Source organism: Anser brachyrhynchus, assembly GCF_964034855.1.
Source record: "Anser brachyrhynchus genome assembly, chromosome: 16".
Taxonomy (NCBI): Eukaryota; Metazoa; Chordata; class Aves; order Anseriformes; family Anatidae; genus Anser; species Anser brachyrhynchus.
In genome coordinates, this window is record NC_137734.1 from 2,717,253 (window position 1) to 2,769,764 (window position 52,512).

At 49.2% G+C, this 52,512-nt stretch overlaps 1 protein-coding gene across 4 annotated transcripts; it reads left to right on the forward strand.

Annotated features, from left to right (window-relative positions):
- Positions 1-2,546: 2,546 nt before the first annotated feature.
- On the forward strand, positions 2,547-51,891 carry NKAIN4 (sodium/potassium transporting ATPase interacting 4). Of its 4 annotated transcripts, XR_013939967.1 has the most exons (8): positions 2,571-2,976; positions 26,661-26,798; positions 27,293-27,373; positions 35,335-35,532; positions 42,266-42,326; positions 45,522-45,606; positions 50,024-50,120; positions 50,572-51,891. XR_013939967.1 is itself a non-coding variant. In XM_080557861.1 (7 exons), the coding sequence occupies exons 1-7, from the start codon at positions 2,923-2,925 to the stop codon at positions 50,579-50,581; spliced, it is 627 nt and encodes a 208-aa protein (XP_080413987.1). In that variant the 5' UTR covers positions 2,576-2,922; the 3' UTR covers positions 50,582-51,891. The 4 variants fall into 4 exon arrangements, 3 of the variants coding, with proteins under 3 accessions (XP_080413989.1, XP_080413988.1, XP_080413987.1); XM_080557861.1 differs by lacking the exon at positions 50,024-50,120 and having other exon boundaries at positions 2,576-2,976; XM_080557862.1 differs by lacking the exons at positions 45,522-45,606; positions 50,024-50,120.
- The last annotated feature ends 621 nt before the right edge of the window (positions 51,892-52,512 follow it).

A 52,512-nucleotide genomic window follows, 5' to 3' on the forward strand; every position in this document is an offset into this window, starting at 1 on the left:
GCAGCTGCTGGGGCCGTGCCCAGCCAGGTGTCCCCGTGCCATGGCCCACGGCACATCAGCGGTGGCACAGCGCACATCAGGGGTGGCACTGTGTTACGTACCCCTCCAATGGTGCCTTGTTAATCCACCCGCTAATTAAATATACCCAATTGAGATCTAAATTCTGTGTGTTTTACTCACTTAGGTCCAAATTCAGCCAAGTTAATGTTTCATCACTGAGGTAAGGGGTTTTCTGGAGCTCTGCAGGAGGGTTTTTAATTGGCTTGCAAAGAATGACCAAAAAACCAGCCCTGTTGTCAGGAGGCTCAAACCTCACTCACCTCCACCGGTGTCCATCATCAGCCGAGGCTGAAGAGCAGCCTCCAAGGTGGGGGCAGCCCCGCTAACCCCAACCACTGGGGTACCTGGATGTTTCAGGGCAGATCCCCTCTACACGAGAGCCTCCTGCCGTACCGATGCCGAGAAATCACAAATGCAGGTTGCACCACCAGGTGCTGGGAGCTCCGGCTCTCTCTTTGAGATACCATTACGTTGTCACTGCAGTTTTGCCCTTCTTAAGAGGCTAAGACGATTTAGTGTTCGCCTTCAGATGCATGTGGAGTCCCAGCCCACACGTACTTGCCTTTTCCTTGGCTTATCGAGATGAAAGTGCAGGGGGTGGGGAAATCCTGCTTGTTTGTGTCAAACTTATTATTTCAGCAGCGATACCTTTGGCTGTTTCTCACAATGTCTCCTTTGTAGTACGGCTGTGCTGGAAAAGAGCTATGCTTAGGGGAGGTTTTTAGAAGCAGGAGACAATAAAAGATGCAGAAAACCTTGACAAATGCCCCAAAGTCCAGGTAGTAACGTGCACAGCTGCAGCCCAGCCTTCTCCGTGCTGCTCCCAGCAGTCTCCAGAGCACATCACGCCACTCCTGGAGGCCTTGAGCTCCTGCTCGGATGTCAGGCTGCCTGACCCTACGGTGCAGGGGGACATCCCTATGCGGTTCGTAAGGAATGGTGCACCTACATTCATTAAAAAATAAACTGGTCTTTGTTCCTACCGCCTCTGCCATCCCAAATCCACCTTCCCGGGAGGACAAATGCTGCCACAGCTTCTTCAGTCCACGGTTTTCTGGGGGAAGTAAATTGGTTTCTTCTCCGGGTGTACTCCTTTCCCCTATAATAAAGTGTGTTTTATTGTATCTGACTGCACTAATTGCTGCCCTCGTTATGCTTGGTGCACAGGTCAGATAATCAATTCACTTCACCATTTAAAACCAGTAGGACTTGTGATCATTTCAGAGTCTGTCTCCTAAGCTTATGTATTCGCAGTTTGCTTGTTTGTTTGTTTTTCTCCTTGTGGCTGATTTGAATCACAATAATGTTGTTAATACCAGCTTTCTGGCATTCACAGCGCCTCAGGACTAACCCTGCATCCTTCTGTTATAATCAAGCAGAGCTTGCCTTGTGCCAGATGATAGAGCCTTTGTCATCTCAGCTGCCGTCTCCTTCTCCCACCACTGCAATAAGCAGCGTGGTGTTTGTCCAGAGGGACGTGGAGCCGATCCCTCCTGGTACCAAAGTCACGCTCTGCTTGGGAGGCAGGAGCAAACCCCGGTCTCGTGTCCGAGGAAGAAGGAGCAGTGGCAGAACAAACTTCATCACACGGCCGCTGAAGTCGCTGGAGGCTGCAAAGAGAGCACGTCGCCATCAGATGTGTCCCCCCCCAAAGCTTCTTATCCTGCTGTGGCAGAGCTTAGTGCTAAGCAGGGCCCGCTTGCAGCACACGTGTGGGCGCCCTGCTCCTGGGGCTGGCCAGGAGCCCGTGGCAGGAGGTGCCACGAGCCCAGGAGGTGCCACGAGCCCAGGAGGTGCCACGAGCCCAGGAGGTGCCACAAGCCCGCGCCTCCTGGCCCCACTCCTCCTTCTGGGCAGGAGGCTCAGGGGGTGAAGGAGGTGGCCGGGTGCCTGTGGCTTTGCCGTGCCGTTTGCAGGTGAAGCAGACAGCCCCGCTTTTCCGCACATGGGGCTGAGATGTCGCCGGGGAAGCTCTCCACGCGGGAGGTGCTCCCCTGCGCACTTCTGCAGCCAGCCAGGTGGGATCCATGCACAAACCTGACTTTAAATACCCATAAAGGTGCATTTTAAGGAATCCCTTGCTTTATCCCCCAGCCTGAGTTTGTCTTCCCCGTGCACTTTAGCTGACAAAGTTTATGGTAAGAACCTTTGTATTTTAGCTTAATTCGGGGCTTAATGATGCTGGGGCGAGTGAGCCAGCATCTGCACGGGGCGGAAGATGAGGAGAACATGTAGGGATGGGGGAAAGAAGTCCTGATTTGCGTCTCCTAGGACGCCCTGCAGGCTCTGTGCCCTATACGCAGCACGCCCCCTGCCCCCGCACCCCCCGCGCCCCCCCGTGCAGCGGGCTGCCCCACCGGGGCGCCTCTGACAACGATAATTATAATGCAAATAAACCCAGGGGGCACTCGCAAGGGGTCGGGGAGCTGCCGGGCCGCGGCGCTGCCGGGCTCAGCCCCGGGGAGGGCTCTGGGGGGGGGCGGCAGCAGCCGAAGCCGGGGGGGGGGCTCGGGGGGCGCGTCCCAGCCCCGGCACCCGGCGGGACGGGAGCCTCCGGCGGGGCATCGCCCTTTTAAGCGGTGGTCCCGTTGCCTCCCCCCCCCCTTCCCCGGCTCCTGGAGGGGCTCCGGCAGCCTCTGAGCCCTCCGTCCGTCTGTCCGCCCGTCCGTCCGTCCCTCCTCCTCCTCCCCGCCCGGCTGCCAGCGGCGGCTGCGCTCCGTGCTGCGGGCGGGGGCGCGGGGAGCCGCAGGGCGGCGGTGGGGCTCTCCCCGTCCCTCCGTCCCCGTGTCCCCGTGTCCCTGTCCGTGCGTCTGTCCCTCTCCCTCTGTCCCTGTCCCTGCCCCGGGGCCGCGCTCCGGGACCATGGGATGCTGCACCGGGCGCTGCACCCTGATTTTCCTCTGCGCTCTGCAGCTGGTAAGTGCCGGAGCTCCGGGGGCTGCCCCAGCAGAGCCCCCACCTCGTGCCGGGACCCAACTTGGGGGATGCCCGAGGGCTGCCCGGGCCGGGGAGGGGGCAGCCGGGCCGGGACGAAGCCCCCCGGTACCCGGGGTCGGCAGGGGAAGGGGCGGCGGGGGCAGCCCGGGGCTCGCTGTGGAGCTTGGTGGTGCTTAAACCTCGGGGAAACGCGGGGTTGTTCGGTTTCTTGTTGGTTGCTTTGGGTTTGGTTGTTTTAGGTTTGGTTGTTTTGGGCTTGGTTGCTTTGGGTTTGGTTGCTTTGGGTTTTCGGTTGCTTTGGGTTTTCGGTTGCTTTGGGTTTTCGGTTGCTTTGGGTTTTTGGTTGCTTTGGGTTTGGTTGCTTTGGGTTTGATTGCTTTGGGTTTGGTTGTTTTGGATTTGATTGCGTTAGGTTTGTTTGCTTGTTTGTTTGCTTGCTTGCTTTTTAACTCCTCCGTGTGTAAGTTTGTGCTTATCGACTCCAACTACAAAACTCAGACATCCCGGCAGACTCGGTGGCGATGCTCAAAGGCAACGCAAACTTCAGCTGTGCCCACCGGGACCCTCAGCTGCTGTTGAGGTGCCCGGGTCGCACCCTGCACGGGATGGGGCTGTGCAGGCTGCGAGGGAGTTATTTCAGCCAGCCTCGGGGTGGTGTGCTCATCTACGACATGCTTCAACATCTATTTATTTAGGAATAAGCTGTCCGCTGTGTTCCTTGTGGGGTCCCCATCCCCGTCCCTGCGCACACGCCGGTGGCAAACAAAGGTCTGGCTGTGCCGAGCCCTGCGCACCCCGCCTGGACCCGAGGGTCCCCTTCTTGTCCATAGCTGAGGGGTTCCAGGGCTCCTCCAGCCTTAAAAAGCAAACGGCAGCGTTCGTGTACTTAATTTCATTTAGATCTCCCGAATTTGCTTGATTTTGGAGCGCTAGGGGTGTGCGGGGAATGGCAATCTTTCTTCTAAGTTGTTGAAGAGTAAGCTAGAGCCAAGGAGCGAATCCAGTTAAAACTCTTTGTGTTGGGGTTGCTTGCTGTGACAGCAGCTTGTTCTCTGCCAAGAGGCAGCGAGCAGGCACTTGGCTGAAGGTGGGAGAGCCTCTCATGAGAAAAATGGGAACCTGCTAGGTTTCTGCCTTAAATCAGGGGAGCAGAGTGGGAATATCCCCGTGAACTGTGAGCAGCACAATCGCAAGATGTGGATGGAAGATTTGACTCAGAGTTAAACAAAACGCAGAATAGAAGTTTTTCGCACAAAGCGCCTCGCTAGGCATATTTATGAGCGAGTTGAATGGCCGGGGAGTGTATTTAGTCTCCTGGATTATTTCTTTTGATTTCTCACCCGTGATCACAGAAGAAAGAAGCCGTGCCCTGTATTACGTTAGAAATTGGCATCTCAACCCCGACTGTCTCTTAAACCCATCACTATGCCATCCCGCTTTGAGGCACACACTCGCATACACCGGAGGAAAAAAAATGAAAAAGAAAAAGCCACGGGCTGCTGGTGCTGTTCTTATTCCTGACAAGCGTGGGAGTTTTTTCGTATCCAAGATACGGGGACAAAGAACCCCCAGCATTTTATTTTCCTTAAGACCCTCCTCCTGGAAGAAAAGAATCAGTTTGGCTCATTCTTAAGCAAGTTTGGATGCCTCAGCCGTGGCGATTTCCCATGGCACTCGCAGGGTGAGCTGGTAGAGCTGGAAAAATGTGAACTATGGGGAGGGAATTCCTGGAGCTCTGCTCCGATGGGGGTGAGGTCAGGAGATCCTGGCTGGTTCCCAGCAAGTGCTTGGGCGAGGGGGAGATCCAGCCTGGTGCTTTTTATTTATTCATTTTATTTTAAGTGATGCTTGTCCGTAAGTCTTCGCATCATTTCCACATCGCTACGGCCAAGTGACCTGCAGGACTCACTGCTGCTCCGAGTGGGCTCTGCTGAGACAAAACACTGAAGCAATCAGGCCAAGATCATCAATAAATTATAATGACGTGAACTTCCTTTGTTCCTCTCGTGTCTCTGCTCTGCTTCATTTGATACTTTGAACCCTTCATAGTCTTTCCTGCACGTTGCCAAGCTCTGTGCCTCCCAGCGCCGAAGTCCCGGGGTGAAATCCTGGCTCCTCTCTGGGCAGTAGATGTTTTTGCTTCTAACTTAAACGGGCAGAGCATTGCAGCTGTGGCATTTCCCACTTCAGTTTTGCAGCACAGCCTTCGGTTTCTTTACATATTCTCATGTCAGTTCCTCCAGGCTTCACCGGGGCTTTTTATAAACAATGAATGGAAACACGAAATAACACCCCCCGCCTCAAAAATGAAATAGAATTGGCTTGCAATGTGTTGGTTTTTTTTTTTTTGGCAGTTTGCTTTATTATTAGGTGCAAGTAGCCGAGTTAGTGTGGGGGGAAGTGTTTGCAAACTGCAGTTTCAATGTTTCCCTGGGGAAAAAGAAAAAAAAAGCTAAAAGCAGAAAACTTATAAATCGCTGCTGCGTGCGCTCCCAAACAAAAAGTTTGTGATCCAGTGGCAGAGCAGAACAACATGTGAATTCAAGGACCTGCTACACAGCGCGAATACCAACGAGATCCTCAGCCCCCCACGGGCTGCGCGCTAGCGGCAGAGAGGCGAGCGGAGCCGAACGCGGCCGGCTGCAGAAAATCAGGGCTGGCTCCCCAGCGGTTTGCTAATCAAGAGGGGGAGAGGCGAGGCTGCAGTTTGAATAAATAATCCGCCGTGTTCCAATTTTAGGTTATTGTTTCCTCGCAACGTCCACCTTAGGCTCTCGCTCCTGGCTGGTCTGTGCTGGAGGGAGGCCACGAGGAGGTTGGGGCTCTCCTTCCCGCTGGTCCCGCCGTGCGTTGCTGTCCCAGATCCCACCCTTCTTCCCCGTCCATCCCTGTCTTCAGCAGGAGTTGGGGTGAGCGGCCAGGCTGGGGCCACCCTGCAGAGGGGCTTGTCCTCAGCCCCAGCACAGAGGAGGGCCACGAGCACGGAGCGGGGCTGGGGTAGCCCGGAGCTTGAGGAGTAGGTTAATAGCTGCTGCAGCCTCCCACCTCAGTCCCAGTGGCAAAAGGGTAATGAGAAACACGTCTGACCCCATCGCCGTGCTGGCCGGGCCCGCAGGGGGGTGCTCTGTCCTATTAATTTCCTCCAGCGTTGAAATTCCCAAGGGTTTTGTCACCGCTCGGTGCTAGCACCTCTCCTCCAGGTGCTAACGGCGCCTTCAGCACCTTCGCGCCCTCGCTAATCCTGACCAGCCGGAGCCCCAGGCAAGGCTGAAAAGAGACCGCAGGCCCCCTCATGAACAGAGCAGCACCCGGATCCTGCAAGGGAGCCCCTGCAGGGGGTTCAGGAACGTCCCTCGTAGAAATTAGGGTTGGAAGAGGCTTGTCAAAGGTAGGCTTCGTGTGGTTCGCAGCCAGCAGGGCCACGGGGCTGCAGCCTGGGTCACGGCGAGGAACCACAGCTGGGGCTCAGGCAATGAAATATTTAAAAAAATCCTTGATTTGCTTCTTTCCTCCCCGACAGTCTGAGATTGCACCCAAACAGAGTGTTTTCTAGAGTAATAAGTGATCGTGCGCTGAAGGCACTACGTGAATTTATTTCCACCAAGCTGAGCATGGAAAAATTCCCTCCCTCCCCATGCCCTGTCCCAATAAATCAAACAACTGCAGTTTCTTTACATTCTGTCCATGGATTGAGAGCTCAGATGCCAAGCAAAGCCTGGAGACAATTTTACAGATACATTATAAATCCCCCTAGAATAAGAGCTTCTAATGGAAAAAGTGACTAACACTTCAAATGAGCGCAGAACACGGCGCCCTGGGACGGGCCTGCAGATTGAGACTAACCAAAAGTAACTATATACCTTTATTTATTTATTTTCTTGTGCTCCTTTTCCCTCACTCCCCTCTCGGCAATGCCTTTTTAATCTCTTACAGAAGGGGGTGACCAATGCTGGAAAGTATTTGAAACCAGCACAGATCCTTCCCTAGCTGCTCCCTCGTAGCTGGAGTGGTCGTGGCGGCTCGGGCGAGATGCGAGGCGATGGAGAGCACGCGAGGGGTCGGGGCAGAAGGGGAGCAGACGGGCACGTGGGGTTGCACAGAACATCGGGGAAGGCAGGATTTGGGAAAAAAAAAAAAAAAAGCTGTGTTAAAATGGGCGGATTCATGCTGGTCAGTGCCCCTGGGTCTGCAGGAGGGAGGTTGGCAGAGCGTCTTCCTCTTCAAGAGGCAAGCGGGATGGCAGTGTTGGCATTTTGGGGCTGCGGAGGTGGTTTTCTCTCCATCCCAGGGAGATTTTGAACAGGAGGCAGGGTGGGGAAAGCCAGGCCCGTCTCTCCCCCTCCGTCAGCTGCCTCCGGAGCCGGGGCAGTTGGATGCATCTCCTGGGGGAGCCCTGAGCCCGGGCAGCTGTGGCACGGCTGAGCACAAAGCGCTGAAGGCGAGAGCAGGTGCAGGGGGAAGCACGGTGTCCCTTTGCTCATCATGCCGATCAGGCCCACTCCAAAATTGCCTCGCGCTCTCCCCAGCTGTTTATCTTCTCCAGGTTTTGTGCTTAGATTGTAATCCCTCTGGAGAAGGGACTGTCTTTTGTGCATACGCACAGCACCCAACACCGTGATGGCTTGATACTTTCCCGAAGTCCTTGAACAATACTCCGGGCTAAATAATAACATAAGTCTAAGGCTATATTTGACAGATGCTGTCTTCTCCGTGTCTGTTCCAGACAAAGGAAAATTAAAGCTGTGCCAATAATAGAGCTCGTCAGCATTTTCCACTGATGCTGACTTTCAGTAGAAACCTGGGGATTTGACTAAATGAATATTTTCATGAGAAGTATCTGCTTTCCATAGACAATTCTGAGTTTTTCTCCAAAGTTTTGGCCAGAATATTTTGGCGAAAAATCAAAAATGTGCTGGCAAAGGCTTGCTGTGCTGGCGAACATTTTTAATTTCGGAGTTGTGGGGCTTTTCTTACAAAAAGTTGAATTTTTGCATGCGGAGATCTTTCTTTTTTCTTTTTCGTGAACAACTGGAGTCAGTAACGCTGCAGCACAGCCGTCTGAGCCCAAAATCTGCTGAGCAGCACAAGGCGAGAGGGGTTTGGGGTACACGCAGGGTGTCAGAGGCAGCCCACGTCCGTGTTCCCCATCGTGGTGGCACAGCCTGCGCATGACTCACGGGAACCAAGTTGCTCTATGCCCTCCAACCAAACCCATCTAACGCTTTCAGACCAGGACTGACATTTGGCAAAGACCGAGCCAAAAAGCAGCTGAGGGCAGGGCTGGTGCCGAAGTCAACTCTTCTTGGAGTTGCGGGGCTTTATTTCGGCTGGTGCGCTGTGTTTGCCCGACCACGCTCTGCGGCTTTGCCTCCCCTTTTTTCTCTCCCCGAGCCCCAGGGCCACGCAAGAAGCAAAGGAGCTGGTTTTCCCCCAAAAGGGAGCCTCTCCCCTGCCTGGTGTGGGGCTGAGGGGCCGGGAGCGCTGAGCCTGCCAGGGGCCCTTCCCAGCGCGGAGCTGACGTTGCTCCATTGTGTGCTAATAATATACGGAAACGCGGGTCGTTTTGGCCGGGGTGCAGAATGGAGCCCTTCCAAGAATCTGCTGCAGGGGCCCTCCAGTAGGAACTCTTGGAGAATAAGCTGGATAACAAAGGCCAGATTGTGATCGCTTTTCCTCCAGGAAAACCCTGGAATAGCCTATCGCTTTCTGAGCACTTAAGAAAACGCGTATGATTTCGCGAGGTCTAAGTGCCCCAGCTGGAGCTTTCCCTTCTCCCATTAACAAAGCGTTGGGTTTGAGGTCAGTAGAATCGGACCTTTCCTTTTTATTAAAAAGCAGAGATAATTTGTGATTTAATGTCCTTGTGGTTGTGGGGTTCCCTTTGTCCCCATTCCTCCTGGGCTGGAGTAAATGTGATGAGCAGACCTGGCTGCATTGGTTGTGTCTACATTGAGGCTTGGTAGGAAGAACATTTTCAACAAAGTGGGAACTTTTTTTTTGTCTCAAAGGCAGTGCATTCTTTTTCCATTCCCCATATCTAAAACACGAGGGTTAAAGAAAAAAACAACAAAAAAAGTACATTTCTGGCCTGCAAATACTCTGGCATTTAGCAATGTTTGCTGAAGATGATGGGAGTTTTATTGTGCCAAACCCCAGCTCTTTTGAACTTTTCAGAAGTGTTTTCAAGCTTCTGTCAAAAAAAATGAAAAGTCTCACCAAAAAGAAGTTTTGGTTTTGGTGTTTTTTCGGAATTTTGAGGTCTGAACTTTTTTGTCTTCCAAGTATCTCTGATGTCATCACGTTGGGAGCTCCGATGCACTTCCTAAGTACTGGGGCTTAAGGGGAGAACTTCTCAAAAAGAAAGCACAGGCTTTGGGGTTGCTGCAGTGCACTGGCTTGCTGAGTTGATTTGTTACCTGTTTACAGGACAATGCTTTTTGGTGTATTTGTTGTTGAAGGAAACTCGGTGAATAACACCCGGCAGAACTGCCAATCTGAGATATTTCACAGTCATTCAAAAATCATATTATGGCTCTTAAAGTTCACGAGATCTCAGAATAAGAATAAATGGCTCCTGCTTGGCTTGTTTATGGAGCTCTGATAAGGGTCACAATCTTATTTCATCTTCTTCTTGTCAGGGATAACAGTAACGGTTACAAAAGCAAGGATTAACAGCAGTACAAAGTAGGGAAGCAGCACTAGTGAAGTAATAACAGGAAAGTGGGTATTAGCAGTAGGGATGAGAAAAACTGAAATCACTGAAGCCCCGTTGAGCTGGGGTTTCAGCAAGGCTGCTGCTGTTTCTTGCAGCGTACCAGAACCGATTCCCACGTTGAACGCGTTGAAGCCGATGGTGATGTTCTCTGGCTTCTCGCTGGGCTAGCTGACTTCTGGAAGTCCTCGTGAAGCGAGGAACAGAAGTTTTATTTCGCTTCGTGTTCCAAGTTTCACAGCCTGGAGAGGAGCGAGCGGCAGTTCTCTGCTGAGGGAAGGTCTGTAGATTGTCTCCTGACTTCCCTGCAGCTCATTAACATCGCGGTCTTTTCCAAGGGATGCTTTCTGGTCTCATTTCCGCACGGATTTAATTGCCTTTTTCCTACTGTCTGCGGCTGGTTCTCAGCACAGCTGCTCCTGTGGCAGGACGTTCGACACAAAGATGTTGTTTATCGGGGAAGCTCACATCCCAGATTTTCTCTCAAAGGTGAGGATTTGCGGAAACGAGGAGAGAAGCTTCTCTAATCCCCCTTCCTCCTTCCTCCCGGATGCTGTTCGGATGAATCTCGCTTTAGTAATTGAGGTGTCAGATTCCCTGACACCTTTCGGCTGAAAGGCTGACGGTGTGGAAGCAGTGACCTCCGCCGCCATCTGCCACAGCTTAATGAAAATATACGGTGGGAATCAAGACAGCAGCTTGCCTTCGTCACCTGCTTGGAGGAGGCAGGCGTCAGGAGTCGCTGTGCCAGCCTCCTTTGGCACCTCCCAGCGCCTGGCCAGCCCTGCGGGCAGCGGCCCGCCTGCTCCCTGCTCTCCCAGGCCAGCAAAACATCCACTTTCTTCTGGATATTTTCTTCTCCGGTCCTTTCATGCAATGCTCCGAGCTCTAGAAAACCAGGAGCATCGTCATATTTTTTTCTGCCCCGGTGAGGCAGGCACACAGATGCTGGTTTGCAGGGGAATTGAATGCTACTAAGGAAAGTTTGGTTAAAGTTCTCCTCAGAAGCTAAGTATACCTGATAAAAAATGAATCACAGTGCTCAGATGAATACAGCATTACAGTGAATATAGGAAGCCTGGGACGTTGCCTGCTGCGACCCCTTTTTGGGGACCAGGGACCTGTCCCTTGTCCCTGGTGGCCCTGACAACAGCCTTGGGCCCGTTACAGTGCCTGGTGCTGAATTATATTTTCCAAGTGCTGTTCTCTGGAGACAGTTCATCTGTAAGCACCGTTTCAGCTGAACAGGGAAGGTGAGACAGAGGACACCAAAAGGAGGGGACGGAGTATTTTATTACCCACACAGAACTTATAAAATATTGAGTGTAACCTTGCATGGAGCTCTGTGTGGTGTGTTCATCCATCTCGGATAAACAGCCTCACCACAATTAACAGTTTGTCACTGTCTGTCCTCAGCTCCACCTGAAAATTATCTCTGTGGTAACCAGCGCTTGCTCCCAGTACCAGGAAGGTTCACCCACCTGGGGATCAGGAGGAACCCAAACCCTGGTCGCACTTGGTTTTGTTCATGCTTGCGAGGTTTGGACGTTATTTCTACAGCGCTACAAGCTCAGCAGCGAGATGGTTTTCCTGCGGAGGATACGTGGCAGGGCCTCTCGTTATTGCTGCGATGGGCCAGATACTCAGCAGCGCCTTGCTCCATGCCACGGGGCTTGTGAGCATCCTTGCTCCTCCTCAAAGATTCTGTGCCCTTGACACAACATCAAGAGGGAAATCGCCCCATTTTTGTTAAGGCGTGAAGTCCAAACGCTCCAAGGAGAAGGACGCCGTCGTGGACACGCAAACCAAAACAAACCAAAACAAACAAGCCTTTGTCTGCTTCGCCAAAGGGAGTTATTGAGTGAAGCTGGCTGCAGAAAAACTCCCCCTGAACCAAAGACCCCGTGACCCTCAGCAGGACAAGGCAGGGCTGGCCTGGCCTGCCTGTGTGAGCTTTACTTACAGTCCTGGAAAGCCGCAGAGAGCATACGTACGTGTTTACCAGCTACCAGGTCCAAAGAGGCAAGGGCATGGTCTTTCAGCTGATTAACCCTGTGAAGAAGGACTGACACATGAGCCCTCAGCCTTGGGTGGGCTGTGGCACTTCCCAGAACCCAAAACATGGGTTCTGGGAAACCCCAAACACCCCTGGTTCAACTGCAGGGCAGGGGAGCAGCTCTCACGGCGCTTCCCTGGGGGACGGCAAGAAGAATGGCGAGATCTCTAGCCGGATTTGGAGGCTCTGAGCGTTTCGATAGCACAAATATCCAAACTACTGGCTACTTACCCAAATCAAACCCGGTTCCTAATTTCCCACGGCTCCTGGTAACCCATCGGCAGCAGATTCCCGTGTGCGAGACGAGAACGGGCTCTGACAGGCGGCTGGCATCCGCACCTCCAGCAGACAACGCGCTTTTTGTGGGATCATGGTGGGAACAGCCACACACCTGCTTATATCGTATACGTACAGAATTAGGGGAGAAATCTGATTATCCTAATTACTCAGAAATGCTAAATATGTGCAGAATACAGTTTGGCTAATTAGGCTAGGAGACTGCTGGCTGTTCGGGTGTTGGGGGAGTGTAGCAGGAGTTCACGGTGGGTCCGTTTTGTGCCCTCTGCTTTCTGAGCACGTGGAGAAAAGAAGTGAGCATGGGGGTTTGGAGATGGCGTTGCCAGTCTTAAAACAAATTGCAAAGCTGGGAAAGGACAATTTTATTTTATTTTATTTTTTTAAACGTGTGCCACTTTTTAGGATTCTGGGTCTTTGAGTTTTCCATCTCATTATTTGGAGAGGAAAGATTCAAAGGAAGGATGGGGCTGCCTCGCTGTGCACACAGCTGGGGAGAGCCTGTGCACAGCACCTTCTCAGACGGATCCTTTCTGTGTGCTCTTCTCTCTGCACTTGTGCAGATTCACAAGCGCTCTCAGAAGCCTGAGGAGAAAGTGCTGGCAGTTGGTTCTGGGGATGGTGCTGCTTCGTTTGCCTTTCATGGGCTCATTTGCACCACAGGAGCACACGTTAGAAGAGGTCTTCTGGCCCCAAATGTGACGTCTCTTCCCAGAGGTGCTAGGCAGGGCACTGGGAGGCTCTTGCTGAGTACATCCATCGCTAAGGTGTCTAGATCCAGAGAACCGGGCTGGTTCCTCCACCTCCATGCTGGACTTACACCCAGGGACACCACGACGCTGCACGGGAGGGCTGGTGGCTGCAGGGTCCCGCAGGACCCAACACACACACCTCGCTCTGCTCCTGGGTCCTCCAGGCCACACAAATCTCTGCCGTCAGAGCCCAAACCCAGATCTCCTGGATATAACCAGTGCACAAACTACAGGCTCATCCATCCTTGTGACCCACGCATGCTCATGTCTTTAAATAAACCCATGTGGCTTTCATTCCTTACCTAGCCAGAGACTACCATCTACCTCACGCTTTTCTGGGAAGGTTAACTTTGCTGCTCCTAAGTCACCGGCCATATACTTTGGGTGCTCAGGGTCAGTCGTGCTGCCAGATTAAAACAACATCAGCTGCGAAGCTGGCTAAGAGAAGTTACAGGAGCGCTCGAACTTCCAGGGCTGCCACTGAACTAGCTTAAAACCGGGTTGTGCGACAGCCTGAAAGAACAGATAGGGGGACAGAAAAACTCTGCCGTGGCTTCAGACAACAAAGCCTGTGTCTCTCTTCTGATGAATAATGGCTCTTTGTTTTATTCCTCAGATGACAGGGCCGTTACAACTGCTGAGAACTATTCCAGCGCTAAATATATGGCTGTGTAATAAAGGCTCTGCAATCTATGAACTGCGGCTGAATGGCTACTTGAGTGAATCATTTAAAGTACGATGAATTTCTGAAGCAGCTCATAGTGACAGGAGGCGGAGGGGCAGTAAACTCGTTTGCAGATCGCCCTGCCAGAGGATGCTTTCCTAGCGTGAGACGTAACCCAGGTTTCACGTCTGCCAAGTTTCTCCCTCGTGGTGGCTCCCACGGCCGTGTGAAGTTCCTCACTCGTTTTGGGCACCAGCCTACAAAGGGCATTTCAGATGGAGCCCCGGTGTTTGGCGGTGACACGCTACGTGGATTTTCTAGCAGAAATCCTGGAAACCCAGGGCTGGCAGACCAAGTGGGAATGGGAACGCAGCAGCAAGTCCCTCATTCAGCTGTAACCCAGGGCTGAGCGCTCAACGGGATTTTGTTGGGCCACATCAGAAAGAGTGATAGTCTAGAGGTGCTATGTTAAGCTGCTTCTTACCCCTGTGGTGTTTGCACGCTGGTAGGGGAGGTGATGCATGGACGCTGTTACCTCTTAAAGCAGCGGATTTCGCCTCAGAGCCCTGCCAGATTAAACTTCCCTGAAACAACCTAATGCAGCAACGAGGATTTGAATTTCCATAATGTGGATTAGCACTTTTCTATTTTAGCTAATCCTTGCAGACAGACCTGCAAGCAAGAAGGTGAAAGCACGTGAGCGAGGAGATCAGAAAGTTTGCAGTGGAGGCAAGCCAGGATCCTGGGATGAGGAACCAGCTCGCACCCCCAAGGGGAGCAATACCGGCAGCAGGGAGCCAGGGCCAAGTGTGGACGGAGCTTTTGTAAGAGATGTTAATAGAGGGCAAGTCTTTGTCCCCTTTCAGGGCTGGAGGAGGCAGAAGTGCTCACGGGTGCCCTGCTTCAGAGCTGCCGCCCCACGGCGCGGGGCTCAGCCCCGGCAAGGTCACCAAACCTGCGCGGCCGCGGCACGGCCGAGACTTGCTGCAGAAGAACCGAGCTGCCAAAGTGGCATCTATTGAGCGGGCTCGTTTAAAAGGAGAGGGAGAGAAAAAAAAAGAGAGAGAGGGAAAAGAGAAATTCAGCTCCGCTGTTGAATAAACCATGAGCTCAAGTCAGCAGGGGAGGGTAGGAGCCGCGCCGGGAGAGCAGGGCAGCGATGAGGGGAACGCGAACGTCGCGCGAGGAGCGCGGCCGAGGAGGGGCCTGGCGGTTGTGGGATGCTCCTGGACACTTAATTGGGGAGCGGGCTGGTGGGGGGGCCAAAAGATGCCCCCAGTAACACGGAGACACTTGGCCGGACTGCAAAAAAATCCAAACAAATTGGGTAGCACAACAGACGAGAGAAGTTATGCTCGTAAGATAAACCATGGCCGAGTGACGTTGCACAAACGGCCCCGCAGAAGAACGCCGCTCTTGTCTCAGCCGCCCTAATTGGGGGGCCGGGCAGCGGGCGGCGAAAACCCCGCGTTGCACATTTTCCCTTCCTAATGAGGACCATCCACCCCCTCCCCCAAGAGCAAAATTCCCCCCAGTCCTATTTAGCAGCGGGCTGAAAGGCCTGGTTTCAGTCCGCTTTCCCCCAGCAAACTCATCCTGGCAGGAGCTGCATTAAGGAGGACGAGTAGAAAATGATAATAAATTGAGGACTCGCTCCCGTTTCACCTTGTGACGAATCCATCCAGTGGGGGACTCGGGAAGGGTGATAAGAGGACGGACGGGGTTGCTGCTTTCCTTTTGACGCTTGGTCATGTGGAAAATAACCCCATTCCAGGCCTCGCTCAAAAGGCTTTTCCTTTTAAAATAATGCTTTTTAAAAGGCACCGAGTCCTTATTTACACCATTGGAAAGGCGGCAGCAGCTCGCCTCCATCAAAGGGAGTGTCACGGGTCTCATTTCATCATCTGCTCGGACTGAAACGCCAAAACAAAGGGAATGCTGCACAAAAAGTAGTATGGTCAATGCCATTACTACACGTCAGAGAACTTGTTAAATCTTGTGGTTTTTTTTTTTAGCACAATGCTGTATTGCCAATAAATCCCCGATAAGGATCTTTTGTCTCATCGAACTCCTCTCAAGTACAGCGTAGCTGACACCTACAGGAACACACGGCACGGGGAAGGGTGGGCACGAAAACCACGAGCTGACTGACTTCCACCACGGCTCCTTCTCACGTTTTGGACCCAGCGCCCTCCACCCAAGCACTCACTCCCAGCACTCGAGCCGGTCGGCAGCAGAGAAGCACTCGGGCCCTATTTTGACTCCCCGGCACAGACTGTGCTTCCCGAGGTGCTCACAAACCGTGAGAGAGGGGGGCTGCCCATCAGCATCTCTTCGCCCAAACTGCCTAAACCTTCCACCATCTCCACTGTGCTTCACCCTTACTCGTTTAATCTATTCGAGCAGTTTATGGGACTCTGTTCTCCTGCTCTTATTAGCTTGGGGGAAAGAGAGCTGGATCTCTGCTTCCCAATCCATAATGCCCACGGGGAGGTTGCAGCTGGGGAGGAAACCCAGGGGACCTGGCACCCAGGGGACCCGGCACCCCGGGAAACTCCAGGACCATGCTGCCGGGGCCGTGCATGGGTTTCAGCAGCGCTGAGACGTTGGTGATACCTGAGTCCCCAGCCCTTGGGCTTTGCCTCCTAGATGGGCTGGCAAAGCGAAGCATCCCTAGCATACAGGTCTTGAGGGAGGCGAGGGAAGCTGGGTTTGTTACCTGCGATTACAAAAGTAATTAATCCGTGATTTAAGCAGGATTGATTTCCTCCCAGCGAAGCAATCGGAAGATGAAAGTCAATAGTGATCGATTCATTTTCTAGCTGCTCTGTAGAAGTGAAGTTGTTTGTGGGGACTGTGGTTATTGGAAAATTCCTGCAATACCCCAAAAGCCTCTGCCAGTCCCTATTTGTAGGAAAATGGTCGTTTGCCTGTTTGTTCCAATTTAAAACCCTTCCTATCAAAAGCGTTTTACTGAAACCAGAAGCTGGACTGTTAAATGGTTTTCATTTCCAAAATATTCTTTTCTTCCCGGTGCTTTCTCATTTCGTGCTCCGATGACTGGCCTGGAAGTTTACTAGCACATTCTTTAGGGGAGAGTTGGTCAGTATGCGCTGAGATGGATTTTGGAACTGGAAAATGGCTACGTCTTTTCACAATACAATTTTTCAAGGGGAATTTTCCTTGTGTCTGCTTTTTAACTGAAATAAGCACATTTTCATGTTAGCTTTTTTTTTTTTTTTGGCAGAGCATAAACAACAGAGTGTTACTAGAGATGATTAAAACTCGGCTGTCTCAGTACGGGTGATTTTATACTGACGATAGCGTGCCTGAAGTGCAAGCGAATCACTTGGCACGCTCGTGGCCATACTCCTAAAACACCTCCAGCTTCTAATCTGTCTGAAAACTTTCTGCATATTGTCATGACGTGCAGAGGGAAAAGTCTCCGGGGTCAGTTTTGATATATAAATCCAATCACTTCTGCAGCATTAGCTCATCTGCTCTGTCCTGACTTCCCAGCTGTTTATTAGACTGAAGTTATATCCTCCGACCGCGGAGGGCAAGGTAAGAGTAATAGCTGGAGCAGGCAGCAGTGCGGAGCCTGAACTGCCTCAGCATCCTTTGCTGGGACTTGCTGAGCATCAGGACCCTGCGACAGGGCTGAGTCTGGGGGGACGCAGGCCTGGAAGCGGGGTGAGCGCTCCGCTTTGTGAACTTGATGGTGAGGGGCAGGGTGAGGGTCTGGTGCTGCGACCAGCACCGGGAGGTTCCCAGCCTAAAATGACACCTCTTGTAACCCCTATGGGCACGCTGGCATCCAAGGAAAACCCTGTTACGATGTTGTTACGGTTCCTGCTGATGCGTTAATATGAAATATTAAAGATTTTGTGCAAAATGAGGGCATTATTTCTAATTGCACTCCATAGGCAGGAAAACAGAAGGTTAACACCTCTGCTGCAGCACTTTGGGGGAGCAGAACGAAACGCAGGAGATGGATCCTGGTTTGTCCTGTTCTCTGTAGGAGCCAGGCTGGGTGTCAGTGCACCCGTACCCGACCTCTGCGTTGTTCCCATGGGCTTTTCCCTCCTGTTCCTTGGGCCCAGATCTCACGGGGCGCTGCCGCACGTGGCTCCAGCTGGACGGACACCACACCTCGCGTTAGCCGATGCTCCAGTGCAGAACTGAGCGAAGGCTTCTGTCTTTCTCAAGGAGCTGCTGCTCGTGGCATTACAGCGAGGCAACAAGCATCACGTGTAGCTGCTGGCAGGTGGAATGGGAAAGCTATGAAATCCTGGGAAACCCAGCCCTTTGGCTTCACATGTCTTTCCCTGACCCCACAACTTCACAGCTAGGCGTTAGGAAGCAGAAGTGCTAAGAGGACTTCTCTGTGTCCTGGTGGGGGGAGATAAAATCTTCATTGCCTCTCTGCTTTCCATGAGAAACAGATGCTCCATGAGAAAGGGTCCGCTTGTGCTGTAATTACCAGTGGAAATTTCTGGGTGGCCGTGCTGTCTCCCCTCCCGCTGCGGGATGACTGCAAATGGGCTTTTCTTCTCGGAGCGGAGTCGCAGCAAGACCATGGCAGCTCCCAGTTTCCTAGATTATTAATAATAACAATATCATTTGCTTTCTCCCCTATTTCTCAGCCACCCTGCACTTCCCTTTTAATGAATTCCCTTCCCTGGCTGCAGACTCGGCAGTGACACCAGCCTGATTTGTAATGTAAATAGGCAGCCCAGCGTAAAGGCGACCTGCAAGAGCACTGCAGGGCTCTAATTATAATTTTCATTAAACTCCTTCTGTTTACGAATATCCAAGCAATCTGGCATTGCAGCAGGAGCAAGAGGAAATTAAAGCAACACTACCACTTAGCTACAGTGTCGGGGAGGGGGGGACCCAGCTGTTGAGCAGAAACTGAGACAGGGTGCTGCGCTTTCCTGCGGACAAAGTTGGGAAGAGCTATTCCTGCTCTGGCATCCTTCCCCTCCTGAGTTTTGGCCCGGCTGCAGAGCTAGCATGTGTTTTCCCTTCCGAGGCCCTGGCTGTGTTTTGTTCGTGATCCCTTCGTGACCTAATTAAGGGGCTGAGCTGCTCCAGCCCCCGAGCTGCGTGCAGGGGTACAGCGGCTGCTGGCGCGGCCGGAGCGGGACGGGGAGCGCAGGGAGCTCCGTGCAGCACCTCCGAGGCCCTGCTGGTGCTTTGCTGCCCCATGCGCACACCAGGAAACATCCTCCTGTTCCCCTGGCTGGGGAAAGCAGCTTCAGGTGCTCCCAGAGAGGCATTTTTTCTTGCTCACAGCCCTCACTAAGTTTTATTGAAGGGAAAGTGCTGCAGGTGCCAGGCATGAGTGAGATTTGTGCAGGGAACGCCAAATGTGAACAATTTTGTCCCTTTAGCTAAAGGTGGGAGATGTTCTCTGAGTAATTTGGACACAGCGAGCCTTCTTCGGGCTGCATGCAGGCAGGATGGGGATGAACTGAGCTTGGCTTTTCGAGCCTGAAGCAAGAGTTTCTTCCTCCTCTGGGAAACTGCCCGTAGCATATTTAAGGCTATAAATCAACTCTGGGGTAACCAGAGGGAAAATAAAATTGCAGTTTGCAATAAATGCCTATAAAATAGCAAGGATAGCAATAATTTTGTCTAAACTGTGTGAGTCCAACTGGTATCTCATGAGCTTTATACACCCTGGGAGTCTTGGTCGAACCCCTGGCTTTTGAAACCTTTCTAGTGCACCTGGGGCTCTGCAAGCTGTTCCCAAACCGCTGCTCCCACATCCAGGAGACTCCAGAGAGCTGCACCGTTAGCAGCCAGGCTGGGCAGTCCTGGCCCAAGCTGCGCATCCGAACAGCCTTGTGTGCTGGGCAGGTCCTGGCTATGGGACTGCTCCCTCCCTCCGGCAGCAAGATGCCACAGCAAGTTGATATCTGTCTCTTTTAGCTGAGCAGACGATGCTTAAGATAGCAAGTCAGAGGATATAGGGTCAGTCCCTATAGCTAACAGCCCCTTTGCTAATTTTCAAGTATTTGTATTTTTTCCCTCCATCCCTGCCAGGCAAACAAACCTAAACTTTGGGTAGCCTTCCTGGCTGAGCAGAGGCAGAGATCACACACCGTAATGCCCTGTTGGTAGGAAATAAATCTCCCTATTAGAAAATTAAATTCCTGCTGATCTCCAACACTGCTCTGCCTCACAGCCTTTATAGGGTTTAGATGGCTTCGTAAATGGTAGCAGATCTCCTGAGGGAAATGGCTGGGGAGTTAATGGCACGTCTTTAATATACTTCGCTCAACAGTGAAATTCGTGCTACTGGTGGGAGAAGGCTCCCCCCAGGTCCCTGCCCGGGGTTGTTGGTGTGAGGTGGGCTAGGGTGGGACTGCAAGTCCTGCAGCTGGAGAGGGGAACAAGGCTGCCACAAGCACAGAGCCCGGGGTAAGGCTGTGCCTTGTGGAGCAGCCGGCTGATGAAAATGTCAGGTACTTGTTGAAGAAACTCATTATTTTTGCGTCTGTTGGAAGCAGTCACATCCCCTTTGTTCCAGTGCCCCCTCTCTGTTGCGAAGCTGGAGAGCCGAAGCAGAGCTCTGAAACTGCGCGAGGAGAAAAAGCTGGGGGCAGGGGGTCTTGTGGGCACAACAGATTAATCTAATTATGTTTGGAAAACTTAGGTTTGAGTGTTGACATAGGTTACAAACCGAACGAGTTTGTCATTCTTGTCAGAGTGCTTTTTTGCCCGGCTCACAAAGGCACCTGCTTATTAATTTAGGCTGATTGCTAATCTTGGCAATCAGCAATCAGAGCAGCGTGCAGATGCTATCGGGAGTCAGGAGCGCAGGGAACAGTGCCGCTCTGGTTTGTGATGCTGCTGCTGTGCACAAACCTAGGCTCTAGGTGAAACCAAGAGGCTTCTGCACCGCCTCGGTGCCAGTCTCATCCCTTGTGCTCACCGAGGAGCGAGGATCGTGCCTCTCCTGGAATGCTAAGCAGCATTCGGGCTGCATAATCACAGATCTTCACAGCCAGGATGTTTGTGAAAGGCGTCGGTGCCAGAAAGCCACAAGGATGGAGGCCAGAGCAGCGGCACCCCTGAGCATCGAGAACGATGCTGGGAGGGGACAAAAGGGAGCAGAAAGGTGCCAGGCCGGGGGGAGGCAGGGAGGGCCCACGGCCGGGCTGTGTAGCAGCAGGACCCGACAGCAGGGCAGCTGTGCTGAGCCCCGCCGAGGTTTGAGGGCCCTGGGCAGGATGGTGACCCCACTCACAGCGACGGTGCCTTCTCCAGCCACCTTGCCTCCGGCAGGCATTTGTCTCCCAGGCCCTCAGAGTGACCGGTTCGCCTCGGAAACATAAGTGATTTAAAGATATAAGGTCCGCTACCGGGGGGCCTCCCTAAGGTCTGTGTGAATAGAAGGGGTTCAAGCAGCTCCTGGGGAGGAAACGGACCCAAGCGGGCAGAGAATGGGGCTTATTGTGTCCTGCGGCCAGCGGGACCGACCGCGTCGGGGGGACAGGGTGACAAACGGAGACCTCCCGTGCAATTAGTCCCCTGACCTCTGCGGTTCGGCGCGGGATGCCGGGAAGGGAGCTGGGGATCACAAGGCCCCGAGGAAGGTTTCCTTGACAACACTTAGTGAAGAAAAATGAGATTTCGTGAAGGCGGCGTGGATCAGCACGTGAGATGCCGACTTCGGAAGAGACAAGGACGTGGCACCTAGCAAACGAGCCCCTCGGTCAGGGGGATGCGAAGCACCGGCTCAGTGAATTGCTCTTTTTCAGACAAACTCAATTAAACAGCTATTAAGACCATTAATATTTATTTAGAGATGCAGCCACTCTGGTAAAAGCCAGCTTATTGTTTAACTCAATAATTTTTCTACCCACAAAATCTTCACCTTGAATAAGCCCTGGCGTACAGCGGAGAAGTTTCTGCTCACTGCTGCTATTTTCATTGTACTGCAGCGTGGGTTTAGGGTTCTTTAGATCTCGTCTTGTTTCACCATTTACAAAAACAAAGCAATTGTACAGAAAGACAATAGTGTAATAAGAATAATAATGCCAGCAACAATAATAAGAGCAACAACAATAAGCAGGGCAAGTGTCTGGCATTGCCAAACTTCAACTGTTCTGGAAGAACCAGGAAAAAAAAAAGCGTTCAAACCCCAAATAGATACATTTTAAAATGAGACATTTGAGACTTTCTTAATTTCTTCCTGCTGTCTCAGCTAGCTGGACTCAAGCACTCATCGTTACATGATGTCTCATAGGGACAGCAGTGCTGTGACTTCGCCCTGAACCCAAGCCATCAACCACTGCGTGGCCAAAATACCGCAGGAAATCAGCGCAAGTTTCCTCCTCAAGAAAAGGCCCGTGACCTTTCTCAGTGAAAGTCTTGGCCGCCCTGCTGGTGTTTGCACAGTAGACAAACAAAGAGCATCTTCTTAAAAAGCAAGGCCGGTTGGCAGGGGACCAAAAGCCGAGTCAACGAGTCGGGACTCAGCCAGGCGGGCCTGAAAATCCGAGGAGCGCGTTGCTGACCGAGGGGTGCAGCTCAGGCACTTTTGCAGTTGGGCTTGGCAAGAGAGCAAATATCGGGGGTTTATATCGCAATTTTGTCTGTGCCAAAGCTGTAGGTCCACACACAGAGATCCAGGGCGGCTGTGTACATCCCTGAACGAGGCAGTGCAGAGTTGGAGCGGTCCGTGAGGCTGTGTCCTTCTTGTGGTGAAAGTCACGGGAAGCACAAGAGTTTAAAAGCGGCTTTTTTTATTGTCCACATGGAAAATTGGCTGGGTTTCTGGGTAAAACATTCTTTCACATTTTGTACAGGGAATGTCTCCCGATTTTAGGGAAAATTCTGCCTCGTCAAAACCTGAAGCTACCAGGTATCACTCCTAAAAGTCAGCTCCTGAAAAGTCTAAATCTTTTCTGGAAGAAGAGGAGATTTTCTGACCAGCTCAAACCACAGCTATGGGCCCAATACAAAGGCAAACCTCAAACGAACTCCCAAGGCTGCACAGCACTGGATTTTGGGAAGGTTTGTCTCCAGTCATGCATTTACAGTACAGAAAACTGAAACTGAGACGATCTGATGAATTTATGGAAGAAATCTTTCCCTCATTAAGACAGTACATAAAAACTTGCCTTGTCCCTGTCTAAGTAAACTGAGAAGAGCAAATCTAGCTGATGGCATTGTCTTGATAGAAGAGTGTAAAGGACAGGGAGTTAAGGCATTACGGGTAACTGATTTGTTCACCAGCACCTCTTTTTCCTTAGCACTGTGGAGGCACAAAGGGAACAGGTTGGACTCCCCAGCTAACCAGCATGACAGAAACAACAGCTGAAGCAAAGATGAGGCAATCAGAAAGATTGGGAGGACCAGAATTTAAACAAGCACCCCCCAGCCCACGTTAAATCACCCCAGAGCGTCCTGCTGGCAGCAGCATCCGCCAGTGAGACCGTGCTGCCGGAGCCATCGCAAACACAGCTGGAACAGTCGGAGCCCTCCGACAAGAAACGGTTCCGCGTTCAGAGATGTTTCCTGAGGCCGTTTTCCTATTCTGCAGGAGGGTCCATCAGGCGATGCTCCCCTCCAGCTCGGGTACAGCATCTCCTCTCTGGTGAGGCTTTAATGGCGTGAAGCCCTTGAGCACGTCCCATCCTGCTGGCTCACAAAGCCCCTCTCTGTGTGTGAGCCACGCGATAGGACTCTCCGTAAGCTGCAGAACGTCTTCTCTGCCTTTCTTATCTTTCCCAGCTGTATAAATGAATGATAGCCTGACGGAGAGCTTGAGCTCGTTTTGTTTGCACGGCTAACAGTTGCTTCACGTGCTTATTTGCTGTTCCAGTTTCACTCGGATCAGCAGAAATGTGGTTTATTTCAGCAGAAGAAAGTCTGCCACTATCCTGATTTTAGTACCGCAACACGTAATTTAATTCAAGGAGTGAAAGGTAAAAATGTCTTGTGGTCTAGAAAAGCAAGAAGAGCAGAAGGAATACTATTTTTAATAAGAACAGTCATAAAGAAGAAAAAATTGTTCTCCCTGATGGAAAGGTCCTGTCAGCTTTGAATGGGTTGAAACCTGTTCCGCAATCTGTGAAATTTCTCTTTACAACCAATATCTCCAGAATATAACGGGGTTTCTCAATAGAATAGTGTGAATCATCATAAAGCACGCTACAGCAAGGATATTACTCCGCAGAACCTTGGCAGCGGCAGCGAAAGCCGGCATTTCCCCTGCTCAGCAAGAGGATCCAAGAGGGGCTCAGTGGAGGGGTGCAGGTGCATCTGTCCACGTCGGCAGGGGCAAACCCTGGCCCTGCTGTTTCTGCCCAAGCTGAGGGAAGCAGGCGCGAAGGGTACGGCCGCGTTCCCTGCATCTGCTGCTTTGTTACCAGCCCCAGACCGAGGCCAGCCTCGCACAGACATCGGCCCCGTTTACCTGCAAACCTCAGCAGCATTTAATGGGTGTGCTCTGCACACAGAACTGTAGTGTAACGAGTGAAATGCTTGTTTGTCTGCTGGCTTTTAGCAAATGTTTTCTTAATTATCCTAGATTCCTAGGGGGACAGGGACAAGCCCAGGGTAACTTTGGGCTGCGTTTCTGACAGCTGGGTTGCAGCCCAGGCTCACTATGTCAGTGATACAGAGCTGAGTTTCATCAGTAACATTTGGGGTTGTCATCAGTACACATCTTCCAGAAAATTGCTTTGCTTTGTGTAAATGAGGAAGCAGCTTGCCTGAGCGCTCACATCCCCCAGAAGCGTACCGACCCAGCTCCTGCCCCCCTCAGCTGAACTGACGGGCACAGCAGCTCTCTGCACCGGCTGAATCCCCTCCGCAGCTCCCAGGCACACAAAAACATTCAAAAATGCAGGGTAAGGAGCAAAGGAAGGTAATTTGGGACAGAAACAGCCTGGAGATGAGGGCAGTGAGGAGAAAGGAAGTGTGACGTGAAGCCGGTGGGCCAGCAACCTCTCCAGGAGCTGCACCACAGCACCAGGTCAGCTGAGCTTGGCACGTCCTGCGAGAGCTCCGCTCACACTGGTTGCAGGGACCCAGCTAAATCATCTCCAGGGCAGCTGGGTACCTCTCAGGCCACGGAGCAGTGTTTCCCCTGGTCCAAACAAGTCAGGAAACATCAAGAAGATGTCGAAGGGCAGGCTGTCCCCTTTCATACAGCCCTAACGGAAAGAAGAAAACACTTCTCTAGATGTGGATGCCTTGATCCGTGAGCGCGAGAACCCCAGGCAGACAGCACGGGTAGGAAGGATCTATCTTTATCCCCTTTTCCTGCCTGAAGGCAGGAGGCGAAGCTGAGTGCTGGTGCCCCCGGCAGCAGGGGGATGTTATCTCTGCAGGGCACAGCCCCGAGTGTCCCCGCAGCCAACCGAGGCAGCGCCGTGCCAGCTCCGGGCAGCACACGCTGCTGCACCACCGCGCCGCACCAAGCCAATTAAATGCCTGATTAGATGAGGCGCTCACAGACAAGCGACCCGCTGCCAGCCACCTCCAGCTCCCCCAATATCGTTAAGGTATGTGCAGTAATCCCCTCCTCAGAGGTTAAGCTGTTAACCTGTGACCGAGCTGCAGACAATCTGTGCTGGGGGAGACGGGGCTGAGAGCGCCCTGGGCAGCGCCTGCCCTGGTCCGCCCGCGGCCATCCCACAGCATCCTCCAGGGGATTCAAACTGATCAGAATGGGCCTCTTGCTTCAAAGGGAAGAAAATTGTTTTGCAGAAGGCTCAGGAGACTGCCTCCGTTCCCTCCCCAGTCTCCTGCACCCCTTTGCCGGTGAAGAGAGATGTCAGTGGGGGAAAGCTGCTCACGACTCATCCCCCTTACCCAGGACTGATCCCCCTCACGCCGAGTTCTTTGAAAAAGAGATTTGGGTTGAAGTTCCAAGGTAGTGTTGAGAATTGCAATACCTTCACAGCCCAGGAGAGATACGAAGGTGGTTTGCCCACTGATTTGGGAAGAAGGAGGAACGATGGTCATTCGGTAGATGTGGCTTCCCCCATCACATGCCTTGGCTGGGTCCTGCAGCCGCTCACATCCCTAAATGCTTTAAACCTTTACAAAAGCCCCAGTGCTTGGCCCCCACCTGCCATCTAAAAGCCAAACCAGGAAAAGATTGGTTCACGTTTCATAGCTGGTTACACATAGTAGACTAAGATCATCCAAGCTTAATGTCTAATTAGTAGTTAAATTGACTATCAATGGTAAATTGTAATGATTTATTTAAGTGAAAATAAATATGAAATGTCATAACGTAATTGCAGCATACTACGCTAATGAAACACATTTGAAATTCACAGGAAAAGATGCTCTTTGAAATCTGCTGGAAAAACCTGCAGGAACCATTTTGCCCCCTCCACTCACTGTTTCCCTTATAATATTTAAAAGCTGTGGGGATGTAAAGGCTAGCGTGCAGTTGTGTGTTTATTTTGCTCTTGCAGCTGCATGCCTAACACCACTGTTCGGATCCAGATGAACAGTTGCTTGCCTGATACAATGGTTACAGAAGAAAAGCACGTCTTTAAGCAAATATGATTTGAGAATCAGACCAAGCACCTCAACAGTAGTGGAGTTTTATTTCCAGAACATAGTACTAGCCTTGAACCGGGCTATTAGTGCTGGAGAGGAACGCTGTGTCCTCCCAAAAGCTGACGTGTTTGCAGAATTTCTTTGCTGGGTGGCAGCATTTTCTGCTGGGGGAAGGCAGAGGAGAGAATTCCCTCCTCCCTCTCACCTTGATGGATGTGCGCTGGAGAGCAGAAATGTGAGAGGTGTCAGGAATGATGGAGCGATGCTGACGGCTCTGATAAATGAGTTCTTGGACGTCCTGCTGCAGCCGTTTAAGGTGCTACTGTCTTGCTGTCACCTCTGCCCTCTGCCCGGGCAGCCTCCCCGTGGCAAAGCGCACAGAGGAGAGGCTGTGCCCCACGAAGGCACTCGAGCTCGCTGGTCCACATCAGCTCAGCCATCGGAGGGGAAAGGAGAGGCGCAAAGAAGGGTGGTTGTGGATACACGTCCTGTCCTACTGACCTGGTTCACGGGCAGTAAATTGCTTTGGGGTGGGAGTCACCACTTCAGCTGCTGCAGTGATTTGCTCGGGGAGCGTGTCAAAACCTTGACAGTGAACTTCGTGAGTGCAGAGGCTGTAACTCTCCTTTTTCTTCTCCTTTCCAGCTTGCTGCGTTAGAGAGGCAAGTGTTTGATTTCCTGGGATACCAGTGGGCCCCCATCCTAGCCAACTTCCTCCACATCATCATCGTTATCCTTGGCCTGTTTGGCACTATTCAATACAGACCTCGCTACATAGTGGTGGTAAGTAATATCCGCTTTGTTCAGAGCCTTTCAAAGCCCTTCATAGCCTTTTCTCTGGTGGGACGCAGCAAGTGATGAGGAACTGAGTGAAGCCCTTGGGAAATCAGGCACGAGCACTGCAAACAATTTTAGCAGGAGGTGCCTGGCTGCGTGTAGGAACACGTTTGGTGTGCCGCACTTTTGTGCTTACTCCAGACTTGGAAGACTTCAGATGTTTATTACTAGCACCAAAGTAACACCAGGCCACTGCACAACAGAGAGGGAGAAAGAGATGTTGGACATAGCAGAAGCTCTCCCACTCGTTCCAAGGCTCTGTCCCTGTGTCTCTAATTAGGCAAGGGACCTTCTGCATACGAGAAACAGAGGGAGAGAAAATTGTTACGGTGCTGACTCAGTGCATTTCACTGTCCCCAGCTGGATCACATATATATAAAGTAATTCCAGTGACTTCCTCACGTTTATTGCTTCTCTCTCCCCATCCCGTTCCCTTCTAGTATGCCATCTGGACTGCAATTTGGGTCACCTGGAACATCTTCATCATCTGTTTTTACTTAGAAGTGGGAGGGCTCTCAAAGGTGAGTAGGGGCTCTGGGGGTAAGTGCCCGGGCTTTTGCAGCAAGGCGCATGGTGCTTAGCCAGGAGGGAGGCAGGAGGGGTGGCAGGTTGGCGTGGGGTTAAGGTGCTGGGAGCTGGCCCTGGCCTCCTGCATACCGTGGGGCTGCTTTTCTTGCAGAGGGAGAAGCAGTGCTTGTGGTGCGGAGGGCTAATGTGATTTCTGGAGTCCTTTGCTGGCCAGCTATAAGTGGCTGGGATAAGTCCTTGTCCAGGGGTGTTGTGAGTTAATATCTGTGAGGTTTTTTGAGGCTGAAATAAGCTAAGTATTGCTGCCTGCTTATTGAGGACTGAGTCAGAAATAATAAAAATGGGAGGCAAGGCCTAAACTGAGCCTGGGCTGCAAGCAATGAAGTACGAAGTGTTGCTGTAGCTTAGCGGACTAAGAGCGATTATGGGCTGTGGGCTCACTTCAGAGCACTCCACATCTGGCCTAAATTCCCAGGTCATACATCTAAGTTGCAGTCATAATTGGAACCGCACTATGTTTTTTTATTAGGCCTGCAGCGAGTTGTGAGTGACGTTATAAATCCTTTGCAGATAAGAAAATGTAATTTCTTAATTCCTCAATTAATCTCCGTTTCCCCTCACAACTATCTTTAGGAACTTTGAGGGAGCTCTTGCCCAAAACAGCGATTACTCACGGGCTGGAAGCTCAGCCTGAGATGCTCTTGGTCTTGGCTGTGACCAACTGAAAAAAAAAAGAAGTTTATCTAACCATTTTAAAGCTCCCTTCTGAGAGAAAACATTGGCTTGAAAAACTGCTCTGGGAGCTTCCCTGACAGCCAGTGTTTGCTCCCATCCAGCTGATATTTGCGTTTACTAATCCCGACCTGCCCTGTGTCGGGTGATTGCTGTTCTGCAATTCAAACGGCGTCACAAACTTCGTTTTCTCCACTGCAGAGGAGCTTCATCTCGTAACCTTGCTCTGTGCTGGGGTTTGTTTCAGCAAAGCCAGCACGTAAGGAAGCTTTGCTTAGCCTGCGGGATGCCTCCTGCGATAGGGGACTTTTGGTAGGGCTGGGTTTCAGGAGGTGCTGTTACCGACTCTGGACTTCTCTCTAGAGCTGCAATGAAAATGTCACACTGCTGCTTTAGTGGCACCTGGGGGGTGGGAACAAAACCAAAGATTACTTGTGCTGGTTTGGTGGTAAAATCCTTTACAGCCTTTCCTCTATTCTTCATGTGTTACGTTCATTTAAAAAGGCTGTCTTGTAAGGAAAACTCATGGTGCTGCTTCTCCTCTCTGTATCTGAAGCTCTTTGGGTCTTTGCAATGACAAAACAAGACCTCATTTCCACACAAGAAGAAAAGACGCACTTGGAGCAGGAATTGAAGTTTCCGTAGGACGGCGTGATGTTTCACAGGCTGGCTAGACGTGGGCAGCATTGTTCTCCTGCCGCATCTCGGGAAACCTGATCCGACACCAGCTGACATCAGTGGGTCTCACTGATCTCATCAGTCCCGGGATCAGGCCCCAGGAGGACACCGGGGCTCGGCTGGGAATGCGTAGAGCAGGCTCCGGGAGGGGGGCGAGTATCAGCCGGGGGGGGGGCACTCGGAGCAGCAGGCGCCTTGGTGCCCTCGGGGCCTTGGCTTCTTGGGAAATCAAAGTTTGTAACGAGGCTGGCAGTAAGCAGGTAGATTCGGGATATTAGAAGAGCTTTGGAGCGATGCTGGTGGAGCTGGTCAGGTAAATGCTAACTCCTTACCTACCAGGCTAAGCATGAACAGGCTAGGGAGTGTTTCAGGCAAGCGTTTTCACGCTTGCTGTGTTCCTGTGCAAGTCCCTCAAGGGGCTGGTAGTTCTGAGGGAGGCTTTTGGGTGCTGTTTGCTCTGGGATTCCTGGTGGGGCTGTGGGAGGGAGCAGAGGGAGGGGGAGAGCAGCTTTCCTGCCTGCACCGGGCTCGCCCCGCGGTGCTCCTGGCAAGGGCAGCCTGCCGGGGAGGCCTGTCAGCAGCTGGCTGATTTATAATGACAAAATGCAGAGAGGGCACCGAGATGGAAAGAATGGAGTTTGTTAACTCGGCGGCTGGCAGCGACAGCCCAGCGCGACTGAGACAGGGGATAACGCAGGTGGGGTGAGAAAAGGGAGAAAGGACCCGAGGGTTTCTGCCGCAACACGTTTAGGATGCACCTGGAGAATGAGAGAATGAGGAAATTATTATGATGGTTAGGTGCACTTATTGCAAGTAATCCTCTCTGCTGTGATGCCTCTACCTGAGTTCCCCGGTGAGAGAGTACAGGGTGCAGGCAGGGGAACGCCGGGCAGTGTAGGGCTGGGGTGGGCGCGGACGCTTGTTTTTGTGCCTGGATGATTGAATAAACAAAAAGCAGGGACACCACAGCTGTGGAGTCTGGGAGATAAGGTCCTTTCTCAGCCCATAAACAAGTCAGCGCAGGGGTTAAGAGACTGTCACAAACCGTGTCATCCATGGAACATGGGCTGTAGGTGCCCAGTTGTTGAACAGCACTTTGTGGGGCTTGCTGTTTGCCTTCCTTTATCAAGCAACTGCTCCTCCACCGCCCCTTTCCTTCTTTGGGTCATCTGTCTGTCTTTTCCCACCCTCTACTTTCTCCTGTCTTTTACAATTCCTGAAGTGCTCCTTTGTCCTCCAGGTTCCTCCTGCAGCGCTCACTCTTTCCTGGCCAAGGAAACCCTGAGGAAGGCTGTCCTGGCCAGCTGTGCTCAGGGTGGTTATAACTACTCTGAATTTTTGTAATCCAAAGGGAAAATGTTCTTTCCTGCTCTGTGAATCTATTCTCTACTTCTTGAAGAGCTAAACTGTCCTGATTTCTATTTTTCTACCCTGTCATTTTTTATTCTGCCATCTCTTCTTAGCAGGAATAAAGGAGTGTGAAAGATGGCACAGCAGAATTTCATTAGGTGGACAGGCACAAATAGATCTGCACAAGTGGCTAAGAAAGCACTTCCCTTGCTGCTGGAAAGGCCTCCCCGGGTGTTAGCATATGCTAGCTCGGCTTTAAGTGCTTTGCCAGCGAGCAGGCAAGAGATACAGCAATCTGGATTTGAAAGGCTGCATCTCAGCGCCGGCAGCGAGATGGGGATGTGCTAGGAGAGGCTTCTGGCAGCGCTGCCTTGCTGGCTGTCCCTGCTCGGTTCTGAGCACGCCAGCGCCTGGGAGAAATTCTGTCTGAGAGCTCCGTACTGCTCTGTATCGCTGTGCTTGGTGGGACGTGTGGCTAGCCCGCTCTCCAGACCGCTGGTCCTCCTTTTCTGGTTTGTTCCTCTTTTATCTCTCTTTTTTTTTTTTTTTGGTCCATCTGGCCATTTAGTAAGGTGAGCTGCTGGAAGCTACCTCCTGAACATCCAGGCTGTGCTTGAAGTCGTGTGTTAAGCTTCTCCCCTTCCCAGAGCAAAGCACACTCTCCTGCAGCACCACAGTATGAATTGTCACTCGGAGTTAATAATTAAAATCCTGCTGGTAAGACATATGAGCATCTGTCTGTCCAGCTGCCATGCTGATTGACTCTTCATCACGTACTTGAGAAGCGTTCGGAGACGTCTGAGGAATTGTTGTCTATTCATATTATTCCTTTGTCTCTTCCCCCTGGAATTATTCGTCTTGTAAGGGTGATTTTTCACCCCCCACTCCCTTTTTTTTCCCCACTCTCACCTCTACCCAGTGCTTTAATCTGAAGTCAGAGCCACGGTGGTCTAAATTTCCTCAAGAAACACGAGGAAAAAGAAAGTCCTTACCAGTCAGATGGGGTACGTGTGTCATTTGTATTCCAGAGACTCTGGGTGGCATCTTTGGGACAACTTTGTACCTGAACAAATAGTTAGGAGGCTGGTTAAATGCATGCCTAATCACAACTGTCCCTCAACTCCACCTGAATTTAGAAGCTGAAAGCCTGGGATTTGCCCTTTAAATGTGGTGGCATTGTCAACAAGTGTGCTGAGAAACGATGGAAGTGCTTCGCTGTGGTCTCAGGGTGATACAGCTATTCGGCACACATGACTGGGAGATAAACATTATATTTCCCATTTTGATAAGAAGTGTTTCCAACTTAGAAGATATAAAATTCTGCTGTCAAGCTCTGGGAGCTCTCATAGAGTTTTCAATTCGTTCCCCAAGCTGTTATAATGCTGCCTTGCTTGATAATTAAGGAAATAATGGGGGGGATAATTCAGAAGGATGTTCACAAGAAGAAATCAAGCCACCTCTGATTAGTCCCTTAAAAATAATGTCAGAAAAGCTTTCAGAAAAAAATCTCTTAGAAAAATGAGGCTTTCTAAGCACAGCTGCCTCCCTGGGGGTCAGAGCTAGGTGTGAGTTTCCCCATGGGAAACGGAGGGGCGAGGCTGGGAGCAGAAAATGGACCCTAAGCTGTAGGTGCGACGGTTTTAGTGCTGTCGTCTTCCTTCTCACGCTGCTGGCAAATAGATAGCAACAAGGTGCTACAGCGGTTCCGAGTGAAGTGTGATTTCTGGCTGGCCTTCAACATCCTCCTGAGGAGGAGCTCGTATCGCTCTTTGCTCGTATTTCTCCAGGGGCTGAAGGTTAAGGAGGAAACGATAGCCCTTCAGCTAGCAGCCTGTCAAGGAACAAGGGGGAGTGTAGTTACACAGCTCGCTCGCTCTTCCGACAGCAGGGCTTGCTCACTTCTGGGACTCATTAGTATCCTTCAACCTGCATACCACTTCTGAGGGTGTTTCGGTGTGCTTAGACTTCAAATGTTTTACAGAAAGGTCTTGGGAAACAGCTGTTTCCAAAATTTTCTCGTGGCTGATCCTTTTCTGGTAGTTTTAGAGCAGTGTTCCTATTTCACAGCTACATTTATCTCCAACCACCTCCTCGCAAATGATGCTGGCAAACCACAGGAGACATCCTGGGATTGTTTTTCTGATCTCCCAGCAAGCACCGAACAACTGGAGGTCAATTAGCTGATTTTCCTGGATGCTCTTTCGTTATGCCTCATCCACGCAGGTATCCTCGGAGGAGCCCAGCCAGGGAGACGAGCAGAGGGACGGCATCGCTTTGCATGTCAAGAGCCTTTCGTTTGTGCTGCCCTCGTGCCCCGCAGGGCTGCGGCCAGATGTGTGTTCAGAGAGGTGCCTCTGCACTGTGAACCCGAGGGCATCCGCGGCCCCGCTGTGCCGTCAGTATTCGTGCTCCATCTGCGGTGGCTGGCTCGTGTGCGCGAGTTGTGGGGGTACCTTCAGAATTCAAACGTGCTCCTTTTCTCCCCTCTGCTCCTAGCCGAGTATAACACTTCTGCGCAGAGCTGGAGCGTGACAACGGGCGAGCAGCAGTGAGTGCTGCTCAGGACCTACTGTCCTTCCACCTGCCCACCTCCAGCCCAGCACTCATTCTGCTTTTTCAGGCTTCATTCACAAACAAGTTCAGCTTCTGCAGTAAAGCTAAGTCAGCACCAATTCTGTAGGAATTGCAGCCTACTCCTTATTTTGCCAAATACACACAGATGCCTCTGGAAGGAGCAGAGAAGAGCACTGGAGGGGCTCTTTGCATCAGCGAGGCAGAAGGTTTGGGAAAGCACCATCTGTGAGCTGGGAAAGGGAAGCCCTGGGGACCGGGGTAAAGAGTAGATCCTGTGGTGCCCCGTGGAATGGCTTTGTTACTGTGCTAATTAGGGAAAGCCCCAGGCAAAGAAAAAGGAATTGAGGTGTGGTTTTTTTTTTTTGAAATGATTCTTTCCTTCCCTAACTCCAGTGGTCTGTGAGAAGAGCCCAGCAGCTTGGAGGGCCGGCTGGCTGCGGGGGGAAGAGCTTTTGCTGGGGAAAATCCATGTGTCAGAACATGCAGAGCGGGGAGAGAAAGAGCAAGCTTTGCAGAAAACATGCAATTTGGTTGATATATGGGATCTCTGTGGGCCACCGAAGAGCAATGCCCAGCAGAGGGAGCAAGCTAGAGACTCTTCTGGCAAAACTGCAAGAAGCTGCATGAGAAAACTCTGGCAATGTAGATGGCACAGCACTTTGCAGTGTGTTACCCTGGAGCTGCCAACCTAATTATTTCCCTTGGCCTTAAAAATGCAGACAGCTCCCTTTAAATTCCCAACTGTTAATAGTTTTCTCTATTGTCTTTCCTTTGCTATTTAGGCTGCTCTCGCGCTGGTGCCATCCTTCATCTCCGTGCCCTCCTCCATCTACTGTAAAACACATCCCATCTGTTGTAGCGATTATGTCGGGAACTTGGCAGCTGCCTCCTCACTTAATTGTCCACATTTCTTAACATGTGCTTCCTGCAGCATATTTTAATAACAGCTTTGCAAACTGTTTCTGAGTATCCGTGGTGCAGCGGAGGGTACCTACACGATGCGTGCGCTGGGGCGGCCGGTTTCTGTTCACGAGTTATCTGGCTGGCGTTCAGATTTTCTGCTCTTGTAACTCAAGTTTGCCCCTGGATACAAACGTGGGTGCACAGAAGTGTATCTGCAGGCTTACCTGGCTACGCTCCCTGTACTGCCAGCAGAGACAAGTCCTCTGTGCTGAGGGAAATGCAGAGCAGGAGCCTGGCGTAGCTGCTCTCACCCTGTGCTGCTCTCGTCCTGTTGTTCCCTCTGGACTGCGGGGACCTAAGGCAGAGGAGCTGCCACGTTTGGATTCCTGTGTTGGGAAGTGTGAATACCCCAAGCTCTGACTGCTGCTATTCTGGGAGCTGCTTCTTTCCTGCAGGCAGTCTGCATGACCCTGGCGTGACCAGTGCCAAGTAGCACATGGATAGGTGCTAAAAGCTTTAGAACCAGTTGGCTGGGTGTGTGCATCCAATATGTATTTCTACCCTGTAGAGACACATAGACGCTCTGCCTGATCCACTTTGTAATCTAACCTTCGAAATAAAACTTCCAGTCCCTTGCGGTTGATTCTGCATCAGAGTGACCCGCGAGGCCTGCTGGGGGCACCCGGCATTTAGCACTCCTCTGCGGAGTGATGTGGCTGATCCTCCCTGACCCACCCTGCCAGCTCTCAGTTTGTATTTTGCCATCTCCAGGAAGGGCTTTGCCGTGTCCCATAAACTCAAAATCCCAAATCACTCTGGACGCTCCAGCAGGTCCCATGCTTTTCTCAAGTGTGTGATTTTAAAATTAGATGCTGGTTGCACACAATTCCTGCACTACTTGTGTGATGTTTCACCGTGTAACCCCCACAATGGCATTATTTTTGAACTAGCAAAGCTAAGACCAAAACAAAAAAAAGCCTCTCTTGAGGTAGAATTCATAAGGAATTGCAGCAAAAGTTTATAAGAAGCTACAGCCATCCCTGAGGTCAGCTCAGCTGGGTAATTTGACCTGAGGCTGTCAGCACTAAGGTCAACATAAGAAGCAGAAACACCGTATGTCAGGAGTGGAAGGAAATGGGACAGTTAGAAACAGTAGGGGAACTCGTTGGGTGGGTTAAAAGCTAGGAACACAGGAAAATCTGCTGGGTTTTGTAATTCACTTTGGGGTTATGCAGTTCATCTCCTTCATTTCTCTGCGTTGCTCCCATGCCCATAGAACAAGATTCTGTGGCGGGGTGCTCTGTGCTCTCGTTTGCCTTTTTATTCTAGATTTGCAAGATTAATCTCCCCAACCTAAAGCTAGAGGGTGCTTTTGTGGGCACAGGAACCACTAGCAAAATGTTGATCTGCAGCCTAGAACCATCTTTCTGCTTAGAAGCTGCTCAAACCTGCTTCCAAAATGTGCTCTGCTGTGGTGGCATAGCTTTTTTGGGTGTTGTAGGACTGCCTCAGAAACGGTTCCCACCATGGGAGCCTCTATAAAATACTTTTTAATAAAAAAGGTAACATTGATGTATTTTGATCAGTGCTAGCGTTTCTTGAGGTTGGGGATCTCAGAAACTTTAGGTTTTCCATTGATTTTAATATGACCCCCATCTGGCAGCATGTCAGATGCTCTTAGAGTAAGCAGAGATCTCTTTGCGACTCTTCTCTTCAGGACAGCGAACTCTTGACATTTAACATCTCCCGGCACCAGTCGTGGTGGAGTGAAAATGGTCCCGGCTGCGTGAGGAAGGAGGCTTCAATGTCCGGCATCAAAGGACTGGATAGCCATTCGTACGTCTCGGTGATAGGCTGTGCCCTGGAGTACCGGTACATCGAGGTCATGCACAGCTCCTTCCAGATCCTGATCGCGGTGAGTACGCTGCTGAGCCCACGGGGCAGCGACTGCGGAGGAGATGCTCTTTGTCTTTTCCAGGCGCAGAGGCTGGCCTACACTTTCCACCCCAGTTTGTATCATCTGATTGCAAAGGCCTCCGAAAATGTTCTTGTTTGTTTGCTTGTTCACGGGTTCTTATGAATGATATTGCTAGAGAGAACTGGAAATGCATAGCAGCAGCCCAACACGTGAGGTAATGCATCACACAACCAGCCAGCAACAAATCATCCTGCACCCCTGCTGGGGTGAGGAAGTTCTTGTTTTGATAGGGACAGAGACGATTCTGAGGATTTTTTCTGTTCCATGGGACTTCGTGCTGGGTGGGGGAGCACGTATGTGCGCATTTGTTGTGAAGAAACAAAATGGAAAAAACCCGCACCTCCAGAAAATGAATTTTAAGAAAGAGAATTTTTAAGAATTTTAAGAATTTTAAGGAAGGAGAAAGCAGCAGGTTTTATTTCTGCTGACACCTAGGACGTGCACTAAATGGCTTTAAAAAGAAGGGTAACTTGCTTTGAATAAACGTTAAAGGGTTACAAATACAGAGAAATTCCAAGCTTCTGGAGTGCCAAGTACTTCCCTGCACATTTTTGGTACAACTTTCCACCGTCTTGATCCTGCGTTTCCTGTTAACGGAGATGATCCATGTCACAGAGCGCAGGGAGCAGCGAGACTCAGGCTCTGCTCTTGCCGTGTCACAAAGCCAGGCAGGCAGAGGGGCTCCTGCTTCCCGAGCTGGAAGGGCTCCGTGGCCTGTTAGTGTCTGAGTTTTCCTTCAGGGAAAAGGGTCTGAACTAAAGTGTCTGTGAGTTGCTTCAATGCACGTGTACGAGGAAGGAAGACCAACGTATCCAAAAGATCAGAGCCTGTTTTCTTTTGTAAAGAGCCGTTAGCTGGAGCGGGATTGACGCTGATCTGGTGCTGCTCCTGACTTTGGTGAGACAACTGACACACTCTGCAGTCAGAACAGGTGGACCTGAAGTGCAGAAGTGTGTCACTGTTAGCATCCTTCTACACGTCTGAGCTGCCACAAGCACCAGGTCCCAGGCTCGAGGTCCAGCCAACAACTAGTCCTGACTTGGAGTGGGACAGAGCTTTGTTTCAGGGTGTCTTACTGACCTAGGCAGCTGGTCCTGAGCTCAGTGCTCACGCTGCTTCTCGGCAGTCTGTGTCCAGGAGTGTTTTCTGCTTCCCCGGGGCACAGGACAGTGCTCCCTCTGCATCTGTAAAACACCACAAGGGGCCAGATGGGGAGGCGGGAGGGAACTATGCGATAAAATATGATTTAGGTAAATATTTTCTCTATCCTTTTCCCCGAGACTTAACTCACAGTGGGTTTTTGCATCCCAAACCCTGGAAACGAGGCTAAAATATTTGTATGCAAGGAAGCCATATGGGCTGAGCTGTGCAGAGCGGAGTAAATTTCTACTTGTCCTGTAATAAAAGTAGAATATTGAAGCCCCAGGCCTGTAGCTCCTGCCAGCTCTGAAATGCTGTTGTAATTTTGTCATGTAGTGGGAAAAATAGAGCTTTTCCTCTCTGCTTTGCTGAGGTAAGGCAGAAAGAAGCCTTTTCGTATTCGCACTCAGACCTCGCCTGAAACCAGTCAGCCAGTTCTCTCCCTTCTTAGTCTCTGAGGGTCAAACTCTTTGATCCCTGCCAGGATCTTTTTCCGTGCTCTTTATCTCATTTGAAGGCAGATTCTATTACGGGCTGCTGTCCTTCCCAGAGCGCCAGGCAGGTACCGAGCAGCAGACTGGCAGGGAGGCCAGATTGATTGTACAAAAACCACGAGGAGGAGCTGAGGGCTCGGGGGATGCAGCCAGGGACATGACCTAGTTCCCTCCCTGTCTCCCACGCATTCGAGACCTCAGTAGTCAGCACCGTTTTAAGGGGGAGGGACAAGCAAAATTGTCCCATTCTGCTGGTTTTGCTTTGTTCGATTGTTTTTAGAAGTTGTCAGGTAGATTTTTTTTTTCTTTTTTTAAAAAAAAATCCAGATAGAGTAGTGTGATATCCACGTTCTATATGCGGTACCCAGCTGAGGAGATTTGTTTTCTGGAGGTCCCAATTCCTCGAGACTCCTGAGGACCTGTAGTGCACCGTGCCTTGTGCTTGGGGAAGGCAGAGCTCACCTCACTGGATTTCGTCGTGCATGCCAAAGCAGAGGGAAAGCAAACCTTAGCCCATATGGCAACCGCAGCGCTGGCTGTCATCTTGACTCCTGCTGGCTATGTTATTCCACTCCTGGGCATACATTTGAGGAAGATGCATAAGGTCTCAGTCTGCTTTTGTTCAGAGCTTGTCTGTACCCCTTGAAGGCAAAAGCAGCTCCTTTAATCTGGAGCGGGATCAAACTTGGGTACATCAGTCACCACACAAGAGACGAGTAGCTGTAGGGCCCAGAATGAAAATCTTGCTCAATGCTTTAGCACCGAAGACAGCGGAGGAAAAGCTCCAATTAGAACAAAACCTCTTGAAGTCTGTACTGGTGTGGAAATGTAACTGTAAAACTAAACCTACCAACCTAATCAGGAAATGCAACAGCAGTCAGTGTCAAAAAATCTGCTTTGTTTTTATCTTACCAAGGATTCATCTTTCATCTCCCCAGCTTGCCAGCCAGCAGGGAGAGGAGTGATTTCTGGGTCTGAAATACCTGGCATAGCTCTGGGCCATCCATATGGTAGTTCTGGGAGTGGGGAGGTCTAGGCTTTTCCTGAGGCTCCGTTGAATGGGGTGGAAATTGGAAATATCTTCCCAACCGAGAGAGCTGCCTGTCTGCTGCTTTCGCTCAGACTGACAGGTTGGAAGGCTCCCAGGAAGGCGGCAGTGCAGGCTTTGACAGCAGATGTTATGTGAGAAGCAAGGCGCAAGAGATGCTTTGCTGTTGGCAGAAGCTAGATTTTCAGTGGTTGTAATTGCATCCGAAGAGTAAAGAAGGTCAGGGAATCAAAGGATTTTGCTCCATTTTGACTATCTGGTCACAATAGCTTTTTCACAGGCTGGCTTTTGCTTTCTTGTAGCTTGGGAATTGGTCAGAAGTCTTTTTATTCCCCCCCGTCTCTCAGTGAGAGCGCACATGCTTCATTAGCTCTGATTAGAAGTGAAACCTGGAGTACATCTGCCCTGGAGAAGGAGATTGTGCACATATTCTGTGTGGTGGAAAAAAAGCAATGGCAAGTTTCTCTTTTCCCTGGAGAGAAGAGCTGAAGAGCCCAGAATCTTCACCAGAACAGATGCAGATCAAAGCTAAGATTTTATACAAGCAGCAGTAACACCTTCTAAAATTTGCCTTCCCATCCTTCAAGTATTTTGTACACTTGCAGCCAGCTGGTCCCTTTCATTAGATCTTCCTGTAATTCGGTCTTTGTGCCTCCAGAGCTTTACCTCAGTGCTGCTCTCCCACATGAACACTCTTCAACTCGGTATTTAAAAGTTAACTCCAGGTGACCGAGGGACTGGTTTGTTTCCTTGTTCTTTAGGAACACATACTGCCTTTCCTGCTCTGCTGCTCGGCCGGCACAATGCTTGGGACACCCCAGCTCCATCCTCTCGCTCCATCCTCTCCCTTGTTCGGCAGCGTGTGCGTTCCCAGGCTGTCTGACAGGCTGACTGAACACACCTGCCTGCAACATGTGTTCCTAATAAAAAGCTTAATCGGATACTTGTGCAGCCTGGAGGAAGCTGGTACTGAACATGCAGAACAAGTGGAGAAACAGCAGCAGAGGCTAAAGCCCGAGAACATTCTTTGGGGAATTAGAGCAATAGCTTAGTGTCATTTTACATCACTGACTTCTCCCCTCCTCTTCCACCTTTCCTATGTGGTTCACAAAGATCCAAGAATTACTCCTGTTTCCCTCGGATAGAAGAGCTTAAAGCCCTCTTACTGAAATCAGCAATAAAGACCATGTTTTGAGCAAGAGTGAAATTACTTCTGAATTCTTGGTCTTTGAAGCTTTCTGTTCTGTGTTAATTACCGCTAACCATGGTGGTGTCTGGGGGCTTGACGCATCTTCATCAAGAATGCAGTCAGAAGGGAACCACTGGTGTCTCTTGGAGCCTACTCACCGCGTGCTCCAGCAGCCTCTTCCACTGAGAACGACTGGCCGATAGGAACGGCATTTCTCTGTAACTGCTTCATTCACAATTCATGCAGGAAGCAAGACGCAGGGAGTCCCAGGAGAGTTCACACCATCCCTGAGGTGATATGGTTAATTACAGTCTAGGTCAGCCAGCATAAAAATGTGCTCACATTTATCTTGTAGGTCTCTTCCCTCCTTTGCCACAGAAAATCTCCTGTTCTGGGCAGGCTGCAAGACTTGCAGAACTTATTTGAATAAAAAAAATGTTCAATTGAATAAGCAATTTATTATTGATGAAACTCTTGTCAAGAAGGAATGGGTTGTAAGGTAAATGCAAAGAAAATTTTAAACATCAGTCAGGTCACTTTGAAAGCTTTATCAGGAGATTAAAAACAAAACTCTCTGCTCCAATGGAGCTGGAATTAGGAGTTCCCTGACCCAGATATCAGGAATGGAAAACTCAGATAAGGTTTGTGTGCATATGTTATAGCATATAATAACAGTGGATGATTCATGCCATTTTGCATGGCTGTTAACCCAAAGTTCCTACTCTGGGGCATGACAGAAAATCTGGGGAAGGAGGAAGCCTTCCTCGAGCTCCTGTGGAATCAGAGCATGCATTCAAGATGCATCTTCCCTGCTTGGGTATTTGTGTGTCAGCCCTGCGATTTGGCCTTATCTCTTGTGAAATACAAATGGCTGGACCTTCAAACTCAAAAAAATGCCAGAGCATTTCCACGCAGCGAAGGACGTGTGTAAGCACACTCCTACTGCGATCCTACAGTGAGGAAGCGGGTCTGCCCGTGGGCAAGTCCCAAAGCGGGCAGGTAAAACTAATCGGCTGCTGCACGTGGCCTCGCAGCTTCCATCATGCTCGGAAGGGTTTTCTTCTGAGCCAAGTGCTTGTAGAAACTTTGCGTGAATACTGCTGGTTTTGGGAATGCCCAGTGGGGGAAAGAGTGAGCCACGGAACTACCTCTCCTGAGGTGCGGGGACATGTTTCCATAGGGCCCACCCAGAGCAAAGGAGGGAGCTGGCTCGTCTCTAGGATGATTACAGGAGATGTAAAGGAAACACAGGGTTTGATGATGCTACAAAAATATTCCATTGCCTTCCAACAAGGGCTCTTTTGTCTGGGAGAGCTGGAGAAATCAAGAATGCCTTATAACTCCCCAGTAGAAATCTCATTATCTTGCCTTTTGTTTTCTGGTGTGATGTATTTTTCTGTCATATTAAAAATGAATGGACTCTACTTTTCGAGCTTCACCATGCATCATTCTGTCTTCCCTTGGAGTGAGTCACTGTATGTTACATTCTAACTCTTGTTCGGGAAAATTGAGTTCACAGTGGAAAACAATTATGTCTCACAATAACTTTACTAATACGGTTACTGTCAACCAAGATCTCGCTAAGTGGGGTGCTATGTGAAGATGTAAAATGAAGGATGGAGAGGATATTTGATTACCAGGAAGAAGGCAGAGCAAAATAAAACCTTGCTGAATCTAGAATGCTTAATTCCCATAGTACCAAAAGCTTATTTCTCTTTTTAGGCTGGGTAACAACTTGCTACTGAAATTGAACACGGCAGTTCTGATACTTCAGAGCTCCTACAAAGCTCTATCAACTAAGCACAGACCCACTGGGCTACCATAAATTGCTTTTTTAACGTTCACTCTAGTTTTCTGCTCCAAACACTGCTCCGAGCAATGGGTTGACATGAGGGCTGTGCCACGCCAGGACGGCTGCTATTTGAGAGGCACCCCGTTGTGTTACTGCTCCTTCCTTGCATCCATCCACCTCCCGGGAGGTGCCAGTTTCCTGCTAGCCTCTGCAGTTTGTGAAGTGAGGCTATCGCTACCGTCTTGCTTGTTTTTCACCATGCCCCAGCCCATTTACTTCGCAGGCCCGATGCTTGATTACTCCATGCAGCAGTGTTTATTCTCCACAGAAAGACCTTTAGAAAATGAGGACCTAGAGTAAGACTGGGATTTCCTTCCAATGAACTTCAGATCTCCAAGCCTACGTTACAAAATATCTCCATGGCACTGAACATTGCTGCAGTACAGCGCTGTTTTTATGGTTAGCTAAGTTTCTATCTCATCTGCATAAAATCTGCTCACATCTTTTTGATTGCTCCTACACCAGTGTAATTTCTCTTCCCTTGCATTCCCCTTATCACAGGAATACAGAGCTGATGAGCTCTTATCGCTGAACCTCTGTTAATAAAACCTATCCCTGCACGTCCTGTATGTAAAGGTCTGTCTAAAATGTTCCATCGGGCACTGTCCTGCATCCCCATCACTTCTTACAGAGCGTAAGCTTAGCACAGTAGTTTCAATATCAACAAAGCCAGCCCATGTTCTTGCCAACCATCCTAGTGACAGCAGGTTGCAATCTGAAGGTGAGGATGGGTCTTTCAAGTTTTGAGCTTTGAGTCTGCTCCCAGCAGTGCCTTCCTCTAAGCCTACACCTGTACTCCCCACCTCACAGCAAATATGACTTGGCTCCACCGTTACGGTAGTGCTGCCAAGTGGAGAATAAATATTGGCTGCTAACGTCATGCCAAGTGAGTTTTGACCAGCCGTGTAAGATTGATGCTGAAATGATTTATTCTCTCTGTTTTCCAGCTGGTGGGCTTTGTCTACGCCTGTTATGTTGTTAGTGTTTTTACAGAAGAAGAAGACAGCTGTAAGTATTTATCAACAGATCCCCTGGAAAGGGTTTATTAAATTTGCTTTCCATCTCAGATGTTCATCTATCAAGAACGAGTTGTCATCAGACTACTTTCCATCTCTCCATCTATGTGATGTGGTACAGCCTACCTTGCAAGGATCGGCTGTTTTTACTGTGTGATATTTCCCCTCAAGTCACTAAGTGTTACGTGCTGTAATCTGGCTACTCTTCCAACACAAAAAAGCTTGGTGTTAGCTACTCACTCAGGCTAGGCTTTAGAGAAACTGGGCAGCTTCTTCTGTTCTCAGGCTTCTATAGCTGAAGAGTAATGCCACTGAAATGTAAGCAGGAGAACTTACGGCAAATACAGCCCGGTACTCAACTGGCCTACCTGCTGAGTATCACGTGCCACAAGCTGAGGATAAAGCAGAGCATGAGGTTTCTTGCCAGGAACCATCCTGACCGCTTAATTTAAAAGCAGAGGAAGCACTACGTCTGAGTTACGGGAAGGGTGATGGAGCTGACTCTCATGTTTGGTGGACAACTCCCTCAAGTGTCATACATTCACTGTTATGTGTCAGAAAAAAAAGGAAAAATTCAGAGAAGTCACAAGGATGGTTGGGTCTGTGGGATCTATCCAGACACCTGTAGCCTGCTCCTGAATTACTGCCCCTCTAAAACTCCCCTTGAGACCAATACTTTTGCAAACAGAAGAATGGGTGCATAGGTTCAAATAAATGTGAATTCTGCTTTCCTTGGCAATGAGTTCAGAATGTTTAAATTGGAATATTCTTACTGAAATCTGTGGGTCTAGGCCAGTTTTCTCCAGGTAAGGATCTGATTCAAAGGCTTTATACCCAAATATCAATTCCTTAAGATTTTTGTCAGGTTTGTGCAAGTAGCTCTGTTGTTTTAAAGAGCAGCTGGCATGGATGTTAGCTGAAAAATAACAGCTTTGAGCTGACTATTTGGAAGTATGCGAAGAATGTTGATTTCATATGGGTGAGATGAGATGCATTGCTTATCTGACTTGTCCTCGCGTTTTACTGTTGTTTCCTGTGCGGCTGAACTCATTCTGCTGGCTTTATTGATTATTTGCTCAGAGCTTGGAATTGCACTTAGTGAAGGTGCTGTATTATAAGTAATATTTTTAAATTACCCTATAGCTCTTCTGTTAGCTACATAGCTTGAATTCTGAGCCTCTTTTGAATATTGCAAAGTAGTAACTTGACAGAGCTCATTTTTATGGGAGGGATCTGGTAGGAGAGGCAATCACATGGAAGGAAGCACTGTCAAGAATCACAGAGCTGTTAATTCCAGGATACTTTTTCTTTTTTTCCTTCCACTGATAAATTCCTTTTTCCTCCCAGTTTCCCATCTTGGAGTTAAAATGCCAGCTTGAATAATTAACAATGACAAACCATCAATATTTCACACTCACAGTGGTAGATCCTTCTAGTGACCCAAACAAATTTGAGCTGCGTTTTAATTTTCTCTTCCATTTGTGGTTTCTTTTAAAGGTTCCTTTGATATGCAGCATGAAGTAATTATAAGTGCTGAGGCACATTAATCAGGAAGCTCATGCTAACGTGATTTTCATGAGAAAACACAGCAGTAGGGATCTACTAACACTGAACTGTGGGCAAGAATATTTTAGATGTCCCGATGCGCTGAGGTGTCTTGGTGGTAGCAACAATGAACAACCACAGTTCAGATTTTCTCTTTAAGAGACTTGGCTTTTGGGTGCTTCCACAGTTGGGTGCTGAGATGACATGACTCGTTTGTTAAAGGTAATAGACAGTTACTGTAAATTGCATGTCGTTAAGAAGGTTTCCTTCTTAACGCTGCACAATTGAGGTAATATAGTTAGCATCTGTTTTTTTAAAACTGCCAACTGTTTCAATTTTAAAATACTCAGTTTTTTTTTTTAAGTGGCTAAGTAAAGTTCAGTCTCACTGGAAGTGCTGGGAAGTATCCCCCCAATTTGCTTAGAATCTCTACAGATTTCACCCGTTAACTCACAGTTGTTCCGGAACCACAGTGTCAGCATGAGGCTATCCATCAAGATGGAATTTGTGAGGATATGTTGTCCTTGGGTTTCTAAATATATTTTTAGAGTTTTTTTTTTTTTCCCCACTTCCTATATGTTTAGGAAACATTTTTTCTATTGTTTGTTCATAAAAAAAATATTTAGCTAAAATCTAAAATTATAGTGCCACCTTCAGGAAAGGAAAACGAACAGGCATTTATATAGTTAATAACATTCCAGTTATATTTCAATGGCATTTGGATGGGATAGCTTTCGTACTTCCAAACAAGATGCTCTAACTTGGCACCAAGAGGAGGTCTAAGATGGATATGTTTTAAAGGTTTTTGCGGGGCCTTCTAGGTTGATCACAAACCGCACCACATCATCCCCCCACTGACCCCGCTATGTTGGCCAAGCTCAGTAAAGCAGGCTTGGCCTAATATCAGGGGAACTAAGAGAGACTTGGAAGACTGTTCCGTGGTTACTAAGGGGAATTGTCACTTAAAACATTCCTGGTTTAGTTACATTGCCCCTCTGTGAGTACTGGAGAAGGGAAGCATTGTTCCTACTTGTATACAATTGAAAGAAATGGAGTTGGCAGAGGGGACCTGAAAAATAGCAGAGCTGAAGACAATGGGGTATTTGCAGTTCTCCAAAGCTGCTGTTGTCTGTCTTGCAGGAAAGACAAGTGGGGCAAGAAAATTCCCACTTCAGTATATAACCTTCACGGGGACCGCTGCGCTGCCAAGTTCTCTGCTGGCATTTACTCACGAGCCAGCCCCCGGCTTCCTTCTCTCAGCACATCGCTGAACGGCCGAGGCTTTGTCAGCCCCCTTCTCGTGTGAAGTCACGGCGTGGCAGCAATACCCGAGAAGGCTGAGGGAGGTCCTCTCGTTTTTCTGGAGCCTTGTTTGGTTCGGGTCTTTTGTTAGCTCTGTGCTTCGAGTTTCGCGTTAGCTGAATCTCCTCCTTGGCAGGCTTGCCCAGCCTCGGGGATCCATCCAGGAAAAGAGGTCTGCACAGGGAGAACTTCCCACCTGGCAATTCACACCTGAAGAATCATTTTTCTGTTCTCACTGATTTTTGTGTTATGCCATGACATGAACCGACTTTTCCTTTCATTTCCTTCCAACTTTCTGGCCATGTTTGTTTGTTTATTTGAGTTCTGATTTTTTTTTCAGTTGATTTCATTGGTGGATTTGATCCATTTCCTCTCTACCATGTCAATGAAAAACCCACCAACCTTTTGTTCAAGCAGACATACCTGTAAGTATCGTCTCCTATGCTAAGAGGCTGGGCATGCCTCTGAGTTTGACGGCTCAGGGTTGCCATTGGTTTGGGGTTTTTCCTCCTCGCAGGTTGATTTCTCCAGCAGGTTTTTCAGGCACGGAAGGAACAAACAAGTTGCAGAACACCAGAAAGGGTGAAACTGCCTTTGCTCAGCCCCTGGTTGCCAGGGCAAAGCTTGGCTGATGGCAGTGAGGGTTGATAGGAAGCACTTGGGCCAGCTGTAGGATGCTGTTGTAAACAAGCCACTGGATGCCTTTTCCTTGAAGAAAGCAAAGAGAGGCTTTTCAGCAGTGAATGCTGTCTGAGCAGGTACAGGTAGGAGCTGTGAGGAAGCTGAGAATAAGTGAATGTTGAGAATAAGCCATAGGGACAGCAGAATATGATTCTCGATCCTAAAGTTAAATTATGGCATGTCAGGCTCAATGACAGATCTCCACTGGGGTAAAATATATGCAGCTTCTAGTTATTTCAACCATATCTCAGCTTTGTGGGCAGTCATGACTGAATTTACACCTACCCATCCATGCAGTTTTGATCACTGGCCACGTCTTTGTCATCCTCCTGTAATGGCACCGTGACCTTTGACTCTCTTGTAACAGTCTCCCTCTGTATCTGCCTGTGCTTCTGGAGAGCCTCTAAGGGGCAAAGCTAACACACCAACAAATTAAAACGAGTGTTAATTTGTATGCAGGACAGGGCAAGTTTGCTCTTAAGGTTTCATTTGTGTTGGAATTCTGTTGCCTGCAAGAACAGCAGCTTTGTGTGGCATCCCAAGAGCTCAGCTGAGAGGGGGGAGCAGGAAAGGGAGTCATCCTCAGCAGCTCCTCTCATGCCAGTGTAAGAGAGACATTGTTGAATTCCAGCTTCTGCCCTCAGCTCCTCTCCTTCCACTGCTGACGGCACAAGAGTGCACTTCTACACAGTCCAGTCTAAAGCTGGTACTTATTGAGAATCTCAAACAAAGGCCAGCATTATCTGTTTAAAGCAGCAATAGGAGTGAATTTTTGGTGCTTCTTGCATCGAGCTGCAAGAAGGCAGTTCAATCTGCAGAAATTTGTAGAAGCAGCCACCCAGGAAGGTTGTTTTGGGGAATAATATTAGTAGAGAGCTCCACCAAAAAGAAAGATGTGAAAACGGAGGAGAAAAGTGGGGTTGAGAGAAGAAAAACTACTCCCAGATAAATCTGTAGATGTCGCCCTGTAACGTGGCGTGGACTTACTGTGCGCTGTCACTGCAGACCACAGCACAAGACCAGAAGAATAAGTCATTGCTGCAAAGCAGTTAAATTCCCTGTAACTTTGGGGGTGCAATAGCATTATTAGAAAGGATGCTACAGGAGATTAAATATTGATTTCCCTCTCATTTTGTCACAGTGGGATGGAATTTCCTACAGTCTGCAGAAGCCATGGAACTTCTGTAGGCAGCTCCCTGATTTATTAGCTTGACACAGCGGTGTGCTTTTACAGTACAGGACTTGGGCTGCCTTTTTTTTTTTCTTAAAAAGACAATTCTGTTTGTGAAAAAAAGCTAGTAATTATGAAGTTTTCTGTGTGGGGAGATTGTAATCCCCACTGAGAAGCTAGCAATATAAAACTTCCTTACAAGGGTCTTAATAAGATGGTAAGCTACTAAAGTGCACAGCTAATTCCGTTCATTTCCATTGTTCAGCCCATCACTCACACACTGATAGCTTCTGCCAGCACAATATAATATTTCTTTCCTGACTAACTAGAGGTGAAAACAGCTGCTAAGTAGATAAGGTGACCCTCTATAAATTTCACGGCAGCCAAACACTAATTTTTGTTTATTCCAGACTAGCACTTGCCTCTCTTCCACACGCAGGAGTGGGAGTAGGAGTGGATATTTGGTTCTCAGCTAACGATGTTGTGGAGTTTTACAGTATGGGGCACTGAGGGCCAGATGCCCTTGTCCTGCTATGAAAGTCATTTAACGGTGGCTGAAAACATTTTATATCCTTCCAAGAAGATGCAAAACAACAAATACATCCAACTTGTTTCAAGTTAAATTTTTAGAGCAGCTGGGGGCCAGGAACACGTGCTTTGTTTTTCCTCCTTTTTGTTGATGAAAGCCCTGAATGAAACCAAATACGTTTTACAACTGACTCAGAGCTAACTGCAGCTATGAACTTCCATTTTTAATTTTAGGATGGCATCACCCCATTTGTCAGTAGTCAGTTTGTCCTGATGATGGTCTTGTCCTGTTGCCACAACTGTCTAACAGGATCGCTTTCATTCATTTACTTTCTAACAGAATTATCCTCTACACCCCAGTTTTACCTGTCCTTTTCCAATGAAATCACACTCCTTCCTCTCTTCTTACTGTGTCCTCTCCCTTGTCTTGGCTTGCGTTTTTCCCTACTTTATCTCTACAAATTAGGGATTTCCATACTCTGAAGGCCACCCAGAACAGTGACATTGACCTAGACTGGTACACATTGCTTAAGTCTGGGACCAGACCTGCTCCTGTATTGACTACCCAGCCTCTGAGTTAAGTAACTTTTAAATACACTGTCAAAGTTCAAAGCAGAATATGTTCCTTGGTAATGTACTTCTGTGGTTATCAGCTGCTAAACGCAGCATTGAAAAGTGTGCAACTTACTTCTGGCCTTCAGCTTCTACCCCCTGCACTGAAAGATGCTCTCACACACCTTTCACATACCTTTACCTTGAATTAGGTTGAAAAAACGTCTCCCAACACTGTTACTGATAGCAGATACTTCCAGACTGTAATCCAGTTATCACCCAGCTTTATCTCAAGCTGATCTCCTTCACTTCAGTTGCGAGGAAGTTAACTGAATACCACACAAGTGATCAAAGCCAGGTGTTATTTTTCTTTGAAATAAACAGTTTTGTACTGTTGCTTACAACCACATGATTTTAAGTATTCTTTATCTTAATTAGCCCCTCCACCACTCACACAACACCACTGTTCTATTAATACAGTTATTTCAGGTTCCACAACTGTTTTTGTTGTGCATGCCATTGAATTTAGGGGTGTTTGAATGTGATAACTCCTATCTCAAGTCTCCTATTTTAAGTCACAGGCTTAAGAAAGCCGCCTGAAAGCTTTTGTGTAGTAGAATACTCTCACCAACACACTGCACTAATTAATAATAAAATATTAGACTACTTGATAGAAGTTAAATCTTTAATGTATGACTTTCTGGGTGAAAGTACTTAACCACAGGATAATAAACCAGTTATTTAAAGCCAAAGTAATTCCCAAGACCAAAAGAGAACATTCCCAATGAGATTTCAGGAAGGAAAGACCGAGCTCTCACCTTTCCTCGGCTAAAGATCAAATTCAGGCCCTGCCTGTTTCCACTACCACCTCCTCTTAGGCTTCATGGTAAAAGGCATCAGGGCTGCTTTTCTCGTCCATTTGCAGTAGCAGAGCTCCCATTTGAAGCAAGAGAGCTCTCACACTGTAACCGTGCAAGGGTTAACCACCAGCTTTGAAGTTTGACTAAAGCTGTTATCTCCAAGTACCCTGCAATGCCTGCCAAGACAGTAGGAGGTCCAGATCATCCGATAACTTGTCAGCACTTCCTGCCTGCTGCATCCATTCAGGCTTTTGACATCATTCTCTGAATGTGTTTCAGTACTGGGTGATCTCAGTTACAATACCGAATAGTCTCATAATATGATTCTGCACATAATTTATTGCAAAACCAAGAACTAGCCCCTACTTAAAATCTAGAGAGAGATAAGCAATTAATAGAGCTCCCTGCCATGCAACACCACACTTAACACGACCAGTAATGAATTGCACAGTTGTAAGGCTCCTGTCCACAACATGGGCACAACCTGGCACACTGAATACTCTATTAGAGCTCATAAGTCATCGATGTAACTTTAGTTATGGAGCCAGATTTCACTGACTTTGCTTCCCTTAGATCTACCACTGGAAAGGGCCAGAGGGTAACCAAGGGTGGGACTTTTATCAGATGGAGCCACCGGTATTGACAGGGTAGCAACAGGAGGCATGGGTTCATTGAGGGGTCCAAGGCTCCCAGTGGTAATTGCTTCCTTTAATATTCCCTCAGCAGCTCTTCTGCAGTGCAGCCTGTCTGCTAGCCCCAGGCACGAAGCAGCTGTGAGCATGCTGAATTAGAGGACTAGACCCCATACAACAGTCACCCACTTTAACTACATTGAAAGGGGGTTTTTCAGTAGATAAACTTGTACAAGTATGCAAATAGTATTCTTCAAAATCCAAACTGAAACACTGGGGGAGGGAGTGGGAAAAACTAGAACTACTTTAGGATTGATTTTTTTCCTCTAAACTTTTTTTTTCAAATGACCAAGATACCAAGCCCACTTTGAAAAAAAAGGCACTACACACATCAAAATCCTTCTGCTTTTCTTTCTAGGTAGACTTCCCCCCCTTCCCCCCAACAAAAAAAAATGCTGAATATCAACCTGAATTTGCAAACTGTTTTGATCAACCTGAAGCTGCATATTTAAGAGGTGATGTTCCAGCTGAAAGCCTTCACTCATCTTTAATGCTGGCTACAAAAGTAGATACGCTTATGCTGATGCTTCTGCACTGAAATTACAGTGAGATGCTTTAAGAAGCTACTTTATTCCAGAGATGGCCCTTAGCTTTTAAAATTCCTAACCAAGTTTTACGCAGCTCCAAAGGCTGAAGATCTATGGATCTAACACTCCAGCTCATATCTGTTCTTTCATCTAACTGCACTGTATTCAGGTCTGGTATTTACATAACATTCTTTCTAGACTTGAAGACTTAATTAACCCCATTACCTCTGATCTCAGTCCTATTCCTCATCTGTAACCCATCATATTTACAATCCCACAACAGGAAAAAACAAAGCCAATTTTGTCCTCGTCTTCACAGTTTAACTCAAGTTTAATACTTACTCCGTGTTGATGCCCTACCTCACTTTTTCCTCTACAGGCCTGCGTAAATAAAGAAGAGCCAGAGTATGGATAAATCTCGCACTCCAAAGGTGCTGCAGGAAACAATCCCCTGTGGCCTGGATCTACAGCAGAGGAAATACAGGATGGAGAACTCCATTCCATTTTTTGTTCCTTGTCTTCTTTTCATATGCAATGAATGTACACCGAAGGATGACCATGCAGTCTGTTCTTAACTCTACAAGTGCCCTGATGAACCATTCCTACCATAGCCTGGTGGTACTTGCCAACAGATGGCACCGGCCTGAAGACCTCAGGCAGAAGTTCAGTAGGAGCCTCTCTCAAGAGATACAGTAGAAGTTGGAGCTGCTTCCTTCTGCCACAGATCCATAGAGAAGGAAACACCATAACACCCTGGGACATCTCATGTTTTGTAGTTAGTTTCTTCCCTTCTCCTTTCCCTTGTTCTGGAAAGAGCCTAAATCCCGTAACACAACCTCAAGTCCTCCCTGCCTGTATAGAACTAGGTAAGGGCTATTTTTATTTGAGTTGTTTAGGCTCCTTGCACACCCTCCACTTTTTTTTTTTTAAGTTATAGATGAGAGCTCTTCCCCTTCTTCCCCTCACCCAGGACTCTTCCCCTTCTCTGCTCTTTATCAGTTATTCACTCCTTAGTAGTAAGAACTCGACCTGATTTCAGTGTTCTATGACTTAAATACTATAAATGCTAAACAGCTAAAAAACTAGTACAAGCACCAAATCTTTACTCAGCACAGAGCTTAGCCCCATTTCCACGTGCCAAGCCATTCTCAGAGCAGCTGTAGCTTACTCTGGGTTTGCCCACCCACATTAAATTAACACTGGTGTAACCGTATGCACAACTGATACCTGCTGCAGGACCCTGGAAAACCCCCTAATTCCTCCTGGATCACATTTTTGTTCCTTTGTTCACCACACAGCCACGCTTCGGGCACAGGCCCAACGGCTTCCTGCTGGAAGGCATTTCTGTGATAGGGTAATTTTGAGGGGAGGGAACAGGGACAAGGAAAGGGGCAATATAACTGTAATCAAGTTGCATTAATGAGTTGCAGCAATTAAAAAAATGTCGGTTTTGTTAACTAAATCTGCCAGCATGTTAAGCGTCAAGCAGAGAGAGTGCTTGTCCAGCCATTCATGGCATTCTTTGGCTGGTACATTCCACATGCTGTTGTAATTCTTTGTCTTGCCTAGCCTAAGGTTCCTTGGGATTTCTGAACAATGCTTCACAGAAGACTCAAGCCAGAAGCCACACTAGGGAAGGGAAGTGTGACGGGAGGATGAAAAGAAATAAAAACATTAAGTGCTAAAGTCAAAGACAAAATGATGCACCTTTATTTGTCCCATTCTGAAAGGATCCAGGAAACAAAATGCTGTTCTATAAAGTTAGAAGTGCTAATAGAATATACACAATTTATATGCATCGTGCTTTCCAGATGCCCACTGCAACCTCACGTTTCATGTTCTGATCAGGTGCAGATACAAGCAACGTGTTCCTGAAGCTTTCTAAGTGTATTTTTCCTTCTTCTGGCCAGTACAAGCCACAGCTTCTGACTGAGCAGAACAGACAACAGACAGTTGCTGCTTTGCCACTAGTTTCATCATTTGAGGAAGAGAAAGCTCTACCTGACAAAACATACTACCTCCACCTTCAGTGCTGTGCCACTGCCAAGTTAAAAAAAAGCAGAACACAAGTTACTACGCCATTTAGACAAGTGGCATAGCAGCGTGGGTACACAGTTGCTTCACACTTTCTCCACCTCCCCTTTGACTCAACCCATTCCTGTATCACGCTTCCCTACTTGCCCCACATGATGTTCCCTGAAGGGGTAGAAAAAAAGCGCTCATCATCAAGATTTTTCCATTAAAACTTAAAGAAATGGAAGATGAATTTTAGAGGCCCCAGATAAACAATTAGAAAATACTGAATTTACACTTCCTAGTT

Coding starts and splice junctions, on each gene's coding strand:
- NKAIN4 (XM_080557861.1), top strand. CDS start 2,923: ATGGGATGCTGCACCGGGCGCTGCACCCTGATTTTCCTCTGCGCTCTG. Junction 2,977..26,660: donor TCCTCTGCGCTCTGCAGCTG/GTAAGTGCCGGA, acceptor TCTCCTTTCCAG/CTTGCTGCGTTAGAGAGGCA. Junction 35,533..42,265: donor CCTTCCAGATCCTGATCGCG/GTGAGTACGCTG, acceptor TCTGTTTTCCAG/CTGGTGGGCTTTGTCTACGC.